General features: G+C 43.6%; 3 protein-coding genes across 6 annotated transcripts; 2 read left to right on the top strand and 1 right to left on the bottom strand.

Moving 5' to 3' along the window:
- Nucleotides 1-12,786: 12,786 nt before the first annotated feature.
- LOC118945289 (coagulation factor IX-like) lies at nucleotides 12,787-15,963 on the bottom strand. The gene is made up of 3 exons (XM_036967715.1): nucleotides 15,718-15,963; nucleotides 15,463-15,586; nucleotides 12,787-13,128 (listed from the first exon to the last, which is right to left on the bottom strand). The coding sequence occupies exons 1-3, from the start codon at nucleotides 15,961-15,963 to the stop codon at nucleotides 12,890-12,892; spliced, it is 609 nt and encodes a 202-aa protein (XP_036823610.1). The 3' UTR covers nucleotides 12,787-12,889.
- A 9,405-nt stretch (nucleotides 15,964-25,368) lies between these two features.
- On the top strand, nucleotides 25,369-47,444 carry LOC110510139 (fibroblast growth factor 13). Of its 4 annotated transcripts, XM_021591486.2 has the most exons (6): nucleotides 25,369-25,560; nucleotides 28,899-29,022; nucleotides 39,474-39,584; nucleotides 40,048-40,151; nucleotides 44,072-44,270; nucleotides 45,528-47,444. In XM_021591486.2, the coding sequence occupies exons 1-6, from the start codon at nucleotides 25,549-25,551 to the stop codon at nucleotides 45,668-45,670; spliced, it is 693 nt and encodes a 230-aa protein (XP_021447161.1). In that variant the 5' UTR covers nucleotides 25,369-25,548; the 3' UTR covers nucleotides 45,671-47,444. The 4 variants fall into 4 exon arrangements, with proteins under 4 accessions (XP_021447161.1, XP_036823934.1, XP_021447162.1 ...); XM_036968039.1 differs by lacking the exon at nucleotides 28,899-29,022 and having other exon boundaries at nucleotides 25,374-25,560; XM_021591487.2 differs by lacking the exons at nucleotides 25,369-25,560; nucleotides 28,899-29,022 and adding an exon at nucleotides 36,235-36,328.
- Nucleotides 47,445-67,492: 20,048 nt separating this feature from the next.
- Nucleotides 67,493-71,041, top strand: LOC110510135 (zinc finger protein ZIC 3-like). The gene is made up of 3 exons (XM_021591482.2): nucleotides 67,493-68,671; nucleotides 68,899-69,062; nucleotides 69,298-71,041. Exons 1-3 carry the CDS (start codon nucleotides 67,753-67,755, stop codon nucleotides 69,487-69,489), a joined length of 1,275 nt encoding a protein of 424 aa, XP_021447157.2. The 5' UTR covers nucleotides 67,493-67,752; the 3' UTR covers nucleotides 69,490-71,041.
- The last annotated feature ends 755 nt before the right edge of the window (nucleotides 71,042-71,796 follow it).

Raw genomic sequence — 71,796 nt, 5'->3', positions numbered from 1 at the left:
CGACCAGGTCTTGGTAGATTTGCAGTGGTCTGATACTCCTTCCATTTCAATATTATCGCTTGCACAGTGCTCCTTGGGATGTTTAAAGCTTGGGAAATCTTTTTGTATCCAAATCCGGCTTTAAACTTCTTCACAACAGTATCTCGGACCTGCCTGGTGTGTTCCTTGTTCTTCATGATGCTCTCTGCGCTTTTAACGGACCTCTGAGACTATCACAGTGCAGGTGCATTTATACGGAGACTTGATTACACACAGGTGGATTGTATTTATCATCATTAGTCATTTAGGTCAACATTGGATCATTCAGAGATCCTCACTGAACTTCTGGAGAGAGTTTGCTGCACTGAAAGTAAAGGGGCTGAATAATTTTGCACGCCCAATTTTTCAGTTTTTGATTTGTTAGAAAAGTTTGAAATATCCAATAAATGTCGTTCCACTTCATGATTGCGTCCCATATTACTGGCATATTACATCATTGATGCAGCCAATTTTGGACTCATCTTGTTGTGCTGTGCTCACTTGAACAGGAAGGTCATTCTCTCGATTTATGGTGCTTTCAAGACAACTGGGAACTCTGAAAAAAAACAAGGTTGCATCATGACGTCAGTGATCTTCAGGTCAGAGATCTAGAAAGAGGCCCGAGTTTCCGACTTGGAATTCAGAGTTTTCCGAGTTGGATGACTGTTCAAAGCGTATTTTTCCAGTTGTCTTGAACTCACTGAAGTCTGAGATTTACCAGTTCCAAGTTTCCAGTTGTCTTGAACTCACTGAAGTCTGAGATTTACCAGTTCCAAGTTTCCAGTTGTTTTGAACTCACTGAAGTCTGAGATTTACCAGTTCCAAGTTTCCAGTTGTTTTGAACTCACTGAAGTCTGAGATTTACCAGTTCCAAGTTTCCAGTTGTTTTGAACTCACTGAAGTCTGAGATTTACCAGTTCCAAGTTTCCAGTTGTTTTGAACTCACTGAAGTCTGAGATTTACCAGTTCCAAGTTTCCAGTTGTTTTGAACACGGCAGAAGTCATCCTGGATTGACAGCATGGCCAATGTATTCAAACTTTTCTGTTTGAACTTTTCTTTTGAATGTTTATCCTTTTAAGCTTGTAAAAGAGACCTTTAAACCCTGACTTGGACCACACACCCACTCCACTGGATAGTAGGCTTTGCTTTGCAAAGCTTGCAGTTAGCCACTGATTCCTTCCAAACCACTCATTGTTGAATTTGCAATTTCCAACTTGTTGTCTAATGTTTATGTCCAATGGCTGATGAGCACCAATACGTTTTATCTATAATTTATCTTCATATGACAACGATTGAAAAGGATTTGCAGTAGATTGGCGACTTGATTCATGATGATGACTGCTAGCTAAGATTTTGAAAGTATGATGTTGACATGATCCGTCCAATCAAAGCTACGGTAGATATAACGTGATTTGACGTCATTTTATCTGTGGCCAATGACCTTGAGCCTTCTTGGAAGGGCACTTCTAATGTAACTCTATGGCAGCACCCAAGGGGCTTGAATTTTCGAACTCTCTCTGTAGATTTTGTGGTGACGTAGTATCCCCATGAGTGACAGAACACTGAGCCAATCACGGCGCAACTAAAGAACATTACCAACCCCTATATAACCCGTATTTTCCGCTGGCTTCCCCACCACCACAGAAAGCACTGATCTAGACTGAAACACCTGCATTTTGGAGCTGCCTTACTTAAGAAAGCAAAAAAGAGACCATGTTTGTATGCAGCTTTATTAACTCAAATATAAAAAAATAATCATATTTGTTTTACATTATTTGCAAACTGATATGTGACACATATTAATGCCAAATTAACATACAAAACAGGCATAGGTCGCCACTGTTTCCGTCTCCATCCTTTGCAGAAGTGTGAGAAAAAGCTGGAGCACAAACTGGGGTTGGACAAATACCGCCGACAGCCAGTCCAGAGGCTGACTAAGTACCAGCTGCTACTGAAGGTACAGTAGGTCTTGAGCTCAGCCAACAACATCTTGACTTAGATGGTTCATGTATGAGTTTTAACATTGTGACATTGCCTTTATAACACATTGGACCTCTGGGTCCTGTCTTTCCCAACAGGAGCTGTAGAAGCACAGTGTGGACAGTGAGTATATATTTGAGCTGCAGGGGGCACCAGAGGCCATGTGGGATCACCTCAAGTCTGTCAAATACTCCATGTACCAGACCACCATCACAAGGTATGAGGTAGGGTGTGAGTGAGTGAGAGACCATATGAGTGACTAAGAGAGAAGGAATCATTTTTCCTAATTATTACAAAGTGAATTTTGTAATAATTGTGTCCTACCATATCCCACCATGCTGGGTTGTGTTGTGTCTGGCTGCGTCCCCAGGGCCAGCTGAGTGACCTGTGGCGGGTGCTGAGGCAGGGCTCCTTCAGTGTGTGGATCAGCCATAAGAGGAGCCCCACGCTGTTGAAGGAGCTGACCAGCTTCAAGCCCATGCAGAAGCACCTCCTCCTACATGAGCACACTCTGCTCTTCAGCAAGTGCCGTGAGGAGCATGGGGAGGACCACAACCGCACCCCCTTCTACAGCTTCGAGCGCTGCCTGAAGGAAACGCTGGTGGGGAGGGGGCACTACTAGTACTGCTGATCTTATCATATGAACCCACATGCTCAATTTTATTGAGGGACAATCATTATGCTTTCAATGGTTAATTGTGTTTTCTCTGCAGATGAGTGCTGTTGGGATCACAGAGAACATCAAATGAGATGTGGGAAAGTTTGAGCTCTGGTACAGTGGCAGAGAGGAGGTGTATGTTGTTCAGGTGAGGGCCAGATCAGTGATAATTTGATTTTGATTATCTTGTGCTCTGTCTAGTCTGGGATTTGGCAAGTGACAAAGTGGTCTCTGTCTGGTCTTCTTGACTCACTGACCCACACAGTACTGTTCCCTGTGATTGTGTTCCCCAGGCCCCGACAGTCCAGATCAAGATTGCCTGGCTCACAGAGATCAGGAAAATACTCACCAACCAAGATTTCTACTTTGGATCTACTTGTCTGTCATATTCCATTTTGGGTGTTTGTTCCCCATGTCCTCTATTGTGGTGTCTGTCTGCATGCTGTCTGCATGCTAGTAGTTTGGTTAAACTACCGGGAGTTTTTAAGTCCCTTTTATCTGCCCCCCCCCCCCCCCTCCCCTCCCTTTCCCCCTACCCCTCCGAAAACATTCCCCCTATTCAACTCTTAGAGAAGACTCCTGTCTCCTCCCTCTACGACAGGTGATGCTCTTTGCATGTCCTCTCATGTCATCTCATTTCCTCTCATCTCTCCATTTTACAATTTGCATGGTGAACAAAGAGACCATTCTAATTTCATGGACATTCTTTCAAATGTAATCGTCATAGCATGTGGGTTTGTTTGTTGTGGAATTCCATCATAACTTGTCTTCAACTTATCTTCAACTTACTGACTGTGATGTCAGGATTGTTTCTGTGGTGTGATCTAGAGCAGGGGTATTGAACTCTGACCCTACGAGGTCCAGGACCCTGCTGGTTTTCTGTTCTACCTGATAATTAATTGCACACATCTGGTGTGCCAGGTCTAAATCAGTCCCTGATTAGAGGGGAACAATGAAACAAAGCAACTGTGCCTGAGGCCAAACCTGTGCACATGTGGATATTATTTTCTGCCCTATTCCTTTGCAACTCGGGACAGTCTGGCTCGTACGACGGTGTGCATGTCAAGGAGTCCGGGTAGATTGCTGGCTCTTCAGGTTGTTTTGATGTCCTTCCTCACAGTAATATCCCAGACCAGTCCCTAAGCACAGAGGAGGCCGCATCGTTAGGACACACCAGACCCCGTCCTCACAGACCCTGTGGTCTTCTCCCCCCAACCCTGGCACAATAACAGACGCAGTGAGTCAGCGTGGGAAACAGCAGCCATTTTGTCACACCAACTCATTTTAGTAGTAGAGCATATTCTATGTCTATAAGACGGGCCTGTTAGTGAGGTTTTTCAACTGGAAACTCCAGCATGTTACAGTGGAATGTAGTTTGTGTAGTCAGTGGAAAGGTATTCTATATGAATTGTTTTGAAAGCATCTAGTATAAGTGACATTTAGGTGGATATGTATAGTAAGTAGTGAGGCCTTTGCCTGTGTGAGGTGGTTGTATTTTAGAGGTTCTGTCTGTCAAACGTAGGTTGGCCTGACACCTCCCACTCAGTGGACATCTTTGAGGGGTCCGGAGGCCTGGAGCACCACTGACTTGTCCAACCTGTCAGAGTCTGACGAGGATGACCACACTACTCCACTGTTGAGCCGGTCTAAACGTCATTGTAGTGTTATTGTTCTGTAAAACAGTTGCGGAATTGTCAATAATGTCAGAATGTGTAAAATATGACGCTATTGTCAATCTGTGTTTATTACAGGTCTTAAGGTCACATGTGTTCCTCTCGCAGGGCCCTGGCAGGTACAGAAAGTAGTGTGTGTAGTACATCTGACCTCATCATTAAGTGCAGTGATGTCATCCAGCTGCTGCATCAGGACACTGTAGGGAAGTGTAGCTATTCCCTCCGCAAGGCAATCAAACAAGCTAAGCTTCAGTATAGAGACAAAGTAGAGTCGCAATTCAACGGCTTAGACACAAGAGGTATGTGGCAGGGTCTACAGTCAATCACGGATTACAAAAAGAAAACCAGCCCCGTCGCGGACCAGAATGTCTTGCTCCCAGACAGACTAAACAACTTATTTGCTCGCTTTGAGGACAATACAGTGCCACTGACACGGCCCACTACCAAAACCTGCGGACTCTCCTTCACTGCAGCCGACGTGAGTAAAACATTTAAACGTGTTAACCCTCGCAAGGCTGCAAGCCCAGACAGCATCCCCAGCCGCGTCCTCAGAGCATGTGCAGACCAGCTGGCTGGTGTGTTTACGGACATATTCAATCAATCCTTATCCCAGTCTGCTGTTCCCTCATGCGTCAAGAGGGACACCATTGTTCTTGTTCCCAAGAAAGCTAAGGTAACTGAGCTAAGCGACTACCGCCCCGTAGCACTCACTTCCGTCATCATGAAGTGCTTTGAGAGACTAGTCAAGGACCATATCACCTCCACCCTACCTGACACCCTAGACCCACTGCTTACCGCCCCAATAGGTCCACAGACGACACAATCGCAACCACACTGCACACTGCCCTAACCCATCTGGACAAGAGGAATACCTATGTGAGAATGCTGTTCATCGACTACAGCTCAGCATTTAACACCATAGTACCCTCCAAACTCGTCATCAAGCTCGAGACCCTGGGTCTCGACCCCGCCCTGTGCAACTGGGTACTGGACTTCCTGACGGGCCTCCCCCAGGTGGTGAGGGTAGGTAACAACATCTCCACCCCGCTGATCCTCAACACTGGGGCCCCACAAGGGTGCGTTCTGAGCCCTCTCTTGTACTCCCTGTTCACTCAGGAGGCTGAAGAAATTTGGCTTGTCACCAAAAGCACTCACAAACTTTTACAGATGCACAATCGAGAGCATCCTGTCAGGCTGTATCACCGCCTGGTACGGCAACTGCTCCGCCCACAACCGTAAGGCTCTCCAGAGGGTAGTGAGGTCTGCACAACGCATCACCGGGGGCAAACTACCTGCCCTCCAGGAAACCTACACCACCCGATGTCACAGGAAGGCCATAAAGATCATCAAGGACAACAACCACCCGAGCCACTGCCTGTTCACCCCGCTATCATCCAGAAGGCGAGGTCAGTACAGGTACATCAAAGCAGGGACCGAGAGACCGAAAAACAGCTTCTATCTCAGACTGTTAAACAGCCACAACTAACATTGAGTGGCTGATGCCAACATACTCATCTCCAGCCACTTTAATGGAAAAATGGATGTAAAAAATGTATCACTAGCCACTTTAAACAATGCCACTTAATATGTTTACATACCAATATGTTTACATGCCAGCAACATACCACCCTGCATACCACTGTTGGCTTGCTTCTGAAGCTGGTCAGTTCCAAATGATTCTGGAAGTGATGTTGGAGGGCCAGTAGGAGGCACTCTTCCCTCTGGTCTAAAAAAAGTATATCCCTATGCCCCAGGGCAGTGATTGGGGACACTGCCCTGTGTAGGGTGCTGTCTTTCGGATGGGACGTTAAACGGGTGTCCTGACTTTCTGAGGTCATTAAAGATCCCATGGCACTTATCGTAAGAGTAGGGGTGTTAACCCCGGTGTCCTGGCTAAATTCCCAATCTGGCCCTCAAACCATCACGGTCACCTAATAATCCCCAGTTTACAACTGGCTCATTCATCCCCCTCCTCTCCCCTGTTTCTATTCCCCAGGTCGTTGCTGCAAATGAGAATGTGTTCTCAGTCAACTTACCTGGTAAAATAACAGATAAATAAGTAAAAAAATACCCTACATTACTCATCTCAAATGTATATCCTGTACTCGATACCATCTACTGCATCTTGCGTATGCTGTTCTGTACCATCACTCATTCATATATTTTTATGTACATATTCTTCATCCATTTACACTTGTGTGTATAAGGTAGTTGTTGTGAAATTGTTAGGTTAGATTACTCTTTGGTTATTACTGCATTGTCGGAACTAGAAGCACAAGCATTTCACTACACACGCATTAACATCTGCTAACCATGTGTATGTGACAAATAAAATTTGATTTGAAGTGGTGAGAAGGCCCAGTACTAATATCACTACCACGCTTACTGTTAATCGTTGTTACACTAGTACTCCTGGTTCTCTCTCTGCAGGTGTGAGGAATGTCAGTCGTTGTGATGAGGGGCGGGTCTCAGCTGATAACCTCCACAGGATTCTGGGAGAGAGTGGCCAAGACCACTCATGCAGGAAGGGAGGTGAGGGGTTCCCATGGACCACTACTAGAGATCACTGTTCCTGTTATATTAGCATGGATGAATAAGATATCCTCATCCCTGCGCAATAATCTTACAACCTATATGTTTTGTTTACTCTTCCAGGAAATGAGACAACCAGGAAGCTCAGCTCTCTCTGAATGAACCATATGCCATCCATCCTCAGTCCGGACACAAAAACACAACTGTTGTCGTGCTGCTATCATTCCCATCCATGTTCATATTGCCTGGAGTCTCTAGAGGCCTTAAACCTGCTGCCGGAGACAGACCAGTCGTCAATCAACCTTTAACCTGCTGCCGGAGACAGACCAGTCGTCAATCAACCTTAAACCTGCTGCCGGAGACAGACCAGCCATCAATCAACCTTAAACCTGCTGCCGGAGACAGACCAGTCATCAATCAACCTTAAACCTGCTGCCGGAGACAGACCAGCCATCAATCAACCTTAAACCTGCTGCCGGAGACAGACCAGCCATCAATCAACCTTAAACCTGCTGCCGGAGACAGACCAGCCATCAATCAACCTTAAACCTGCTGCCGGAGACAGACCAGTCATCAATCAACCTTAAACCTGCTGCCGGAGACAGACCAGCCATCAATCAAATGACAGGATCTGAAGGGTGAATTATTTCATCTCCATCAATGAAATAATTGAGACCATATTAATACCATGACAATAAACCACATGGACATGTTTCTACATTTTCTCCAGAGGGTGCAAGTGTTGCCCTGCAATGTTAGGGTATAACCCTACCCACATCAACCTAAGCACAAGGTAATGGACCGAATCTACTCTTCAACCCCAGGCAGCATCACCTCAAAGAACTGCTCTCCAACCCCAGGCAGCATCACCTCACAAAGAACTGCTCTTCAACCCCAGGCAGCATCCCCAGGCAGCATCACCTCCCAAAGAACTGCTCTTCAAATCCAGGCAGCATCACCTCAAAGAACTGCTCTCCAACCCCAGGCAGCATCACCTCACAGAACTGCTCTTCAACCCCAGGCAGCATCACCTCAAAGAACTGCTCTTCAACCCCAGGCAGCATCACATCACAAATAACTGCTCTTCAACCCCAGGCAGCATCACCTCAAAGAAGTGCTCTTCAACCCCAGGCAGCATCACATCACAAAGAACTGCTCTTCAACCCCAGGCAGCATCCCCACAAAGAACTGCTCTTCAACCCCAGGCAGCATCACATCACAAAGAACTGCTCTTCAACCCCAGGCAGCATCCCCACAAAGAACTGCTCTTCAACCCCAGGCAGCATCACCACAAAGAACTGCTCTTCAACCCCAGGCAGCATCACCTCAAAGAACTGCTCTTCAACCCCAGGCAGCATCACCTCAAAGAACAGCTCTTCAACCCCAGGCAGCATCACCACAAAGAACTGCTCTTCAACCCCAGGCAGCATCACCTCAAAGAACTGCTCTTCAACCCCAGGCAGCATCACATCACAAAGAACTGCTCTTCAACCCCAGGCAGCATCACATCACAAAGAACTGCTCTTCATACCCAGGCAGCATCACATCACAAAGAACTGCTCTTCAACCCCAGGCAGCATCACCTCAAAGAACAGCTCTTCAACCCCAGGCAGCATCACCTCAAAGAACAGCTCTTCAACCCCAGGCAGCATCACCTCAAAGAACTGCTCTTCAACCCCAGGCAGCATCACCTCAAAGAACTGCTCTCCAACCCCAGGCAGCATCACCTCAAAGAACTGCAAATGCTTATTTTTATGTGCACTGCAGTTTTGTTCCAGTAGGGGGTGATGTGTCAGTTGTCTGACCATTGATGTGAGAGGAGGAGTCCTGCAAGTCTCAAAGTTTATTTGCCATTGCACAGGATGCAACAGGGGTAAAACAGTACAGTGACATTCTTACATTGAGAGCTCTCTCCCAAAAACACAGTGATATGAATAATACAAGAAAATACAATACAAAATACAATTGAGTTAGAAACACGAGAATGCAAGTATATACAGTGGGGCAAAAAAGTATTTAGTCAGCCACCAGTTGTGCAAGTTCTCCCACTTAAAAAGATGAGAGAGGCCTGTAATTTTCATCATAGGTACACTTCAACTATGACAGACAAAATGAGAAAAAAAATCCAGGAAATCACATTGTATGATTGTTAATTTATTTATTTTCAAATTATGGTGGAAAATAAGTATTTGGTCACCTACAAACAAGCAAGATTTCTGTAACTTCTTCTTTAAGAGGCTCCTCTGTCCTCCACTCGTTACCTGTATTAATGGCAAATGTTTCAACTTGTTATCAGTATAAAAGACACCTGTCCACAACCTCAAACAGTCACACTCCAAACTCCACTATGGCCAAGACCAAAGAGCTGTCAAAGGACACCAGAAACAAAATTGTAGACCTGCACCAGGCTGGGAAGACTGAATCTGCAATAGGTAAGCAGCTTGGTTTGAAGAAATCAACTGTGGGAGCAATTATTAGGAAATGGAAGACATACAAGACCACTGATAATCTCCCTCGATCTGGGGCTCCACGCAAGATCTCACCACGTGGGGTCAAAATGATCACAAGAACGGTGAGCAAAAATCCCAGAACCACACGGGGGGGCCTAGTGAATGACCTGCAGAGAGCTGGGACCAAAGTAACAAAGCCTACCATCAGTAACACACTACGCCGCCAGGGACTCAAATCCTGCAGTGCCCGACGTGTCCCCCTGCTTAAGCTAGTACATGTCCAGGCCCGTCTGAAGTTTGCTAGAGAGCATTTGGATGATCCAGAAGAAGATTGGGAGAATGTCATATGGTCAGATGAAACCAAAATATAACTTTTTGGTAAAAACTCAACTCGTCATGTTTGGAGGACAAAGAATGCTGAGTTGCATCCAAAGAACACCATACCTACTGTGAAGCATGGGGGTGGAAACATCATGCTTTGGGGCTGTTTTTCTGCAAAGTGACCAGGACGACTGATCCGTGTAAAGGAAAGAATGAATGGGGCCATGTATCGTGAGATTTTGAGTGAAAACCTCCTTCCATCAGCAAGGGCATTGAAGATGAAACGTGGCTGGGTCTTTCAGCATGACAATGATCCCAAACACACCGCCCCGGCAACGAAGGAATGGCTTCGTAATAATAATTTCAAGGTCCTGGAGTGGCCTAGCCAGTCTCCACATCTCAACCCCATAGAAAATCTTTGGAGGGAGTTGAAAGTCTGTGTTGCCCAGCAACAGCCCCAAAACATCACTGCTCTAGAGGAGATCTTCATGGAGGAATGGGCCAAAATACCAGCAACAGTGTGTGAAAACCTTGTGAAGACTTACAGAAAACGTTTAACCTCTGTCATTGCCAACAAAGGGTATATAACAAAGTATTGAGATAAGCTTTTGTTATTGACCAAATACTTATTTTCCACCATAATTTGCTAATAAATTCATTAAAAATCCTATTTATTGCTTACCTCCCTACTCTTCTCCGGCTGCTGCTCCCGCTCCCGCTACTGCTCCCGCTGCTGCTCCCGCTGCCGCTGCCGCTCCCGCTGCCGCTCCCGCTCCCGCTCCCGCTGCCGCTCCCGCTCCCGCTGCCGCTCCCGCTGCCGCTCCCGCTCCCGCTGCCGCTGCCGCTCCCGCTGCTGCTCCCGCTGCCGCTGCTGCTGCTGCTCCCGCTGCCGCTGCTGCTGCTGCTCCCGCTGCCGCTGCTTCTCCCGCTGCTGCTCCCGCTCCCGCTACTGCTCCCGCTGCTGCTCCCGCTCCCGCTACTGCTCCCGCTGCTGCTCCCGCTACTGCCTCCGCTACTGCTCCCGCTGCTGCTGCTACTGCTCCCACTGCTGCTGCTCCCGCTACTGCTCCCGCTGCTGCTGCTGCTCCCGCTACTGCTGCTGCTCCCGCTACTGCTCCCGCTACCGCTCCTGCTCCCGCTACTGCTCCCGCTACCGCTCCTGCTCCCGCTACTGCTCCCGCTACCGCTCCTGCTCCCGCTACTGCTCCCGCTACCGCTCCTGCTCCCGCTACTGCTGCTGCTCCCGCTACTGCTCCCGCTACCGCTCCTGCTCCCGCTGCTGCTCCCCCTGCTGCTCTCCCTACTGCTCGCGCTGCCGCTGCTGCTCCCGCTACCGCTGCTGCTCCCGCTACCGCTGTTGCTCCCTCTGTTGCTACCGCTACTGCTACCGCCGCTACCGTTATTGCCGCCACCACCACTGTTGTTGCTGCCACCGCAGTTGTCGTTGACACCAGCCACTGTTGTTGTCGTTGCCGCCGACCCTGTTGTTGTCGTTGCCGCCGCCGCTGTTGCCACCGCCACTGTTGTTGTCGTTGCCGCCGACACTGTTGTGGTCGTTGCCGCCGCCGCTGTTGTTGCCACCGCCGCTGTTGTTGCCGCTGCCGCCGACGCTGTCGTTGCCGCTGCCGCCGACGCTGTCGTTGCCGCTGCCGCCGACGCTGTCGTTGCCGCTGCCGCCGACGCTGTCGTTGCCGCCGACGCTGTCGTTGCCGCCGACGCTGCCGCCGCCGCCGACGCTGCCGCCGACGCCGTCGTTGCCGCCGACGCCGTCGTTGCCGCCGACGCTGCCGCCGCCGCCGACGCTGCCGCCGACGCTGTCGTTGCCGCTGCCGCCGACGCTGTCGTTGCCGCTGCCGCCGACGCTGTCGTCGCCGACGCCGTCGTTGCCGCCGCCGCCGCCGCCGCCGTCGTTGCCGCCGCCGCCGCCGTCGTTGCCGCCGCCGCCGCCGACGCCGTCGCCGCCGCCGCCGCCGACGCCGTCGTTGCCGCCGCCGCCGACGCCGTCGTTGCCGCCGACGCCGACGCCGTCGTTGCCGCCGACGCCGACGCCGTCGTTGCCGCCGACGCCGTCGTTGCCGCCGACGCCGTCGTTGCCGCCGCCGCCGTCGTTGCCGCCGCCGCCGTCGTTGCCGCCGCCGCCGTCGTTGCCGCCGACGCCGTCGTTGCCGCTGCCGCCGACGCCGTCGTTGCCGCTGCCGCCGACGCCGTCGTTGCCGCCGTCGCGGCCGCCGCCGCCGTCGTTGTCGCGGCCGCCGCCGCCGTCGTTGTCGCGGCCGCCGCCGCTGTCGTTGTCGTGGCCGCCGCCGCTGTCGTGGCCGCCGCCGCTGTCGTGGCCGCCGCCGCTGTCGTGGCCGCCGCCGCTGTCGTGGCCGCCGCCGCTGTCGTTGTCGTGGCCGCCGCCGCTGTCGTTGTCGTGGCCGCCGCCGCTGTCGTTGTCGTGGCCGCCGCCGCTGTCGTTGTCGTGGCCGCCGCCGCTGTCGTTGTCGTGGCCGCCGCCGCTGTCGTTGTCGTGGCCGCCGCCGCTGTCGTTGTCGTGGCCGCCGCCGCTGTCGTTGTCGTGGCCGCCGCCGCTGTCGTTGTCGTGGCCGCCGCCGCTGTCGTTGTCGTGGCCGCCGCCGCTGTCGTTGTCGTGGCCGCCGCCACTGTCGTTGTCGTGGCCGCCGCCACTGTCGTTGTCGTGGCCGCCGCCACTGTCGTTGTCGTGGCCGCCGCCACTGTCGTTGTCGTTGCCGCCGCCACTGTTGTTGTCGTGGCCGCCGCCACTGTCGTTGTCGTGGCCGCCGCCACTGTTGTTGTCGTTGCCGCCGCCACTGTTGTTGTCGTGGCCGCCGCCACTGTTGTTGTCGTTGCCGCCGCCACTGTTGTTGTCGTTGCCGCCGCCACTGTTGTTGTCGTGGCCGCCGCCACTGTTGTTGTTGTGGCCGCCGCCACTGTTGTTGTTGTCGTTGCCGCCGCCACTGTTGTTGTCGTTGCCGCCGCCACTGTTGTTGTCGTTGCCGCCGCCACTGTTGTTGTCGTTGCCGCTACTGCTGCATGTTTCAGATTATATGTAAATTATGCACATTTTAGGGATTAATGTAAATGTACAGAGGAATTTATGTGCATATATTATTTGGATGAAATTATTTGACCAAATAAAAGCAGATGGGAGACTCTTTACTATTTATTAACCTTTATGTGTAATGAAGTCCAGTAAATGTTGAATGATACTACTGTACAAGGTCTGTACTGACTTGCCTAGTTCAATAAAAGGTTTTTAAAAAAAGAAAGAGGCTTCGGGGTCCTGGAAGTGCATCCTGCCCCATTTGGAGGCCTCTCTCAGCAGGATCTCAGCCTTGGGCCCCAGGCAGATGGGGAGGCTGTAGTTAGAGAGGACTGCAGGTGTGTGGAGCTTCAGCAGGGCTATGTCGTGGTTGTACAGGCTTGTCGTATCACGGGTGCACGTGATGCTCAGCAACAGCTCCGTCTCCTCTCTGACCTGCATTTTGTGCTCCCCTGCAGAGTGATGTTGTGATCAGATACGAAATCTGAAGAACATTCACACAACCAGATACTTTTTTGCAGGTGCTGGAGTTATAGGTCAACTCATGAAAAATAAAAAGGAAAATTCTGCACACTGCTGTTCATGTGATTTTATTGACAACGTTTCGACCCTGAGGTGTAAAGGTAAATGGATGACTAATGAAGACAGGTAAATGGATGACTAATGAAGACAGGTAAATGGATGACTAATGAAGACAGGTAAATGGATGACTAATGAAGACAGGTAAATGGATGACGAATGAAGACAGGTAAATGGATGACGAATGAAGACAGGTAAATGGATGACTAATGAAGACAGGTAAATGGATGACTAATGAAGACAGGTAAATGGATGACTAATGAAGACAGGTAAATGGATGACTAATGAAGACAGGTAAATGGATGACTAATGAAGACAGGTAAATGGATGACTAATGAAGACAGGTAAATGGATGACTAATGAAGACAGGTAAATGGATGACGAATGAAGACAGGTAAATGGATGACGAATGAAGACAGGTAAATGGATGACGAATGAAGACAGGTAAATGGATGACGAATGAAGACAGGTAAATGGATGATGAATGAAGACAGGTAAATGGATGACTAATGAAGACAGGTAAATGGATGACGAATGAAGACAGGTAAATGGATGACTAATGAAGACAGGTAAATGGATGACTAATGAAGACAGGTAAATGGATGACTAATGAAGACAGGTAAATGGATGACTAATGAAGACAGGTAAATGGATGACTAATGAAGACAGGTAAATGGATGACTAATGAAGACAGGTAAATGGATGACTAATGAAGACAGGTAAATGGATGACGAATGAAGACAGGTAAATGGATGACTAATGAAGACAGGTAAATGGATGACTAATGAAGACAGGTAAATGGATGACGAATGAAGACAGGTAAATGGATGACGAATGAAGACAGGTAAATGGATGACTAATGAAGACAGGTAAATGGATGACTAATGAAGACAGGTAAATGGATGAGTAATGAAGACAGGTAAATGGATGACTAATGAAGACAGGTAAATTGATGACTAATGAAGACAGGTAAATGGATGACTAATAAAGACAGGTAAATGGATGACTAATGAAGACAGGTAAATGATGACTAATGAAGACAGGTAAATGGATGACGAATGAAGACAGGTAAATGGATGACTAATGAAGACAGGTAAATGGATGACTAATGAAGACAGGTAAATGGATGACTAATGAAGACAGGTAAATGGATGACTAATGAAGACAGGTAAATGGATGACTAATGAAGACCTAAGGGTCGAAACCAGTGGAGGCTGGTAAGGGGAGGACAGCTCATAATAATGACTGGAATGGAGTAAAGAGAATGGTATCAAACACCTGCAAACCATCAAAATAAAGAAAGTTGCACACTCCATCTATAGTCTCCCAGCCATTGAATGGGTATTTACCAACGTTACGGCATCACTGTGCCTTCCTCAGGGTGATGTCATGAGTACTTGAACCAGGTTATGAGGACACACAGTGCAATTAGTGTAACCAATGATAGTAGTGAGGGGTGTGTCATAATGATTAAGTTAATTCAAATTAATTAGTGAAACTGTTAAAAAATAGTATATGGCATATTAAATATATTACACTATTGTTATCATATAGAACCATCATGGAATATTGTACATCATATTAGCATCAACATACATTATTGTTTCATTCAATTTCACATAATCATTTTGTATTTCATTTTTGTTACATGTAATATTGGTTCAACCTTAATATATAATGATCATCATCAACAGGGGGAACATATCAGGTGTACGCTAATAAGCTGTAAAAATCATTTTTACATTTATAAGTCTTGTTCATAAAGAAGAATGTGTTCATAAGGGCCTGAGATCAAAGTCAATATTCAGACCACTAGGGGTCAATGTTTTTAGGCAGGATATCCAGTAAGCCTTTCTTAATTTTGATCGTTTATAGTTTATTCGCTGTTAGTCAGCACCTCCACACAAACTATTATTCTGGGTGTGCGCCAGCTCATGTTGTTTTATCAAACACCTGGAAACCATGAGTTTAAAGTATTTGATACCATTTCACGGATTCCAGTCATTACCACGAGCCCGTCCTCCCAAATTAATGTGCCATCAACCTCCTGTGGTCAACACATTGAGTTAATAAAATCACCTGGCAGCATGAACAGCAGTGTGTGGCGTTTTTATTTGTATTTTGTATTCTGATCAGATAAACATGATTTTAATGAGTGAAGCACAAAGACAAAATAGTCAGTGACACTCCTACCTGGTTTAACTCACCCACTCTGATGAAGGATCCAATCTTGCCCTCGCTCAGACAGTGGGCAGCAGTAATGACCCACAGATCACTGAGGAGGGAGCCGTCACAGAAGTTCTGCCCGGTCAGCTTGCTCATCAGAGACACCTGGCAGAGTCCCAGAGATTAGCACAGACAACAGCAGTCTTAACACATTGACTGGAGGGGCTTAATTACACTCACTCACTAAACACACACAAAGTCACAAACACACACGTACACACACTTGACTGTCCTACCTGCCAGGGGATCTCCCCAGGGCTCCCTGTATTCCCCCCAACGATGCGCTGTCCGCTGGACGACTCTTCCTGGATGGTGGGCTGTGTTGGGAAGAAGGCCCAGGAGGGCAAGTCCTCGAGCACTGAGGAAAAGTGTCTGTTGCTGCTGGTGCTGCTGCGGTGGGGGGGGGGGGGGGGGGGAATGGCATCAAACACATTGAAGCCATGGATGTATTTGATACCATCCTCCAATTCTGCTCCAGCCATTACTACGAGCCCGTTCTCCCTCAATGTAGGTGCCACCAACCTCCTGTGAAGTGAACCCATTATGCAGGTTGAAAATAAAAGATAGATGTTCTTCATAAATATTATCAGGAATTTAGTGCACTGATTATATGTAGGATTAATCAGCACCTTCTGGTTCACAGGTGGACTTGTTCATACCAGTTCATACCCTGCTGCACAGACACACACTGCATGCTGGGCCTTCACCACACAGAAGTGGGAGCAGCCACCGTTGTAGATGTCACACTGCTTAGCCATCGCTGAGTAGGGAGAAGCCATGAAAACATAGGGGATTAGTAGAAAAACACATGCAACAAAATCTTTAGGTAAAGCAGGAATATCTGCAAATCCAATCAGATGACCAGTGGATGAAAAGTCTGTCACTGTATTCAAAAGAAATAAAAAATAAAAAAGGCCACAAAACATCACAGTTTTTGATTTCAGGTGGACACCAGCATACATAAACACTCATGGCATCTTTACACTTCACCCCATTCTGGCACGGGTTGGACACTGGTCCCTGTCTGGAAGGGCACACAGTCAGAGACATCACACCAGATAGAACACAGAGACAGAGACATCACACCAGATATAACACAGAGACAGAGACATCACACCAGATAGAACACAGAGACAGAGACATCACACCAGATAGAACACAGAGACAGAGACATCACACCAGATAGAACACAGAGACAGAGACATCACACCAGATAGAACACACAGTCAGAGACATCACACCAGATAGAACACACAGACAGAGACATCACACCAGATAGAACACACAGCACATCTAATTCAACTTGTCATCTAATCATCAAGCCCTCAATGAGTTGAATGAGGTGTGCTTGTCCAGGGCTACATTGAACATGTGTTCTGTTGGGAACCACTGCTCTAGCCCAATGGGTATATCAGTATAGCACTAAGTGGAATAGTATTTGCATAGCTGGCAAAGCTGGCAGCTCCTGGTCCCTTACTAAAGACTCAGGCTGAGGAGGTTTTGCCTCATTAATTATGTCTTTCCCAATATCCAGCTGTCCTGCTGTTTTCTCTGTCTGCGTTTTAGTGACCTTTGGAGGATAAGGAAATAACCAGGGCATTAGGCCTCAAACAGATCACACACAGTCACAACGTGAGTGTGGTGGTTTGGTTCTACCAGCAGCCAAGTTACTTTCTAAATGTAATCCGTTACAGCAGGGGTGTCAAAGTCAAATGGACGGAGGGCCAAATAAAAAAATCAGCTACAAGACGAGGGCCGGACTGTTCGAATGTTCATTGAAAAATTTTTAAATGACGCATATAGTCTAGTGAACCTAATTGAACCTACTGAAAACCTAACAAATATATTACAATATGATCAGATAAATAAAGCAATATTTTCTTATGGCTCTGTCAGTAATCTTTAATTTTCAACAGACACAAAAGACAAATTTCCTTTATATAAATATCCCCATAACATGAACATTAAATGAAAGAAACCGGTATTCAAGGCACCATCAGTAGACTATATTTTCTATTTTAGCAAAAGTGGGCTAAATTTACTTCAAAGAAAAAACAATAATAGCAATTTTCTATCATCCACTCAACTGAAATATTTTTAAAATATAATTGGATTGAAATACAAAAAAATAAAGTGCAAAAATCTATTAATCAAAAACAACACTTTGTTTAAGGAGAAGTAACATGCAGTGAAAACAAATATTAAATTTTAACTTTTAAACTTGAACTGAGTAAAAACTCTAAATATGTGATTGCACAGTAATGTTCACTTGTTTGAGGTTGAGGGTGATACTTGGTGGTGTCCCATCTTTTCCACAAGTTCATCAATGTTCGGGGTAAGGCTCTGAGCTGAAGAAATCCTCAGAATTGAGTGGAGGTGTTCAGCAGTAAGTCGACTTCTGTGTGATGTTTTGTTCAGGTTCATCAAAGAAAACAGTTGTTCACACAGGTATGTGCTGCCAAACATAGACAACGTTTGAGCAGCCTGGATGCGCAGCTGGGGCATTGTGCCGGGGAGGAAACGGGCGAACTCCGCAGCACCCACTGCCGCATATTTTGCCCTCAGTGCATCATTGCATTGGAGGTCAATCAACTCCATTTGGAGGTTTGGTGGTGAGCTTTCCACGTCAACAGCAAATGGGTTACCGAGCAGTTCCAACCTGCTTTTTTGTGCTTCAAAGTCAGCAAATCGGCGTCGAAAGTCAGCGGCAAGCATACCTATTTTATCAGCCAACTGTGTGCTCGGGAACGCACTGGTAGAGAGCTTCTCTTTCATGGTCTGGCAGCTGGGAAAGTGGCTCAAATTTTCTTTCCGCATCTGCGTCTCCCACAGAGTCAGTTTGGTTTTAAATGCCTTCACTGTACTGTACATATCAGAGATGACACGATCCCGACCCTGCAGCTGCAAGTTTATTGCATTCAGATGACTCGTAATGTCACACAGAAAAGCCATTTCACACAGAAACATTTCGTCTCGGAGTTGTGTTGTGTCTTTCCCTTTGCTGTCCAAGAACAGACAAATCTCCTCACGAAGCTCGAAACATCTTTGAAGCACCTTTCCCTGGCTTAGCCATCGCACCTCTGTGTGATAAGGCAAATCACCATGCTCCGTTTCTAACTCCGTCAGAAATGCCTTGAACTGGCGGTGATTCAAACCTTTGGCTCTGATAAAGTTAACTGTGCGCGTGATGATGCTCATTACATGCTCCATTTTCAAGGCTTTACCGCACAACGCTTCCTGGTGTATGATACAATGATAAGCTGTCAGCTCACCTGTCGCGTTTTCCTCTTGCATCTTTTCCCGTATCTTCGCCACCAGTCCGCTCCTGTGTCCACACATCGCAGGTGCTCCGTCGGTTGTCAAACCCACGAGTTTTTCCCAAGGCAGCTCCATCTCATTTACACATCTTGACACCTCTTCATACAAATCATGCCCCGTAGTTGTGCCATGCATAGGACGTAAAGCCAAAAACTCCTCTGTCACGCTTAGGTTGGAGTCCACTCCGCGGATGAAAATTGACAACTGGGCAATGTCAGAAATGTCGGTGCTCTCATCCACAGCCAAGGAATATGCAATAAAATCTTTTCCCTTTTTCACAAGCTGCTCTTTTAGATTGATGGACAACTGGTCTACTCTCTCGGCAATGGTGTTTCTGCTCAGACTCACATTTAAAAAGAGTTGCCTTTTTTCTGGGCAAACTTCGTCACAAACTTTAATCATGCAGTTTTTGATGAAATCCCCCTCCGTAAATGGCCGGGCTGATTTAGCGATCTCTTCTGCCAAAATAAAACTGGCCTTGACAGTTGCGTCCGCGTGTGTGTCCGCGTGTTTCGTTTCATAATGTCGTCTCAGATTATACTCTTTCAGTAACGCCACACTTTCTCCACACAGAAGACACACAGGTTTTCCAGCTACCTTCGTGAACATATACTCCGACTCCCACCTTGTTTGAAACCCCCGGTTCTCAGTATCCACCTTCCGTTTTGCCATTTTTGATGGGTATCTGAAAGTTAATTTTACTGTGATGCTGACGACTGCTGTGCCAATAAATATTGAAATGAAGCAGCCTACTGCTCGGTGCGTCACCTTTGCATTGTGGGAAATGTAGTATTGGTGCGTGTAAAAGATCTGCGGGCTGCCGGCTTGCTGCGGGCCGGTTCTAATAATAAATCAAGATCATCCCAGGGGCCGTAAAAAACCTTCTTGCGGGCCGGATGTGGCCCGCGGGCCTTGACTCTGACATATGTGGAGTAAAGGGTCTGAATACTTACAGTACCAGTCAAAAGTTTAGACACACCTACTTCAAGTGGTTTTCTTTATTTTTACATTGTAGAATAATAGTGAAGGCATCAAAACTATGAAATAACACATATGGAATCATGTGGTAACCAAAAAAAGTGTTAAATCAAAATATATTTTGTATTTGTGACTCACAACCTGGATTCGGTCTTATGAAGTGTTTTTTACATTGGATAAAAGTAGAGCTACAAAATGGTATATCAAACACTGCATTTGAGGAACAATGAGAAAGTAATTCTGCTATGAAAGTTAATCAACTTGTAAACTGTTTTGAGAAAATGTAATTTTAGTGTTTCAGTGAGAGAGCTCTTCTTTTTCTACACCCATTCAGTATCGTTCACACCCTCTTAAGCTTTAGCCCCACCCATACCCTTGCATTCAGAGCGCACACTTGACGCTCTGGCCGATGATTTGTTTACCTCTTGATAACATGAAAACAGCCTAACAAGCTCAGCTGGCAACATTTTCATTAAGCTTTTTTGCCTGACGTTTACTGACACCAGGCATATTCACCAGGTGTTGTACACTTTAGCTTAAGACATGTAGCTAGCTACCTAGGTAAACAATTAACCTATCTAGGTAAACATGTAAGATCACACACATCCACGTCACGTTAGCTAACGAGCCAGCCACCTAACTTTAGCTAGGGAGACAGCCAGCTAACGCTAGCTAACAGTACACTTTAGCTAGAAATGAAACCATTTTCTGTTAAAATTAGAAACGTGTAATACCTGAAATGTAGCTAGCAAGACTATTTTAGCCATATACATCATCATGCATGATGGACTTGTCTCCCTGTCACAGATTTATGCCACAAATGCCCTTAGTTAGAATACGTAATCCAGAAAACATGTGTTTTCCCATCTCTTTAGCTATCATACTCCAATTCCACTGATTCCAAAACGTAATCCTCCAGAAAGTGTAGAGCAACACTTCAAATCAAATTTTATTTGTCACATACACATGGTTAGCAGATGTTAATGCGAGTGTAGCGAAATGCTTGTGGTGTAGCGAAATGCTTGCAGCTAAACATTTTTTTTAAAGATGCGTTCGACAGGATTACCAACACAGACTGACGAGCTCAAATAGACAAAAGTCTTCTATATGGCAACCAATCCGAACTCATCTCTCTGCATGTCCAGCCCACTCATTATCTCAGCCAATCATGGCTAGTGGGAAGGTTGCTGACTTTTTATGTGGCTTAACCAACAAGGCACGCAATTTAACAAATGTATTCATATTTACTGATTGCATACAAGTTTGTAATTAAGGCACATGAAAGCTTACATGTTCAAGAAGGTATTTCTGCCAAAAAACGCATTTTGAAGATTTTTTTTTTTTTTTTTACATTCAAACAACTCTCCTGTTTAGTCGTGACTTGCGACATACGCCTAGTTTACTGAATCGGGTCACATTTGAGATTCTTTGAAGTAGCCACCCTTTGCACTCTTGGCATTTTCTCAACGAGCTTCATGAGGTAGTCAGTCACCTGTAATGCATTTCAAGTAAGAGGTGTAAGCCTTGTTAAAAGTTCATTTGTGAAATGTCTTTCCTTCTTAATGCGTTTGAACCAATCAGTTGAGATGTGACAAGATAGGGGTGGTATACAGAAGATATTGGTAAAAGACTTATTGGTCAAATACCAAATCCATATTATGGCAAGAACAGCTCAAATAAGCAAAGAGAAATGACAGTCTCTCATTACTTTCAGACATGGTCAGTCAATGTAGAGAATTAAGAACTTTGAAAGTTTCTTCAAGTGCAGTCACAAAAAACATTAAGTGCTATGATGAAACTGGCTCTCATGAGGACCAACACAAGAAAGGAAAACCCAGAGTCACCTCTGCTGCAGAGGATAAGTTCATTAGAGTTAACTGCACCTCAGATTGCAGCCCAAATAAATGGTTCAAGTAACAGACACATCTCAACATCAACTGTTCAGAAGAGACTGCGTGAACCAGACCTTTATGAACGAATTGCTGCAAATAAACCACTACTAAAGGACAACAATAAGAAGAAGAGATTTGATTGGGCCAAGAAACACAAGCAATGGACATTAGACCAGTGGAAATATGTCTTTTGGTCTGATGAGTCCAAATTGGAGATTTTTGGTTCTTTGTGAGACGCAGAGTAGGTGAACGGATTATTTCCGCATGTGTGGTTCCCACCGTGAAACATGGAGGAAGAGGTGTGATGGTGCTTTGCTGGTGATAATGTCAGGGATTTATGGCTACCACAGCATTCTGCAGCAATATGCCATTCCATCTGGTTTGCGCTTAGTGTGACTATTATTTGTTTTTCAACAGGACAACAACCCAACACACCTCCAGGCTGTGCAAGGGCTATTTGACCAAGGAGAGTGACGGAGTGCTGCATCAGATGATCTGGCCTCCACAATCACCCGACCTCAACCTAATTGAGACGGTTTGGGATGAGTTGGACCGCAGAGCGAAGGAAAAGCAGCCAACAAGTGCTCAGCATATGTGGATACTCCTTCAAGACTGTTGCTAAAGCATTCCAGGTGAAGCTGGTTGAGAGAATGCCCAGTGTGTGCAAAGCGGTCATCAAGGCAAAGGGTGGCTAGTTTGAAGAATATAAAATATATTTTGATTTGTTTAACACTTTTTTTGCTTACATGATTCCATGTGTTATTTCATAGTTTTGATTTCTTCCCCATTAATCTACAATGTAGAAAATAGTAAACATAAAGAAAAGCCCTTGAATGAGTAGGTGTGTCATCTTTTGACTGGTACTGTATGTAAATGTGATATTTCCATTTTATATTTAATACATTTGCAAAAATGTCTAAGCCTGTTTTTGCTTTGTCATTATGATGAATTGTGTGTAGATTGAGGGGGGGGGGGGGGGGGGGGGGGGACTATTTAATCAATTTTTGAATAAGGCTGTAAGGTAACAAAATGGAAAAAGTGAAGCGGTTTGAATACTTTCCGAATGCACTGCAATTTTACTCAGCTAACAGAATGTCAAATGTATCACAGACAACACTGCTCATTATCTTGAAGACTTGACTGCTGCAAAACATTGTGACTATCATCAATGGCCTAATGAAAAATATATATACATAGTTTGAGGGGAGTTTCTTTTAACTTCCACAGAGTAGTAGGCACTGTCAGTTGGCCTTATGCCAGAAGCAACTGACTGTCAACAGCAGGCAAGCATTTACTTATAACAGAAATAAAAAACCTCCATCAATCTACTCCGCCATAAATCTTGTAGGCTGTCGTTAGGCTTTGAGCCAATTAGACTGTACTCTTGATTAGTTCATTAGTATAAGAACTAAATGGAACTCAGAAAGCCATAACGATCACGGCAGAAAAGAAAGCCAAGACTAACAGAATAAAATGTTCCAAGTAGGCCTACCACTAAATACCTTTGATTACGTCAGCATTGATAGTCGTGATAATCACATCCATAGAATTATGAATTAGACTGGTAATTTAATAGGATATATTTGATCACAACAACCTAAGTAGTATGACAAAGGTGATTCTGATGATGATTGTTGAAGTAGGCTGATGCCTGTATTGGGAGAAATAATGCAACTACAGGGAGTATGTGTTGCATTTCAGATTATTTAAATGATTGAGTCCCCGATAACGTATCCATAGATTTGCAGGTCCGGACCTGTGTTGTTGCGTGGCAGAGGCGTTATTTGTGTACATTTTGATATAAAAACCATCATATAGAAGTACATTTGGAGTCACGCGATTATATTTTGTGGTCCTCCCACTACGACTCTGGAAAAAATGCAGTTTATTAGGCTACAGATCAAATAAATTACGATGAACTTCACAGGGTGGTGAATATGCACGGTGTTGAGGTTGGTACTGCTTTAATACATATATTTTTTTTCTCGTGACATGATCGATGTTTGGCGGTCGTTTGAAAAATGAAAATAATCTCGCTCATTTGTTTCTCAAGAGCGCACGTGCCAAGACCAAAGTGGGCACATTGGCTAAAAAAACTATTTTTAGTGACAAAACCATCAGTTGAGTTGAAAATGGGATGGAAACCCAGTGAACTTCGATACATGGGAATTTAACCGCAAGCGTTCTTTTATGTACACTCTGTCATCACGCAGACTTTAATACCTGCAAGAAGTCAATTTGATGGAATATTTATGGGAAAATGTGCATATTGTTTTTCTGCGGGTTTTAGAATAGTCGCATGAAAATCTGTCGTCAATTGGATGGAAACCTAGCTAATAACCACGTTAACAGTTTTAAGCCATACCATGTAGAAGAAAAACGTTTTGGTGCAATTTTATAAATGCCAACGTATAATTTGTTTGTTCGACATGGTGGGATCTTTGTGTCGATGCAATTCATTATGCGAGAAATGGCGGTGGAAAGGCCTTTATGCGATAATATTGATATAATAGCCACAATATTGAAGTAAACTTGTAATCACACGATGATAGGGCGTGTGGTCCTCCCACTACGAATCGGGAAACAATGCAGTTTATTAGGCTACAGGTGAAATAAATTGATGAACTTTCAGGGTGGTGAACTTGATGCTTCTTTCCAAAAAATATCTGAGGGTCTTATTCTGGTGACATGATCAATGTTTGACTGTCTTTTGACAAATACAATGATGCTCTTATCCATAAGAATGTACAAAAAAATGAAGAACATACGCACATCCAGTGACTTTCCGCTGAAGTTGTAGGCAAACTCATGGAAAACAGAAAGGAAATCGCAGCACACTGCTGCTCATGCTCCCATGTGATGTTTATTTACAACGATTCGACCCTTAGATCTTCATCAGGCATCCATATCCCAGGTGGTGGTGGAAGGTCCTATATATAGGGCCAGTACTCAGTGACATCACTTCCTGAAACAGGAGGTTAAAAAAATGTATAACATAGGTTCACAATATTAACATTCAATGTATCAAAATATATGATCATAGACAGAGAATGTGATCAATATTTACAGTAATATACATGCACATACACTATTCAATTAGGATATCCATAATCATCTCATCATGTACACTAACCTAACCGCACAGCCTGCCAGCACTGTATTGGCAAGCTGTTGGCTAGAGCTCATCTACCAAGACCAAAGTTGAACATTGAACTTTAGATTTTTATTAGGTACATGAAAACGTAGCGAAAAAGTACATTTTGTGTGCACTATGTCATCGCGCACTGATTTTTTTCCGCAGCAAGCCAGTTTGGTGGAAACACACCACTTGTGGCGAAATGCGCATATTTCTATATGCATATGTCTGAATATTAGCAATCCAATCGCCAATTGGATAGAAACCTAGCTAATTATACCAATTTGTCTGATTCTCTATGTTATGGCAGTTTGGCTTTCAAAAACGTGGTGGTGTGGAATCTGAGAGTATGCTATTAAACTGTGTTATGTTGTTTATAACAATGCTGAAAATATATTGTTTTAAATTATTTTATTAGACACTGAATTCAAATGGTAGGCTTAATTATGTTTTCCAAATGACCGTTCTCAACAAATCAAGTCAGCAGCTTTGTTTAGGCTTAACGACCAGTAGGACTAGCCTACGGTCAAATAGACTACCCTTTGTGTTTTTGTTCCACAGAGCCCCAGCTGATGATTTCTTAACTGGAACCGCTTTATGGAATCTGCTATTTCGAAAGAGAACTAGCGTGGCGTTGTTCTGCTGAGTTGAAGTTTCATTGTGGGATTTCCAAACCCAAGACAGGGCTCTATCTCCATGAGCCCGAAAACGGCAAAAACAAGTGACTAAAGAGGAATAGGAACATGCAACCAGAGGTGAGTAAGTAGCCTACTTAAATTACAGAATTTATGTATCTTTTTGGAACGCTTTATACGTCACTTTAACTGAAATTTAGGGGTTTAACATAATGTCGGTTAATTATCTTTTAATTAGACTAATTCAGTCCCCTCATCAATAATGTAATATCACAACGGCTTTGACTATTAATAAGGCTATCTAAACACAGTCGATACAATTATACAAATAACAGGGGGAAACGACTGGATAAAAATGTGAACAGTGTAGGCTAAACAGAATATTTACTGTGCATGGATTTTAGCAGTGGCGAGAATATGACGGTATGGGCGTGAAACGAGAGAGAGACACCCAGTTTGTTATGCCAACTGTAAGTGCCATAACAGACAAGAAACAGAAGAGCAAGTAGACCGCGAGCTCTCACTGGTTTCACTACAGGGAGTACAGCGAGCTCTCACTGGTTTCACTACAGGGAGTACAGCGAGCTCTCACTGGTTTCACTACAGGGAGTACAGCGAGCTCTCATAATAACCTCACAGTTATACATTAGAAGAATAAAAAAGTTAATTCATATGATTTCAGGAAATTAGGAAAATAAAAGCACATAATGCCATCAGATTACATTGCCATAACTTTTAATAATAGGCTAAATGTAATTAAAAATGCATATTTAATCATGGTGGGCACTGCAGCACCTCAGAGACTCCAGGTAATTGTAGCTATTCAGACTCCGGGTAAATCAAAACCGTTATCCAGTAAGGATGCAACAAAACATCTCTCTTTCGCTCTCTCCCTCTTTCACTCTTTCTCCCCCCCCTCTCTGGTAAAAGGTTAGATGTCATTTAGCCAATTTCTAAGGATCCCAAAGGATCTTGAATTTTTAGACTATGGAGCAGATTAAGTTGGTGTAGACATAAACTAATTAAAGTTTATTAAATCATGTGAATTAAGGAGGTTAAATAAAGTGCAGATAAAGCCACAGAAAGGTTGATAAACATGAGGATTTATAAGTTGAGATGATGGAACTTTTAATTGCCTTTTCCTTAGAGGAAAGTAACATTTAGGTATCTGTGGTAATGTTTCAGCTCAACATCCATATTGGACATTCCAGACAGACTGTCAAAGGGGTATTGTTTTTCTGTGTCAGACTCCAACATCTTGCATAAACAAATGTTTAGTATTTTTGTCCCATATGAATTGTTGTGCTAATGCCCTGGTTAATTTTTCTAAGTTAATTGACAGTACAAACTACCTTATTCTAGATTGTTAGGCGGCAGATGGGGCTCTATCTCTGACCATAGCCCCAGCCGGCCCTAGGGCTGCAAAACTGCTGTCTCTCAACGCACACCGATCATGTGTGGACACTAACATAGCCATCCTGTCAGCTTATCATGTGCATTAAAGTGTAGGAAGCTGGGGATAAAATAACTTACCACAACTTAACTACACACGTATATTTTTATTTCTGATTGAAACAGTTTCACCTTATTCATTTATGCCAAGTGATCATTTACAGTGCCTGCGGAAATTCAGACACTTTGACTTTTTCCACATTTTGTTAGTTTACAGCCTTATTCTAAAATAGATGAAATAAGAAAACATCCTCAGTAATCTACACACAGTACCCCATAATGACAAAGCAAAAACAGTTTAAATCAGTCATATATAAAAACTGATACCTTATTTACCTAAGTATTCAGATCCTCGGCTATGAGACTTGAAATTGAGCTCAGGTGCATCCGGTTTCCTTGATCATCCTTGAGATGTTTCTACAACTTGGAGTCCACCTGTGGTAAATTCAATTGATTGGACATTATTTGGAAAGGCACACACCTGTCTATATAAGGTCCCACAGTTGACAGTGCATGTCAGAGCTAAATCCAAGCCATGAGGTCGAAGGAATTGTCCGTAGAGCTCCGAGACAGGATTGTGTCGAGGCACAGATCTGGGGAAGGGTACCAAAAAAAAGCTATGCAGCATTGAAGATCCCCAAGAACACAGTGGCCTCCATCATTCTTAAATGGATGAAGTTTGGAACCACCAAGACTCTTCCTAGAGCTGGCCACCCGGCCAAACTGAGCAATCAGGGGAGAAGGGCCTTTGTCAGGGAGGTGACCAAGAACCCAATGGTCACTCTGACAGAGCTCTAGAGTTCCTCTGTGGAGATGGGAGAACCTTCCAGAAGGACAACCATCTCTGTAGCTCTCCACCAATCAGGCCTTTATGGTAGAGTGGCCAGACGGAAGCCAATCCTCAGTGAAAGGCACACGACAGCCCGCTTGGGCCAAAAGGCACCTAAAGACCCTCAGACCATGGAATAAAAAAGAAAAAAGATTGAACTCTTTGGCCTGAATGCGAAGCGTCACTTCTGGATGAAACTTGGTACAATCCCTACAGTGAAGTATGGTGGCGGCAGTATCATGCTGTGTGGATCTTTTTCAGCTGAAGGGACTGGGAGACTAGTCAGGATCGGGGTAAAGATGAACAGAGCAAAGTACAGGGAGATCCTTGATGAAAAGTATCTCAGTATCTCAGACTGGGACAACAGGGAAACGACCCTAAGCACACAGCCAAGACAAAGCAGGAGTGGCTCGGGACAAGTCTCTGAAGTTCCTTGAGTAGCCTGAAAATAGCCGTGCAGCGACGATCCCCATCCAACCTGACAGATTTTGAAAGGATCTGCAGAGAAGAACGGGGGAAACTCCCCTAATACACTGTCAAAGGTGCTTCAACGAAGTACTGAGTAACGGGTCTGAATGCTTATGTAAATGTGATACTTCATTTTTTATGAACTAGTAATAATGTCTAAAATCCTGTTTTTGCTTTGTCATTATGGGGTATTATGGTAGATTGATGAGGGGAAAAAAAACATTTTAATCAATTTTAGAATAAGGCTGTAACGTAACAAAATGTGGAAAAAGTCAATGGGCCACCCAACCCCCACCCAGCATTTGTACTAAAACCCCTCTGTCCAATGTCATTCACCACAGGCCCTGCTAGTAAACTTTCACATGACAGGAGCTCCATCGACACATGTCTTGGCAGCATACTCACTCATCCTCAGTACTGGCAGTGCCACTTCACATGTTGCAGTCCAAGTGGTGTACATTACATTCAGAAGAAAGATGCTCAGGCAAGAGATAATTAACATTGGTGTTGTTCCTTTATCTTGCAGGATATTCTGCTGTCTCCGGTGAGAGGCTTATAGACATCAATAATGTGTCAGTTTCTCACTGCGTGTACAGTATGTGTATTGGTAGTGCACAATCTAACTCCTACTAACTTTATGGTAGGCTTTACTATAACCACAGCGCAAGATGTCGCCTTAAGTACCCTGGATTATGTTCTGTTGCTGCAGGACTCTAGCTTCTCATCTGTGGATGTGGTGATTATTGAGTCCCCCTGCCATAATACGTGTTACAAAATCTTCTGCTGTCGATTGAAGAAAGCCATCCGAATGGGAAGAGAAATCTCGCCTGAAGGTTTGTCAACAAAAAGGTTATGTTTGCATCTGGTTTGGCTTTTTGATATAGGGCTTTGGGTTTTGCTTGAATTCAAGCTTTCCTTTGAATGACATGTTGATGTCATTCACCAGGATTATTATGTCCCCTTTCACAGCAGTGGAATCCCCTACCCCCAGCCTGCATGCCCCCCCATTACTGCAGTATACAGAGTACATTACTCAGTTTTATTACTCTTACATGCATGTGTGCGCCTGTGCAATATAGCTGAATGGGCTGTGAAAAGAAGTATTGCCATGTACAGTATTTGATCGAATCTTTCAGAAATGGATCTGATTCTGAATGTTGCAAACACAAAGATTCTACCACAACTGCATTCACAATCTGTACTCCACACAAAAAATATATGCTTCTGATGATGATTTTATTGATGTGATGTTGACCCTTGCTAGACACAACAAACTGCCAACATCTAGAACAGATTTGATTCTGATTCCTTCTGCCCTGCCCTCAAGTGCTTCACAACAATCACCTTGGATTTCACAACTGAGTCGGTGTCTCTCTTCTGCATGTCCGTGTCTCAATGGTGCTGGATGCAGCACAGTAAACCTTCAATGCTTTTTTCCTTCATGGGAGAAGTACTAAGTGGTGATGTCTTGTAACACATTATATGAACGTGTGCAGAGCTCTGGGCCCGTATTCATAAAGCTTCTCAGAGCTCTGGGCCCTTATTAATAAAGCTTCTCAGAGCTCTGGGCCCGTATTCATAAAGCTTCTCAGAGCTCTGGGCCCGTATTAATAAAGCTTCTCAGAGATCTGGGTCTGTATTAATAAAGCTTCTCAGAGCTCTGGGTCTGTATTAATAAAGCTTCTCAGAGCTCTGGGCCCGTATTAATAAAGCTTCTCAGAGCTCTGGGTCTGTATTAATAAAGCTTCTCAGAGCTCTGGGTCTGTATTAATAAAGCTTCTCAGAGCTCTGGGCCCGTATTAATAAAGCTTCTCAGAGATCTGGGTCTGTATTAATAAAGCTTCTCAGAGCTCTGGGTCTGTATTAATAAAGCTTCTCAGAGCTCTGGGCCCGTATTAATAAAGCTTCTCAGAGCTCTGGGTCTGTATTAATAAAGCTTCTCAGAGCTCTGGGCCCGTATTAATAAAGCTTCTCAGAGCTCTGGGCCCGTATTAATAAAGCTTCTCAGAGCTCTGGGCCCGTATTAATAAAGCGTCTCAGAGCTCTGGGTCTGTATTAATAAAGCTTCTCAGAGCTCTGGGCCCGTATTAATAACGCGTCTCAGAGCTCTGGGTCTGTATTAATAAAGCTTCTCAGAGATCTGGGCCCGTATTAATAAAGCTTCTCAGAGCTCTGGGCCCGTATTAATAAAGCTTCTCAGAGCTCTGGGCCCGTATTAATAAAGCGTCTCAGAGATCTGGGTCTGTATTAATAAAGCGTCTCAGAGATCTGGGTCTGTATTCATAAAGCACCTCAGAGATCTGGGTCTGTATTAATAAAGCGTCTCAGAGATCTGGGTCTGTATTCATAAAGCACCTCAGAGATCTGGGTCTGTATTAATAAAGCACCTCAGAGATCTGGGTCTGTATTAATAAAGCACCTCAGAGATCTGGGTCTGTATTAATAAAGCTTCTCAGAGATCTGGGTCTGTATTAATAAAGCGTCTCAGAGATCTGGGTCTGTATTAATAAAGCTTCTCAGAGCTCTGGGTCTGTATTAATAAAGCACCTCAGAGATCTGGGTCTGTATTAATAAAGCGTCTCAGAGATCTGGGTCTGTATTCATAAAGCACCTCAGAGATCTGGGTCTGTATTAATAAAGCACCTCAGAGATCTGGGTCTGTATTAATAAAGCACCTCAGAGATCTGGGTCTGTATTAATAAAGCTTCTCAGAGATCTGGGTCTGTATTAATAAAGCTTCTCAGAGCTCTGGGTCTGTATTAATAAAGCGTCTCAGAGATCTGGGTCTGTATTCATAAAGCACCTCAGAGATCTGGGTCTGTATTAATAAAGCTTCTCAGAGATCTGGGTCTGTATTAATAAAGCGTCTCAGAGATCTGGGTCTGTATTAATAAAGCGTCTCAGAGATCTGGGTCTGTATTAATAAAGCTTCTCAGAGATCTGGGCCCGTATTAATAAAGCTTCTCAGAGATCTGGGCCCTTATTAATAAAGCTTCTCAGAGATCTGGGCCCTTATTAATAAAGCGTCTCAGAGCTCTGGGCCCGTATTAATAAAGCTTCTCAGAGATCTGGGCCCTTATTAATAAAGCTTCTCAGAGATCTGGGCCCTTATTAATAAAGCGTCTCAGAGCTCTGGGTCTGTATTAATAAAGCTTCTCAGAGATCTGGGCCTGTATTAATAAAGCTTCTCAGAGATCTGGGCCCTTATTAATAAAGCGTCTCAGAGCTCTGGGTCTGTATTAATAAAGCTTCTCAGAGATCTGGGTCTGTATTAATAAAGCTTCTCAGAGCTCTGGGTCTGTATTAATAAAGCGTCTCAGAGCTCTGGGTCTGTATTAATAAAGCACCTCAGAGATCTGGGTCTGTATTAATAAAGCTTCTCAGAGCTCTGGGCCCGTATTAATAAAGCTTCTCAGAGCTCTGGGTCTGTATTAATAAAGCACCTCAGAGATCTGGGTCTGTATTAATAAAGCTTCTCAGAGCTCTGGGCCCGTATTAATAAAGCTTCTCAGAGCTCTGGGTCTGTATTAATAAAGTGTCTCAGAGCTCTGGGCCTGTATTAATAAAGCACCTCAGAGCTCTGGGTCTGTATTAATAAAGCTTCTCAGAGATCTGGGCCCTTATTCATAAAGCTTCTCAGAGATCTGGGTCTGTATTAATAAATCACCTCAGAGATCTGGGTCTGTATTCATAAAGCACCTCAGAGATCTGGGTCTGTATTCATAAAACTTCTCAGAGATCTGGGTCTGTATTAATAAAGCACCTCAGAGATCTGGGTCTGTATTCATAAAGCACCTCAGAGATCTGGGTCTGTATTCATAAAGCACCTCAGAGATCTGGGTATGTATTCATGAAGCACCTCAGAGATCTGGGTCTGTATTAATAAAGCGTCTCAGAGATCTGGGCCCTTATTCATAAAGCACCTCAGAGATCTGGGCCCTTATTCATAAAGCGCCTCAGAGATCTGGGCCCGTATTAATAAAGTGTCTCAGAGATCTGGGCCCTTATTCATAAAGCACCTCAGAGATCTGGGTCTGTATTCATAAAGCACCTCAGAGATCTGGGTCTGTATTAATAAAGCACCTCAGAGATCTGGGTCTGTATTAATAAAGCACCTCAGAGATCTGGGTCTGTATTAATAAAGCACCTCAGAGATCTGGGTCTGTATTAATAAAGCACCTCAGAGATCTGGGTCTGTATTAATCAAGCGTCTCAGAGATCTGGGTCTGTATTAATAAAGCATCTCAGAGATCTGGGTCTGTATTAATAAAGCACCTCAGAGATCTGGGTCTGTATGAATAAAGCACCTCAGAGATCTGGGTCTGTATTAATAAAGCTTCTCAGAGATCTGGGTCTGTATTAATAAAGCACCTCAGAGATCTGGGTCTGTATTCATAAAGCACCTCCGAGATCTGGGTCTGTATTCATAAAGCACCTCAGAGATCTGGGTCTGTATTAATAAAGCACCTCAGAGATCTGGGTCTGTATTAATAAAGCTTCTCAGAGCTCTGGGCCCGTATTAATAAAGCTTCTCAGAGCTCTGGGTCTGTATTAATAAAGCGTCTCAGAGCTCTGGGCCTGTATTAATAAAGCACCTCAGAGCTCTGGGTCTGTATTAATAAAGCTTCTCAGAGATCTGGGCCCTTATTCATAAAGCACCTCAGAGATCTGGGTCTGTATTCATAAAGCTTCTCAGAGATCTGGGTCTGTATTAATAAAGCACCTCAGAGATCTGGGTCTGTATTCATAAAGCACCTCAGAGATCTGGGTCTGTATTCATAAAGCACCTCAGAGATCTGGGTATGTATTCATAAAGCACCTCAGAGATCTGGGTCTGTATTAATAAAGCGTCTCAGAGATCTGGGCCCTTATTCATAAAGCACCTCAGAGATCTGGGCCCTTATTCATAAAGCGCCTCAGAGATCTGGGCCCGTATTAATAAAGCGTCTCAGAGATCTGGGCCCTTATTCATAAAGCACCTCAGAGATCTGGGTCTGTATTCATAAAGCACCTCAGAGATCTGGGTCTGTATTAATAAAGCACCTCAGAGATCTGGGTCTGTATTAATAAAGCACCTCAGAGATCTGGGTCTGTATTAATAAAGCACCTCAGAGATCTGGGTCTGTATTAATCAAGCGTCTCAGAGATCTGGGTATGTATTCATGAAGCACCTCAGAGATCTGGGTCTGTATTAATAAAGCGTCTCAGAGATCTGGGCCCTTATTCATAAAGCACCTCAGAGATCTGGGCCCTTATTCATAAAGCGCCTCAGAGATCTGGGCCCGTATTAATAAAGTGTCTCAGAGATCTGGGCCCTTATTCATAAAGCACCTCAGAGATCTGGGTCTGTATTCATAAAGCACCTCAGAGATCTGGGTCTGTATTAATAAAGCACCTCAGAGATCTGGGTCTGTATTAATAAAGCACCTCAGAGATCTGGGTCTGTATTAATAAAGCACCTCAGAGATCTGGGTCTGTATTAATAAAGCACCTCAGAGATCTGGGTCTGTATTAATCAAGCGTCTCAGAGATCTGGGTCTGTATTAATAAAGCATCTCAGAGATCTGGGTCTGTATTAATAAAGCACCTCAGAGATCTGGGTCTGTATGAATAAAGCACCTCAGAGATCTGGGTCTGTATTAATAAAGCTTCTCAGAGATCTGGGTCTGTATTAATAAAGCACCTCAGAGATCTGGGTCTGTATTCATAAAGCACCTCCGAGATCTGGGTCTGTATTCATAAAGCACCTCAGAGATCTGGGTCTGTATTAATAAAGCACCTCAGAGATCTGGGTCTGTATTAATAAAGCTTCTCAGAGCTCTGGGCCCGTATTAATAAAGCTTCTCAGAGCTCTGGGTCTGTATTAATAAAGCGTCTCAGAGCTCTGGGCCTGTATTAATAAAGCACCTCAGAGCTCTGGGTCTGTATTAATAAAGCTTCTCAGAGATCTGGGCCCTTATTCATAAAGCTTCTCAGAGATCTGGGTCTGTATTAATAAAGCACCTCAGAGATCTGGGTCTGTATTCATAAAGCACCTCAGAGATCTGGGTCTGTATTCATAAAGCTTCTCAGAGATCTGGGTCTGTATTAATAAAGCACCTCAGAGATCTGGGTCTGTATTCATAAAGCACCTCAGAGATCTGGGTCTGTATTCATAAAGCACCTCAGAGATCTGGGTATGTATTCATAAAGCACCTCAGAGATCTGGGTCTGTATTAATAAAGCGTCTCAGAGATCTGGGCCCTTATTCATAAAGCACCTCAGAGATCTGGGCCCTTATTCATAAAGCGCCTCAGAGATCTGGGCCCGTATTAATAAAGCGTCTCAGAGATCTGGGCCCTTATTCATAAAGCACCTCAGAGATCTGGGTCTGTATTCATAAAGCACCTCAGAGATCTGGGTCTGTATTAATAAAGCACCTCAGAGATCTGGGTCTGTATTAATAAAGCACCTCAGAGATCTGGGTCTGTATTAATAAAGCACCTCAGAGATCTGGGTCTGTATTAATAAAGCACCTCAGAGATCTGGGTCTGTATTAATCAAGCGTCTCAGAGATCTGGGTCTGTATTAATAAAGCGTCTCAGAGATCTGGGTCTGTATTAATCAAGCGTCTCAGAGATCTGGGTCTGTATTAATAAAGCGTCTCAGAGATCTGGGTCTGTATTAATAAAGCTTCTCAGAGATCTGGGTCTGTATTAATAAAGCACCTCAGAGATCTGGGTCTGTATTCATAAAGCACCTCAGAGATCTGGGTCTGTATTAATAAAGCACCTCAGAGTCGGGGTCTGTATTAATAAAGCGTCTCAGAGTCGGGGTGCTTCTCGGATCAGATTCCCCCTGTCCATATAATCTTAATCAAAAAGGCAAAACTGATCCTTGATCAGTACTCCTACTCTGAGCCACTTTATGAGGGAGAGGTAGAGGTCACTCCTATTTAACTTTCATTTGGCTCCATCTACTGGAGAGTATTCAAGTATAAAGAGTGACAATTCAACAGAGAGAAGTTACCATCAGTTTGTGATGCTCATGCTTCACATAACATAGCTTTCCCTTTGATGCTGTTGTTCCTGATATAGCCTATCTTGCAAATACAATATGTAGACTAAAGGATTGGGATTGGATTGGAAAATAATGCCCCTGCCCTGAGATGAGATTATGGGAAATTGTTTCTGGAAGCTGACTATTGTTTCTACCTTGAAGCTTTTCCCAATGACTGTGGAAATGATTATGTTTGTAAGAGTGGTCAGTTAGTCTTTAGAACGTTACCTAATAATAGACAGGGTCATAATATGCCTTCGTCATATAGATTGTCGTTTATATATTAAATAGCCTTCTCCCTGGACTAATTAGGACTGATTTAATCTAATTCTTGAAAAGCTAATGTTATTTTGATAATTTCTCTAATGCAAAACCGTTATGATTCACCATGATGACGATAATCTTCATGTCTAAACAGATTATTTGGGGTCGTAACAGGATGGATGCTAATGTAATCGTCCAGCGCAGTAGGCCTAGGAACACTCTTCTTCATTACCTCAGTATCTTATTAGCTGCTGATCAAATCTTTAAGGGTGGGGGATTGCTTTGCGTCCGTTTTCTTTCCTTGCCTGTTTTACTAATGTTGTAGGAGAATTGTATGTAATGGAGACCTGCGGTATATTGGATGTTTATCAATTCAGCCATGAAGACATCAATGTCACAGTCCATAACATTCGCCATTTACAGTATTTTTAACGCCAGGGTGAATAAAATGAACATTTGCCATAACAAAGAATAGACTTCTAAGCCATTATAGGCTATTTGATGTTTGTAAAGGGGTTCCCTTATCTTCCCGCACACCAGCGTAGGCTACTGTGGCCCAGTAATGGACGTTTTTGGCCGATCAGCGATGCCTTGGGATAAATCATTAATGAGCATTCCTGAAGACATAATGGCCTTCCACTAATGCGTTATAATGATCTCCTATCACAACCACGTGCACGGATTTAATGGATGGAATGCCTTTGAGAATTCTCCGTTTAAACTTCGAAAAGTCCTCTCCCCTTTCAGTGTGCATATCGGGAAGAGCTAAAACATTAACACAGAGCTCCTCCTTGGCTCCGCGAAGCATGACTTTCCCTCTCCGGAGATCAACATCAGGTGCGCTCATTTAAATACATTTTATTATTAAAAGATAGACTAAGCTTTATGTTTTTAAAATAAAATACAAAAAAAGGCGTTTTGTTTTGGAAGGAGGCCCAGGTCAATTCAATCAAATATTAGGCCAAGCCTACTGATGCCCTCGCCTAATGCTCATGTGAGCATGGATTGAAGTAGTCCCCCCAACCCGGTGTTGATCTTAAAGGTTACGGTCCAAAGAGCTGATGTAGTGACATTCCCTGTCGAATATAATTTAATAGGTGTTTCACAGAAATAGAAGTGTACTTGTGCGCTGTCCAAGGTGCTGAAGTTATAAGTGACGCTCCCTGTCCAAGGCGCTGAATTAAGTGACGCTCCCTGTCCAAGGTGCTGACGTTATCAGTGATACATTTGATAAATTTGTTTGCTTTCCTGCGATATTTTATGTAAACAAAATGGAACTGTTCAAAGTTTAGTTATTGTTGTTGTTTCTGCGGTTGTTATTTTTAACTGTTGACAAGAGATTGTAAGAATTTTTAGCAATGTGTGAGTGATTCTTTATGAAATGCAGGTGGCACAATTGAAGATATTATCTGGCCAATATCTTCAGCAAAAGGGCCAAAGAGAGAGGGCAATTGAACACCAAAGGAAAGGAAACTGATAATCAAAACAACGAGATTTTATAGCACGAATGAAGCAAGACCTATAATTTTATAGCCAAATACTAAAACGGTTATAATAGGGGAAAGTTATAATAATCTATGGGTAAATGTTTATTTCACATTCAGTTTCAATCACAAATAGTATTGCTTATGCTTTAATTATTAATCAAAATAAAACTAGGAGTCGTCACTCATTGATCCCCTATCAACTTTCATTTATTTTTTTAGGTCAAATCATACTCAAATCAACGATTTGTTATTGTTGATGTCGTTGACGTTATTGTTGTTATTGCCGTTTTATTTGTACTCTTCTTATTTTATTATATTGGATGAAAGGTTAATTCAATTTAGGATAGGCCTAAATGTCGCCAAATCCGACACCACAACAAAACTTCAATGCATTTCAATCTGATGACAGATGTGGTTGTTACCTGACTCAAGAGAGGCAACAGACAGATGTTACCCCAAGATGAAGACCCCCACCAAAGCCTTTCTTAAGTCCGAGCTTATGTTCTCAGCGCTTCGGAAAGCACCAATTTAAGCCTCTCGAACGTATAGGCTATTATGCAGATTCACTTTACATGCCCGCAGCCCTATTGGAGAGGCGACAGGGGAGCTGAATGAGCTTAATCTGCCGAAAAACAAGTTCGTTTTAGCAGAAAGCACTAATCTAGGAACACCTCCCTTCCTTGATTATTTTGCCATGAGACCATAGGGTGCTATCAGTGATCTTCTGTTCTCCCTGGATTTATATGATGCGACGATTTCTTTCTGTGTTTTGCATCAGCGTCTCATGCCTTGCCTGTCACATGCCGATATTCAGTTACGAAGATGCCTGCAAAAAGCGCCCGCAGTTTCTCCTAATGCATTTTGTTCAGACTCCTATGCCGCAATTCATATCGCAGAGATGGAGAGGTGGAAGGAATAGTAGCGGAATCTCTGCACCAAAATGAGGCAAGACCTCCCCCTCTCGCTCCCCCTCTCGCTCCCTCTCTCTCGCCATAGCCTAACATATATGAGTGTTATACCACGTGGCGCTAACAGCCTTTACTGTAAGTCATACTGTAGGTTATGTGGCATTGGCTCCAAACCTGAGGAGAGGATTTGCTTGCGGTTGCTGCATTAATGGCACACACAACTATGACAAGAGTTGTTTCATTGATTGAAAAGCATTTTGAGGACTACATTTTTCTCACGGAGGGTGGATGGATGCATCACAGCGGGTGTGCACGCATGAGAAGCTGCAGTGATCAACAACAAATCGAATGTATAAATTGGAGAGGCTAGCTGTTGATTCACAGCTGAAGGCGCACGAGCCCATTGGGCACAGAAGTCAATTCAACGTCTATTCCATGTTGGTTCAACGCAATTGCATTGAATTGGCATTGAATTGACGTGGAAACAACGTTGATTAAACCAGTGTGTGTCAGTGGGAGGTTTGTCTGCTCGGAATATCCAGTATCTTTTTCTCCAGCTGTGACAATAAAACTATAATGACTTTGTTACGCACTTTAAGGATATAATGGATTATTTGGTTTGCATAAAAACAATACTGCTTAGATTTCATTGGATAATATTCATTATTTGGTGAGTGGTGAATATAGAATTTTCTTCTGGGACGTTTTGCCATCACTAAACCGCCAAACTGGCTATGGCCGCTGCGATCGCCAGCTCCCTCATTCGGCAAAAGAGGGAGCGGGAGCGGGAGAAGGCGAATGCATGCCGCTGCGCAAGCAGTCCGAATATTTGCAAAGCAGGGGACAGGGGACCCTGTGAGAAACCGAGCAAGCTGAACGTGTTCTCACGCGTCAAACTCTTTGGCTCTAAGAAACGGAAGAGAATAAGTCGACCAGGTGTGCTCTTGAGTGTGATTTCTCGACATAACACAATAACTATCATCATCATAATCATCATCACCAACAATTCGAACACCACGAACACTTCCATCCTCTCCCATTTTAAATTTGAAGAGCTCAGAGTAATGGCACATTTGTCCAAATTGTGATGGTATAGTATAAGAAATACATTATTTGACTATCTATCCATCAACCTGTCGTGATCCTGCAAGTCCATGCACTCATCAATTAATTACCTCACTCTAACACATGACACTGTCATCATCGGAAAAGTGCACAACGTATTCACACTGCCATGCTTCTGTTGTGCATTATATTATCATCTTAACAAGAATGACATTCAAAGTACAGTGTCAGTGTACAGCATCCAGACAGGTAGATTACCTGTTTTTGAAACTATGAATGAGCTTGATATTGCATGGCCAGCCACCACTATCCCAGGTACCCATCACACTGTTTTGGGTTTGTGCCACAGTGTGATGTCTATGGGATGCCTGAGGTTCCTCTGGTATTTTACTACTGACTGTGCAGTAGTAGAAAACGAGCTAGTATAATTGGACTATAGACTTGGTATATGTCCAATATCTCCTTACTTCTTCTCTCTTCCCTCTCCTCCTGTTCTCACATTCTTCCCTGTTGTCTCCACAGAGCCCCAGCTCAAGGGGATAGTGACGAGGCTGTACAGCCGCACAGGCTTCTGCCTTCAGATGCAGGCTGATGGAACTATCGATGGAACCAAGGACGAGGACAACAGCTATGGTAGGACTATGTGTTTTTGCCTTGAATTCGTTCATATTTCAGATTATTGTGATATAGAATTCAAGAAGAGAGAATAGTCAACTTCACCTCTTTTGCTCAATGTTTTCTGTAGCTCTGTGTTCGCTACTACATCTCCAGTAGAATGTTTCTCTTATATTGTCTACACGCATAAAAAAGGTGCTATCTAGAACCTAAAAGGGTTCTTCGACTGTCCCCATAGGAGAACCCTTTGAATAACCATTTTTGGTTCCAGGTAGAACTATTTTGGTTCCAGGTAGAACCCTTTTGAGTTCCATGTAGAACCCTTTACACAGAGGGTTCTTCATGGAACCCAAAATAGTTATACATGGAACCAAAAAGTGTTCTACCTGGAACCAAAAATGGTTCTCCTATAGGGACCACAGAAGAACCCTGTTTTGTAAAAGTGTACTACCTACCCTCTCTTTTTTATTCCACATTGCAGCTGTGTTCAACCTCATTCCTGTTGGGCTGCGAGTGGTGGCCATCCAGGGGGTTCAGACCAAGCTTTACCTAGCCATGAACAACGACGGCTTCCTCTACACTTCGGTGAGTCTCACTTTACATTTTAGTCATTTAGCAGACACTCTTATCCAGGGTTAAGTGCCTTGCTCAAGGGCACATCAACAGATTATTCACCTAATCGTCTTGAGATTCAAACCAGCAACCTTTCGCTTACTGGCCAAACACTCTTAACTGCTAGGCTACCTGCCGACTCCTTTGTGTCTCCTACATACTTCCCTAGTTAGGCTTCCATGTGGCAGGATCACATTATAAACATGGTGGGTCGTGCCCTGAATGCTGATTGGCTGACAGCTGTGGTATATCAGATAGTATACCACGGTATGACAAAACATGTATTTGTACTGCTCTAATTGGTAACCAGTTTATAGTAACAATAAGGCACCTGGGGAATTTGTGGTATTGGGGCAATATACAGCGTTGTGTCTTCCTAAGAACAGCCCTTAGCCGTGGTATACTGGCTATATACCACAAACCCCTGAGCTGCCTTTGTGTTACTGAGTGAATTGATTACGTTGAAGGTCACCTTAACTGTCATGTTAATTATATTTAAGCATCAATTGTTGGTGTGAAAACCAAAGTGACTGGAGTGATGACTAAGGTCAGTAGTTGTGCAGTAGTTGCTGTTGCGAGTATTGCAGTGGCCACCACATTGTGTTTTTAACTTGTAATAGCGATCTTGTCCCTCTGTTTATGTCTCCATTGGTAACCTGGGGGCCATCTTTACGAGAGGGCTGGTTTGTATTCTGGGGAGTTGGAAGTTACCATGGAGACACATGAGTATGGAAATGCTCTCTGAAGTTGGGATTGTTTCAGCTCTGGTGAGGTCATTTAGCAATCTGGATGGAAAAATACAGCATGGGCTGAATGTTAGACAGCGTATTTAGATTCATTCTGTTTATTTAGCTAAGTTGCCTAAAGCCTAGCCTGTGTGCATGTGTGTGAGTGTGTATGATTGGATGTGAGTGTGTTTGTGCGTGTGTGTGTATGATTGGATGTGGGTATGTTTGTGCGTGTGTGCGTGCGTACGTGCGTGCATGCCAATGATTGGATGTGTGTGTGTTTGTGCACGTGTGTGTGTGCGTATGATTGGATGTGGGTGTGCATGTGTGTGTGCGTGTGTGTGCATATGATTGGATGTGGGTGTGTGTGTGTGTGCGTGTGTGTGCATATGAATGGATGTGAGTGTGTGTGTTGTGTGTGTGTGTGGTGCGTGTGTGTGCGTATGATTGGATGACGGTGTGTTTGTGTGTGGGTGCGTGTTTGTGTGTGCGTGTTTTTGCATGCACGTGTGTGTTTGTGTGCGTGCGTGTGATTTGATGTGGGTGTGTTTGTGCGTATGTGTGTGTGTGTGTGTGCGTGCGTGCGTGCGTGTGCGAGCGAGTGTGTGATTGGATGTGGGTATGTGTATTATCACCATAGACATTGGTGTCTCTTGCAGAATGAGGTTTTGTATCGATCTTTGCCAATTAAAGTATTGACCTTTGACCTTTGTCTGTCAATTGAATGAGTCTGTGTTTTCAAACTGTGCAGGTGAAAAGTAATCAGCTCGCCACAACAATCTGAGCTGCTAGAGTGATGGATGAGCAAGCTGTAAGAGTGATGGACATTCCCATAGTCTGACATTCCCATCATAGGCCTGTTCACACAGTATGGCAAGCGAGTTTAATTCAGCTCATCAGTCAACTGATGTTTTCACAACTCAATTCTGAAAGCGACCAGTTGTAAGGGATCTCTTACTGCAGATTTGCAGCTGAGCACTTTGCGGCAGGCCTATGCCGTTTAGCAGCTGGGCACTTTGCGGCAGGCCTATGCTGATTAGCAGCTGGGCACTTTTGGGCCTGCAAATGCTGTTTAGCAGCTGGGCACTTTGGGGCCTGCCTATGCTGTTTAGCAGCTGGGCACTTTGGGGCCTGTCTATGCTGTTTAGCAGCTGGGCACTTTGGGGCCTGTCTATGCTGTTTAGCAGCTGGGCACTTTGGGGCAGGCCTATGCTGATTTGTAAACTGTGCACGTAAAAGGCTCCCAACCATAGAAATGGAATTGGTCCCAACTTTTAGTACAGCCCTCTGTACTGCTCTGGACAGATTCTGGTAGTGCTTCATGCCAGGTACAGTGCCTTGCGAAAGTATTTGGCCCCCTTGAACTTTGCGACCTTTTGCCACATTTCAGGCTTCAAACATAAAGATATAAAACTGTATGTTTTTGTGAAGAATCAACAAGTGGGACACAATCATGAAGTGGAACGGCATTTATTGGATATTTCAAACTTTTTTAACAAATCAAAACTGAAAAATTGGGTGTGCAAAATTATTCAGCCCCTTTACTTTCAGTGCAGCAAACTCTCTCCAGAAGTTCAGTGAGGATCTCTGAATGATCCAATGTTGACCTAAATGACTAATGATGATAAATACAATCCACCTGTATGTAATCAAGTCTCCGTATAAATGCACCTGCACTGTGATAGTCTCAGAGGTCCGTTAAAAGCGCAGAGAGCATCATGAAGAACAAGGAACACACCAGGCAGGTCCGAGATACTGTTGTGAAGAAGTTTAAAGCCGGATTTGGATACAAAAATATTTCCCAAGCTTTAAACATCCCAAGGAGCACTGTGCAAGCGATAATATTGAAATGGAAGGAGGAGTATCAGACCACTGCAAATCTACCAAGACCTGGCCGTCCCTCTAAACTTTCAGCTCATACAAGGAGAAGACTGATCAGAGATGCAGCCAAGAGGCCCATGATCACTCTGGATGAACTGCAGAGATCTACAGCTGAGGTGGGCGACTCTGTCCATAGGACAACAATCAGTCGTATATTGCACAAATCTGGCCTTTATGGAAGAGTGGCAAGAAGAAAGCCATTTCTTAAAGATATCCATAAAAAGTGTAATTTAAAGTTTGCCACAAGCCACCTGGGAGACACACCAAACATGTGGAAGAAGGTGTTCTGGTCAGATGAAACCAAAATTGAACTTTTTGGCAACAATGCAAAACGTTATGTTTGGCGTAAAAGCAGCACAGCTCATCACACTGAACACACCTTCCCCACTGTCAAACATGGTGGTGGTAGCATCATGGTTTGGGCCTGCTTTTCTTCAGCAGGGACAGGGAAGATGGTTAAAATTGATGGGAAGATGGATGGAGCCAAATACAGGACCATTCTGGAAGAAAACCTGATGGAGTCTGCAAAAGACCTGAGACTGGGACGGAGATTTGTCTTCCAACAAGACAATGATCCAAAACATAAAGCAAAATCTACAATGGAATGGTTCAAAAATAAACATATCCAGGTGTTAGAATGGCCAAGTCAAAGTCCAGACCTGAATCCAATCGAGAATCTGTGGAAAGAACTGAAAACTGCTGTTCACAAATGCTCTCCATCCAACCTCACTGAGCTCGAGCTGTTTTGCAAGGAGGAATGGGAAAAAATGTCAGTCTCTCGATGTGCAAAACTGATAGAGACATACCCCAAGCGACTTACAGCTGTAATCGCAGCAAAAGGTGGCGCTACAAAGTATTAACTTAAGGGGGCTGAATAATTTTGCACGCCCAATTTTTCAGTTTTTGATTTGTTAAAAAAGTTTGAAATATCCAATAAATGTCGTTCCACTTCATGATTGTGTCCCACTTGTTGTTGATTCTTCACAAAAAAATACAGTTTTATATCTTTATGTTTGAAGCCTGAAATGTGGCAAAAGGTCGCAAAGTTCAAGGGGGCCGAATACTTTCGCAAGGCACTGTAGTTAGTCCATCCCTTCTGTCCTCATTCACTTCCCTTTGGACATTTGATATGAATGGATAGCCTGGGTGAGAGGGAAATGGCTGAAACCAAGTGAAGCTTTCTTTCTTTCTCTCCCTCTCTTTCTATCCCTTTCTGTTTCTTATCTCTTTATTTCTCTCACATTCACACTCCTGTCTTTATCGCCTCTCTGTCTCCCTCTTTAGGAACACTTCACCCCGGAGTGTAAGTTCAAGGAGTCAGTGTTTGAGAACTACTACGTGACCTACTCCTCCATGCTCTACAGACAGCAGCAGTCTGGCAGGGCCTGGTACCTTGGCCTCAATAAAGAGGGAGTCATCATGAAAGGGAACCATGTGAAGAAGAATAAACCATCAGGCCACTTCATCCCCAAGCCACTGAAAGGTGAGTGGGTCTTACTCTAAGGCAGGGGTGGGCAATTCCAGTCCTCGGGGGCCTGATTGGTGTCACAGCTTTGCCCCAGCAAACACACCTGACTCCAATAATCACCTAATCATGATCTTCAGTTTAGAATGACATTTGATCAGCTGTGTTTGCTAGTGATGGAGAAAAAGTGTGACACCAATCAGGCCCTCGAGGAGTTGCCCACCCCCGCTCTAAGGCGTCCACATGCTTCCCAGTTGAAACCGTTTGGAAGGGTTTGTGCATATATTATGATGACATTTTGTGACATTTTTGTTTGTTTTGGACTTTTTGGGGGACTGTTCAGCACACAAACATTTTTCTGGAGACAAGCCAAAGTCGGTAGCTGAAGTCTACGCCCCTTCGTTGGTGATTGGGCAACAGTAGGGATTCTTCAATAAAGTCTGTTGTCTGTTGTCATTTTTTCATGCACATTTTTCATTGAGAAATACTGCAGCAAAAATCTTAGATGTAAAAGTGCACGACTAAGATTACCTCGACAAAAACGTCAAAATTAATGACAGCAATTTACATATCAGATTTCTTGAGTTATCTTAATTCAGACTATTTTGAGGAAGTGTATACTGGCTATGACGTCTCAAAATGGACAAACTGTAAGGGCCGACGCCGGACAGGAGAAGCAGGTACGGGGAGTCAGACATTTATTCGGGAACAGACAAGGAAACAAGACAGGAACAGCGTCGGCACCCGGGTAACACGGACATGAGACCATTAATCCTGAACCAGGGAACAGAGCTTGGGAACAGACAGATATAGGGAAGGTAATAACACAAGTAATTGAGTCCACGTGAGTTCAATGATCACTGATGCGCATGACGGAAGGAAGGCAGGTGTGTGTACTGATGGTGGCTTGAGTACGTAATGCTGGGGATCCTGGTGCCCTAGAGCGCCAGAGGGAGAAGGAGCGGGAGCAGGCGTAACACAAACAGTACTATTGGCACTTTTTTTCTTATTTTTCAAGCTAATGTCTTTTAAGGGAGCCGAATGGAAGCATGCTGACGCCTTTACTCTGAGAGGCTGTGAGTAGGTCTTACTCTGTGTGTGTTGAAGGTTGTTGGGGTAACTGTTGGAGTTAAGGGCCTTGTTAGAAAGACTCCTCCTAGTATATCTTTGCATTTTACAGAAGAATATAATGTTTGTCAAAGGCTCTGCACAATACAGATAACCAGAGTTGATCTTTACCAAACTTGACACCCTATCTGCTTCTTTATCTTCCAGTTGCCATGTACAGGGAACCCTCTCTCCATGATCTGACCGAGTTCTCCCACTCCGGCAGCGGTACTCCCACCAAGAGCCGTAGTGCATCAGCCCTGCTGAACGGAGGAGGGAAGACACTGAGCCAGAACGAGCAGTCCACATAGCTGTGGTGGTCAGCGTCAGGCAGAGGGCGGTTCTCACTGTAAGCAGACTCAACTGATCCTCATCACACTGAACAGGTGGAGAGGAAGCAAATTAGCTTAGCTTAGTGTGTACTGAAACCACTGTGACAGACTATGACATCATCAATTAAATAATTCCATGAGTGAGCTTCTGCGGGTCAACTTTGCTATGAACTTCGATACGAAAAGCCATTTTGCTGGTCTGGAATTTATATTCTTCCTTGTATTCTTGAGCATATGTAGTGTATTACCAATGTATATCTCTCTGAAGGTCTTGAGAGGGAGAGTTACTGGTCAGTATTTATGTGGTCCATCAACTGTTGCTTTCATGCCTCCTAAAAAAAGCTTTTTTCTGTGTTTGAGTCCAAGGTGTACATATCTGCAAGCCTTCTGCCTCGTCTACCATATAAATTGCTTGCCAGCTATACTGATTGCGATCATTTGTTCCTGTGTACCAAAGAGTCAAGCGTGTTTCTCTAGTTTTACTCAAGGCAAAGAAAGAAAGGAAGAAAGAAAGAAATCGAATCACAAGCATAGGCCATGTCCTAAATCTGTCGTATCTACTACTAAAACGACAAACGGTGTAGTGTGTACCAATCGTACTACAAACGGTGTAGTGTGTACTAATCGTACTACAAACGGTGTAGTGTGTACTAATCGTACTAGAAACGGTGTAGTGTGTACTAATCGTACTACAAACGGTGTAGTGTGTACCAATCGTACTACAAACGGTGTAGTGTGTACCAATCGTACTACAAACGGTGTAGTGTGTACTAATCGTACTACAAACGGTGTAGTGTGTACCAATCGTACTACAAACGGTGTAGTGTGTACCAATCGTACTACAAACGGTGTAGTGTGTACTAATCGTACTACATACTATTTAGAACATACTGTTTAGTAAACATTTATGCAGTAAGCAACAAATATCAACATACTAGGCTCCCCCATACTGAGAATGCATCATCTAATGCACAATTGCGTTGTTTTCCGACATTCATTCGTTTTGGTACAACCCATCCCCCCCTTTTCTGATTATCAGCTGATATGTTGTCAAACACACGTGGGTCTAAAAATACCAATCTCTTCCTCAATAGCATGACATCCTGGCATTTAAAGCATTTTCAAAATGTGTCATACTATGAAGCGTTCTATTTTGGCATACCCATCAGTCTACGAGTTACAACACAAGGAGGCGAGGGGAGACACAGACAATGTGTGGTCCACAGCAACTTGTTTTAATAATACAACAGAGAAGCAGAGTAGTTGTATTGTGTCATTAGTAGTCTCCTTTGACAAACTATAAACAACATTTCATATGGTATTTAGATGTATTCAGTCCTTTGTCTGTGTGTGTGTGTGAAAGGATATTAACATAATCCTTGATTTTTTATTTTACCATCAAATGGGGATTATTAGTGAAATTGAGGGCTCTTACAGATTAAATGATTGTTTGTATTCTCCTGCATTGTTTTTTCCCCCTGGAGCCGAATAGATGCTTATGTCTATCATTTTGATTGATTGATTGACACTATTATTGCATGAGAGACTGTGGACCTCTGGGAAATAGCAGCATGATGTACTGTAGGTCTACTATGCTTATTATCTACCTGTTTTGGACGCTGTGCTCCAGTCTATACCAGACTACAAGTGAATGATCCACAGAGCACAGATACACTTTTAATCTGGTACCTTCTTGCAGTAGGTTATTTGTTGTTCTAACGAAAATGCACTGAATAAAATGTTTATAAGGAAATAGGATTTTTGTTAAATTGTGCTTTATTTTTGTCCTTCTTTCCCACCTGTTGATATTGGCTCCACCCCAGGCATGAAAGGGTTATTAATTAATCCACCATCATCAACACCATCATATGGATGGTATAGCTAGATCATCATCAATTAATCCTTAGGGAACTGAGCCCATACTCATTCACAAAGCATCTCAGAGTAGGAGTGCTGATCCAGGACCAGTTTTGTATTTTAATCATAATGAATAAGATTATATGGGCAGGGGGGACCTGATCCTAGATCAGAACTCTTGCTCTGAGATGGTTTGTGAATGAATGTGATTAGGCCATTTTGCTGTGGTGCTAGCTAGAGGCTGAAAGGCCAATAATATTGATCGTAATGATGCCTCACATGTTGAAATAAAAGGCCTTCTCAACAGTAGAGTGACTGAGCCAATCAGAGTGGAGCTCAACTCTAGAGCTCTGCTTGAGATGGTATGGACAGTACAAACACTATTATAAATGAGAGAGAGGGAGGAGAGAGAGAGAAAGGGTGCAGGAGAAATCGTGCAGTCTAAAGAAATTTGGTTGAGCATGTCTATTCGCCATAGAAAGAAAGAAATGCAGTACAAATGTGAGGCGAGCTCTTCAGTGCAGGGTGGGTGGAGAAAGCATAGCAGCACATGGTAGAAAACACAGCAGTAGTGGGCTGCGGGTCCTGACAGAGATCATTATAGCGTCTGTATTTTTAATGCTGCGGGTGGGAGAGGGCGGTCAGACCGACGACTGGAATGACAATATATTTTGTTGTCCCGCAGTTTATTTGGAAACGGTTGTCTTCCTGATTTGTATCCGTTAGCCTACGCCTATGTATTGTATTAAAAGCACACCTTTGTCGCAATTATTCACACACTCAGAATTCGCTGCTTCAACTTCAATAGCTTACCTCTCCTCTCAACGTCGTCTCTATCTCTCCTAGTTGGGCGTGCGAGATCAAGTGCGCGTAGTAGCCTATATGTGTGGTCTCATTGAAATAGAGTAGGCTGCCTATGCATGGGCGGAGAATCACGTGGCAGTTACCTTTCCAAGGAAATTAACGTAAATATGATTAGACTAGTTTACTACAGTGTCTTAAATGTTGATAATGGAAAGAAGTGCAGGGCGCTCAACCGACGTGAGCCGAGGTGCAATCCAAAAATGTGATCCAGGAAAGGAGAAGTCGCAGGGCGCGCAATGGCCACCATAGTGAGCGAGCTTTGCGCCCTTTTATTTTCATTAAATATTGATTACCCATTTATTTGTCTCTGCCTGCAAATCGTCCCGCTCCTAAAAGGTAGGCTATATCATATACAGTTGAAGTCGGAAGTTTACATGCACCTTAGCCAAAAATATTTAAACTCAGTTTTTCACAATTCCTGACATTTAATCCTAGTAAAAATTCCCCATTTTAGGTCAGTTAGGATCTTATTTTAAGAATGTTAAATGGCGGAATAATAGTAGAGAGAATTATTTATTGCAGCTTATATTTCTTTCATCACATTCCCAGTGGAAGTTTACATACACTCAATTAGTATTCAGTAGCATTGCCTTTAAATTGTTTAACTTAGGTCAAACGTTTCGGGTAGCCTTCCACAAGCTTTCCACAATAAGTTGGGTGAATTTTGGCCCATTCCTCCTGACAGAGCTGGTGTAACTGAGTCAGGTTTGTAGGCCTTCTTGCTTGCACACACTTTTTCAGTTCTGCACAATCTTTCTATGGGATTGAGGTCAGGGCTTTGTGATGGCCACTCCAATACCTTGACTTTGTTGTCCTTAAGCCATTTTGCCACAACTTTGGAAGTATGCTTGGGGTCATTGTCCATTTGCGACCAAGCTTTAACTTCCTGACTGATGTCTTGAGATGTTGCTTCAATATGTCCACATAATTTCCCTTCCTCATGATGCCATCTATTTTGTGAAGTGCACCAGTCCCTCTTGCAGCAAAGCACACCCACAAAATGATGCTGCCACCCCCGTGCTTCCCGGTTGGGAAGGTGTTCTTTGGCTTGCAAGCCTCCCCCTTTTTCCTCCAAACACAAAGATGGTCATTATGGACAAACAGTTCTATTTTTGTTTCATCAGACCAGAGGACATTTCTCCAAAACGTACAATATTTGACCCCATGTGCTGTTGCAAACTGTAGCCTGGCTTTTTAATGGCGGTTTTGGAGCAGTGGCTTCTACCTTGCTGAACGGCCTTTCATGTTTTGTCGATATAGGACTCATTTTACTGTGGATACAGATACTTTTGTATCTGTTTCCTCCAGCATCTTCACAAGGTTCTTTGCTGTTGTTCTGGGATTGATTTTTCATCTCTAGGAGACAGAACGCGTCTCCTTCCTGAGCGGTATGACGACTGCGTGGTCCCATGGTGTTCATACTTGCGTACTATTGTTTGTACAGAGGAAGGTGGTACCTTCAGGCATTTGGAAATTGCTCCCAAGGATGAACCAGACTTGTGGAGGTCTACAATATTTTTCTGAGGTCTTGGCTGATTTCTTTAGATTTTCCCATGAGGTCAAACAAAGAGGCACTGAGTTTGAAGGTAGGCCTTGAAATACATCCACAGGTACACCTCCAATTGACTTAAATTATGTCAATTAGCCAATCAGAAGCTTCTAAAGCCATGACATAATTTTCTGGAATTTTCCAAGCTGTTTAAAGGCACAGTCAACTTAGTGTATGTAAACTTCTGACCCACTGGAATTGCGATACAGTGAATTGTAAGTGAAACAATCTGTCTGTAAACAATTGTTGGAAAAATTACTTGTGTCATGCACACAGTAGATGTCCTAACCGACTTGCCAAAACTATAGTTTGTTAACAAGAAATTTGTGGAGTGGTTGAAAAACAAGTTTTAATGACTCCAACCTAAGTGTATGTAAACTTCCCACTTATCTTCCCAAGGAAATGTACTTCCTAAATATGAATTAGGCTATAGTTTACTACATTGGCTAGAAATGCATATTGATCACCCATATTTGTCTCCGTCTGTAACGACGTTCGTCTGTAGGAGGAGAAGCGGACCAAAAAGCAGCGTGGTGGTTATTCATGTTCTTTAATGGAAAACTGAACGATACATGAAATAACTCAAGTCTACAAAAACAACAAACGGAACGTGAAAACCTATACAGCCTATGCTGTGACAACAAACACAGTGACAGGAACAATCACCCACAAACACACAGTGAAACCCAGGCTACCTAAGTATGATTCTCAATCAGAGACAACTAATGACACCTGCCTCTGATTGAGAACCATACTAGGCCGAAAACATAGAAATGCCCCAAAACATAGAAAAACAAACAGACTGCCCACCCAACTCACGCCCTGACCATACTAAATAAATACAAAACAACAGAAATAGAGGTCAGAACGTGACACCGTCTAACAATCGCCCACTCTTAAAATGTAGGCTATAAAAATAGCTAAAAAGAAAGTGCAAGCCTCTCCAACTCTGCTCTCTTCAAAATACGTCTAGCATATTGGCTGATATAGCCCAGTAATACAGATAGCCTAACATAATGGGCCACTTGAATAGCCGAGTACAATGGGCCACGTGAGGATCTCTGGTAACTTAACCTATTTGTTAGTTGTTGTTTTTTTTGCACATCAATGATATTGTCTATAGGGCACAATATTGCTGGGACCATGGCTGGCAAGTGAGCTACGCCTAAAATAACATTGCGGGTATGCGTTTGGGTTGGGGACCAGTTCTTGCGTTTAGGGGGTGGGAGTCGCACAGAAAGCCTGCGGGTGCGGGTGGGAGCGAGATGTAGAAGTCAGTCCTGCACAGATCTCTACACAACAGGGACTGACTGAGACTCTGGGCTTATAGACCTCCTGCATCGGTAACGATTATGGTATTGATGACAACAGAGAGAACAGCGCACATCCTTGACAGCAGTCAATAGATGGATCTATAGCCCTGGTTTGAAGAATAAGGTAAACATGCAACACATGCAAGAGCAATGAATAATATACCACCCTTATCAATCATTCTTGAGGGGTCAAAAAAGGGTCAATGGTAGGGAGAAGGGAACGTTATTTATCTGTTATATTTCTCAGCCGATGAGACTTTCACCTAGATAGCCATTACTATTAGGAGATACATATCACATGTCATGTAATTGATATCTAAATGGCCTACTCATTGACAGCTTAAGAGTGACTGATAAGAGTGGGATATTATTCACTGCTCTGGCCTGTGTGGCATGCTTGCCTTATCCTTGATGATCATGACAATGGCTAACTTCCAACAATAATTGCATAATTGCAGATGAAGGGCCATGCTGTGGTACTTGCTAAGATCCTAACCCCTCAACCTCTGATCTGCTACTGGCCATTCATTTGACCCCTGTTGTCATGTTTGTTCGGGAATCTTTTCATATCACACACACTCAGCCTCAGGATTAAATACAATAATTGAACTCTTCTTACTGTCTGTGAGGCCAGCTCTTAGATCATGTGTGAGGTCAACTCTTAACTCATGTGTGAGGTCAACTCTTAACTCATGTGTGAGTTCAACTCTTAGCTCATGTGTGGCCTCCTGAGTGGCGCAGTGGTCTAAGGCACTGCATCACAGTGCTAGCTGTGCCAATAGAGATTCTGGTTTTGAGTCCAGGTTCTGTCGCAGCCGGACGTGATCACCTCATCTCTGTACCTCACACATACAACTATATTCTAGATCACCTGTACTCCACACACAGAGACGCGTACAAAGCTCTCCCTCGCCCTCCATTTGGCAAATCCGACCACAGCTCTATCCTCCTGATTCCTGCTTACAAGCAAAAATTAAAGCAGGAAGCATCAGTGACTCGGTCTATAAAAAGTGCCCTCAAAGCTCATCACTAAGCTAAGAATCCTGGGACTAAACACCTCCCTCTGCAACTTGATCCTGGACTTCCTGACGGGCCACACCCAGGTGGTGAGGGTAGGTAGCAACACATCTGCCACGCTGATCCTCAACACTGGAGCTCCCCTGTGGTGCGTGCTCAGTCCTCTCCTGTACTCCCTGTTCACCCACGACGGCATGGCCAGGCACGACTCCAACACCATCATTAAGTTTGCTGACGACACAACAGTGGTAGGCCTGATCACCAACAACAATGAGACAGCCTTTTGGGAGGAGGTCAGAACCCTAGCCGTGTGGTGCCAGGACAACAACCTCTCCCTCAACATGATCAAGACAAAGGAGAGGATTGTTGACTACAGGAAAAAGAGGACCGACCACGCCTCCATTCTCATCAACGGGGCTGCAGTGGAGCATATTGAGAGCTTCAAGTTCCTTGGTGTCCACATCACCAACAAACTAACATGATCCAAGCACACCAAGACAGTCATGAAGAGGGCACGACAAAACCTATTCCCCCTCAGGAGACTGAAAAGATTTGGCATGGCTCCTTAGATCCTCTAAAGGTTGTACAGCTGCATCACTGCCTGGTATGGCAACTGCTTGGCCTCCGACCGCAAGGCACTACAGAGGATAGTGCGTACGGCCTAGTGCATCACAGGGGCCAAGCTTGCTGCCATCAAGGACCTCTATACCAGGCAGTGTCAGAGAAAGGCCCTAAAAACAGTCATAGACTCCAGCCACTCTAGTCATAGACTCTTCTCTCTGCCACCGCACGGCAAGCGGTACCGGAATGCCAAGTCTAGGTCCAAGAGGCTTCTAAACAGCTTCTACCCCCAAGCCATAAGACTCCTGAACATCTAATCAAATCAAAAAACCCAGACGATTTTCATTGCCCCCCTCCCCCTCTTTTACACCACTGCTACTCTCTGTTGTTATCATCTATGCATAGTCACTTTAATAACTCTACCTACATGTACATATTTCCTAAACTAACTGGTGCCCCCGCACATTGACTCTGTACCGGTACCCCCTGTATATAGTCTCGCTATTGTTATTTTATTGCTGCTCTTTTTTTCAATAAGGCACTAAAGTAAAACTGCTAAAAATGTGGCAAAGAAATTTACTTAATGTACTGAATACAAAGTATTATGTTTGGGGCAAATCCAACACAACACATCACTGAGTACCACTCTTCATATTTTCAAGCATGGTGGTGGCTGCCTCATGTTATGGGTATGCTTGTCATCGGCAAAGACTAGGGAGTTTTTATGATAAAAAGAAACGGAATAGTGCTTAGCACAGGCAAAATCCTAGAGGAAAACCTGGTTCAGTCTCTTTCCATAAGACTCTGGGAGACAAATTCCCCTTTCAGCAGGACAATAACCTAAAACACAAGGTCAAATGTACACTGTAATTGCTCACCAAGACAACATTGAATGTTCCTGAGTGGCCTAGTTACAGTTTTGACATAAATCATCTTGGAAATCAATGGCAAGACTTGAAAATGGCTGTTTAGCAATGATCAACAACCAACTTGAGAGAGCTTCAAAACTTTTACAAAGAAGAATGTGCAAATATTGTTCAATCCAGTTGTGCAAAGATTTTATACTTACCCAGAAAGACTGACATCTGTATTCGCTGCCAAAGGTGATTCTAACACGTATTGTCTTAGAGGGTTGAATACTTATCTCATCAAGATATATTAGGGTTTTATGTATTTTGTGTAGATCGTTGAAAAAAAAGGACAGTTAAATCCATTTTAATCCCACCTTGTAACACAACAATTGTGGAAAAAGTCAAGGGGTGTGAATACATTCTGAAGGCACTGTAAATTTAAAAAGATAAATGTAATCTCATTTACATTCTTATGATATAAAATAATGTTTTTTGGTATTTGAAAGATTCAGACAAAAAACTTAATGTGACCACAATGTTATCACCACAGACATGGCTGGCTTCCAGTTTGAGGGGATAGAGCACAACTAGCTTTTACTGAAGGCATTTTACTGGAACCTGAGTCACAATCAGTGCAGGGATTGGCTATGGTGGCTATGTTGTGGACACTGATTGGTTCACTCCAACTAGTAGGAATGGAATGTGTCTGAAAGGTACGTTTCTGGAACCTATCTTCACATGTGTTGTCCCCTTTGTTTCAGTCAGATGGAGCAGGTTCAGACTGCCATTAAGGTGATGAGTCTATAGAGTATAAATAAGCTACTCTATCTACACAGCAACCCAGTGAAAGTAATTCCTCTAATGGGAGGAAGTGCAGCGTCTGTCTTCCTCACTGCCTGCAGCTCTTTCTGGGAGAGAGATGGAGAAGGCTCATGATTGGTTGTTGCACTCATTTTAGGGTCGTGATTAAAAGCTGCCGAAAAGTACACACTGAACTTTGGCAGACCAGACTTTCCAGGAAGTTTACAATTAAAAAGCTAAATCAAAAACAAAACAAAATGTTGTGGTCTAACTTAAATCATTATATTTTATGTTCTCAAAGGGAAAGAGTGTTCTGTTCTTCACTTTTCTGACTCAGCATAAAATGCATCTGCATACGGTTAACGGAATAAGTCATGTTTATTAGCTGTGAGCCCTGATTACTCCAGAGGGTTGCAACTTGTACTGTAGTGTCCACAAGCACATCCACCATGCTTTCATAAGTACAGAACGATTATAGCAGTAGGCCTAGCCTTCATTACCAGGCATATACAGGAAAACAGTGTTCTTCCAAGTTGTTCCATTTCCCCTCTAGTAATACCTCAATCTATTAATATGTTACAAATTCAACATACTGCATAGAGGTCACAGGTAGCCTAGCAGTTAAGACCATCAGGCCTGTAACCAAAAAGTTGCTAGTTCAAATTTCTAAGCCCGCAAGATGGAAAAATATTGATTTTCTCCCCTTGCACAAGGCAGTTAACCCCCAACAACTGCTCCCTGGGTGCTGATGACATGGAGGTTGATTAAGGAAGATCACAACACCTCTCCGATTCAGAGGTGTTGGGTTAAATGCGGAAGACACATTTCAGTTGAACGCATTCAGTTGTGCAACTGACTAGGTTTTCCCTTCATACTGTGACTGTTGTCCTTGTGTGTGTTCCTCACCACGGCTTCTGTATTGTATAAAACATCACCACTCCAGGCAGGCCCGTGGCACTCTTTCACCCCAGCACCCGATGAGCTCCATTACCATGCAGCTCAGGCCCTCTGTCTGCAGAGACAGAGACAGTACTCTGGAATAGAAATTACCTTGTTGACTCTCTTCCCTCATAGTTAGAGTGGACCTTTTCAGATCCTGCATGCATTAATGGAAAAGAACCGCAATGTATTGCTACGAACTAGTAGACAGAGATCACAGGGACATTAGGTAGAATGTCTGATATATCAGAGGCTAAAATCTCATCACCAGGGGTTCTGTCAAGGTCAACAGCGATGTGCTTCACTAGAAACAAACATCCTACCTTGATATAACAAATGATTGGTTTTGAGTCATTGATCGTATTGAAATTGGTCCAATAGGTTCAAATGAAAAGGTTGGGGTTAACCAAGGCTCTACATATTCAAGGTCTCAGGCCTTGTGTTGGGGATATGAAAATAATTTATTGTGAATGAGGTGGAAATCTCCACTGGACACACACACTTTGAACGAATGCAGATGTGTAGCCAATGAGAGGAGTTCTGCAGCAGCCTCTCCATCATCTGTGAGCACTGGAGTCGCCATCTACTGGTGAACAAAGGGAGACACCTGTCCATTCAGCCTGGTCTCATAGACTAGACGTAACATGGTAAATGTAAATCAGTGACACTCAAGTTAGGATGATATGTTACGTTCGGTATGGTTATATAAGACAGACAGTTACTTAAGGCAGTTGTTCCCAAACTGTGGGGCGCGAGGGGTCGGCAGGGGGGGCGCGGGTGTAGTGCATCATCAGTTCCTCTTGTGATGTTAGTCAATGCATACCTAAAAGAGCTATTTATAACTTGTCAGAAATGTCCAGATCAGCTATCCCATGTCAGCTAATGTTTTTTATGTCGTTTTGTAGCCCATAGATAATGATGTAATTTTTTTGTCAGTCAAATATGCCATGAATACAAATTAGACATGGCAAAATGTATAGAATTGCAATAAAATTTGCTTAAAAACTGCAAAAGATGGGTGTGAACTGTTCGTGTCATGAACTGTGGCGCACGCGCGGGGGGGAGGGTACTGTCTAGCAATTCAAAGTTTGCGTGTTCAAATTTCATAATGGAAAACTTTAATCATTTTACCCTTCCCCTAACCCTAATCCTAACCTTAACCCTTTAACTTAACTCCTAACATAACCTTAACCCTAACCCTAACCCCTAGCTATGCTAACGTTAGCCACCTAGCTAACATTAGGAAGAACAAATTGGAATTCATAACATATCATATGTATTGCAAATTCATAGCATATTGTACGAATGGCAATTTGTAAGATATCATACAAATTGGAATACGTAACATGCGTGATGGTCATCCACAAATTAATACATACCATACGAAATGTAACATATCACATATCACACAAAAGAGTGTCTTGGATTTCGTACATAATGATATGAAATACTCTGAGACCAAGTTGTTCCATTTAATGTGGAGAAGCATGCTGACTGGACCAGGTATTGTCATCTGTGCACTTCTACAATGTCCAAGCTCAACTAATTAATTGCTTCAGTAATACAATACAATTACTGATAGAACAACATACCGTAAGTGGTATTGGTCTTTCAGAAGAATATGGAGACTTGAGGTTTTTTTCAAGCAAACAATACATTTCTGCTGAAAGCACTTACACTGTCCTGCCTCTCTGTTGTTAATGAATTATTAAGCAATGAGAAAACAACACCTTTCAAACCTGATCATATGACACTTTCCCTGTCGTCTTGGTTTTAGAAAATATTATTTTTAAATAAATGAACTGGTACCTTTTATGTCATCTTTGTTTTAGAATAGTAACATTAACCTGTCTCATTTGTAAACCCCATTGGTTAACCTCTCTGGCTCTCCTCTGTCTCTCCTCTCCTCTCCTCTCCTCTCCTCTCCTCTCCTCTCCTCTCCTCTCCTCTCCTCTCCTCTCCTCTCCTCTCCTCTCCTCTCCTCTCCTCTCTCTCTTCGCCTTTCCTTGCAGTTAGTCAGTGTGATTATGAGGGCTCATTCGCTTGTTCAAAGGTGCAGTAAATGAGCGTATTTGACATCTGGTTGTTAAGGATTTCTGATGTAGTTTTGGAGTGTGCAGTCAGGGCTTGATTCATGCCATCTGGGTAACTGTCTGTAGAGGCCAACAAAGCCTACCAACAGGGTCATTATCTTAATGCTATGGAATCTCACTGGACAGCCATATCATTCTGGTTTGAGATGTGTCAGTGCCACAAGCGGCCATTGTTGAAAACAACGGTAGAATTAAGTTGGGCTGAATCAATTTTCACGGCAGAACATAGAGAAAGAAACTCTGGGGTTTTGTTTACACAGTCACACAGCCATGGTTGGTCTTTCCTACACAGTGTGATTAAATAAAGCAGCAGGTCCTCCAAACCAGTGGTTCCCAACCAGGGGTACTTGGCCTATCCACAGGGGGTACTTGAGAAGACTCATGAGACCATAGTCCTACTGGTAAAATGCACATGAGGGGGTTCTTCAGGGCTACTCTGGGCAGAGCAAAATTCAGTTGGTAGTATAGTAACCAAAAAAAGTTTGGGAACCACTGCTCTAACTCCTCTCTCATCTGCCTCACCTCAACACTTACATGGAAACATGGACACTGCTTGTGCTATCCTCCCAGCTCAAGGTGCTTCCTCCTCAACACGTTCTATAGGAAAGTGCTGATGGATTTATCAGGAACCATTTTGACAGGACAGAAAATGTGTTAACGCCTTATGATTGAGTACAGCACTCAAGATTAATTGCTGCGTCAACCATGGTGTGCTGCCGTTATCTATGCAGCAGAGGGCACTCTCTTCCAATGTGAATGTTATTGTTCTGATAAACCTTTTCCTACTACGATTTTGAATAGCGCAGGATATATTGAATATAAATGAGATGAAAGGATATACGTGCCATCATGTAAATGTGACGACTTCATTTATTTATATTGAAACCAAACCCACAACTTGGTTGGACTACTAAGGGTTTTATCATAGTAAGAGTGCTGCGAACAGCATCGTCATCCTCTCATCATAACCATTCAAGGAAAAAGATAATAGCATTACAGAAGGTAGAGTAGCCCACAGGAGGCATAAGGCTTTGATTCTCTAGCCACGTTTATACCTGGTTCTAACATGTGTCCTTTGTCCTGATCTTGTCGACATTCTGATTGAGCCCACATTTTTAGACAGGTGTAGACAATTAAAATACACATTGTGATCTGATTTTGATCAGATCTTATAACTGTAAATGGACAAGATCAGGACAACATCGGGACAAGATCAATAAGAAGGTTGCATGTTAGCGGCAGGTACGAACAAGGCTTTTCCCTTCTGTTGTGTGTTGGAAGAGGCTTCTAATCTATGTGCCTTCTCTCACATCTCCCATTTTCTTCCGTAAAATGACAAACAACCACCTATTCACTCTGTCATCCATTTTACTCATCTATTCTCTTCTGTCAATTACATAAAGTGCTTCTAAGTTGTAAGTATAGCTAGTAACTCTATACCTTGTATACTATTGTCAAAGAGTCTTTAATAGGGATTCTAGGGCTCAATATTGATGCTGCTTCTGCTTTCTGTTAATATGAAAACACACAGTGACACAGAAAGTTAAACACTGCACATGTGAAGTGTTGGTCCCATGTTTCATAGCTGAAATAAAAGATCCCAGGAATGTTCCATACTCACAAAAAGCTTATTTCTCTCAAATGTTGTGCACAAAAATAGTTTACATCCCTGTTAGTGAGCATTTCTCCTTTGCCAAGGTAATCCATCCACCTGACAGGTGTGGCATATCAAGAAGCTGATTAAACAGCATGATCATTACACAGGTGCACCTTGTGCTGTGGACAATATAACAGAACTCTAAAATGTGTAGTTTTGTCACAAAACACAATGTCACAATTTTGAGGGAGTATGCAATTGGCATGCTGACTGCAGGAATGTCCATCAGAGCTGTTAACAGAGAATTAAATGTTCAGTTCTCTACCATAAGCCATGTCATTTTAGAGAATTTGGCAGTACGTCCAACCAGCCTCACAACTGCAGACCACGTGTAACCACCAGGACCTCCACATCCAGCTTCTTCACCTGCAAGGTTGTCTGAAACCAGCCATCCGGACAGCTGATGAAACTGAGGCGCATTTATCTCTGTAATAAAGCCCTTATGTGGGGAAAAACTCATTCTGATTGGCTGGGCCTGGCTCCCCAGTGGATGGGCCTGGCTCCACAGTGGGTCTATGCCCTCCCAGGCCCACTCATGGCTGCACCACTGCCCAGTCATTTGAAATCCATAGATTAGGGCCTAAATAATGTATTTCGATTGACTGATTTCCTTTTAAGAACTGTAACTCAGTCAAATCGTTGAAATTGTTGCATGATGCGTTTATATTTTTGTTCATCATATAACATTTATTGAGAGAATGATTGTAAGGTTCAATTGAGAAATGCCACAGAAATAAAACAGAAATTAGACATAGCCACAAACAGTGTGGGATATCGTTTGCTCTGTTACATTGACACTACTAGTATTGGAGTAGTTTAATTTACAAATGTTCTTCCATGTCATAGGTTGTGATAACATAAAACTATTTTAAAAACCTAAATCACTGTTGTGAATAATATTTCAAATCTGTCTCACTGACAAAAAAAAAAAACATTATCAGACTCTTACACAACACGGAGGACCCAATTGACGCAACCTCCTACCAGAACATGTCAAAATGGCTACCATTCCTGAATCCTATTTTTATTAACAAATTGATGCAGCGCATAACAGCTCATAACATAATCTCAGCCTTTATTTCCATATAAAGACATTAAAAAAGGAAAAATGGTGGTTGTTGTCACGTTCTGACCTTTATTTCTGTTGTTTTGTATTTATTTAGTATGGTCAGGGCGTGAGTTGGGTGGGCAGTCTATGTTTGTTTTTCTATGTTTTGGGGCAGTTCTATGTTTTCGGCCTAGTATGGTTCTCAATCAGAGGCAGGTGTCATTAGTTGTCTCTGATTGAGAATCATACTTAGGTAGCCTGGGTTGCACTGTTTGTTTGTGGGTGATTGTCTATGTTAGTGGCTTGTGTCAGCACAGGTCTCATTTTGTAGCTTCACGGTCGTATTTGGTTTATTGTTTTCGTTACTCTTTTGCATAGTGTTCAGTCTTTCTTTATTAAAGATTCACCATGGACACTTACCACCATGGACACTTACCACCTCTCCTCTTCAGACGAAGAGGAGGACGATCGTGACAGAATCACCCACACCCCAAGGACCAAGCGGCGTGGTAGAAAACAGCGACGACAGCAGCAGCAGCAGCGGCAGCAACAACAACAGCGGCCGGCTTCACAGGACTACACAACTTGGGAGGAGATAGACAGATGGGCCATCGACCCAGGGAGAGTGCCGGAGCCCGCCTGGGATTCGATGGAGCAGTGCAAGGAAGGTTACAGGAGAATGAGGTTGGCGAAGGCAGCACGGCAGTGCGACAGGTACGAGAGACAGCCCCAAAAAATTTTTTGGGGGGGGCACACGAGGGGTGGAGCTAAGCCAGGTAGCAGACCTGCGCTCACTCCTCGTGCTTATTATAAGCAGCAAGATACTGGGCAGGCACCGTGTTATGCGGTTAAGCGCACGGTGTCGCCAGTACGTGTCCATAGCCCGGTGCGCTATAGGACAGCCCCCCGAGAGTGTCGTGCGGGCATCGAGCCAGGGCGTATGGTGCCTGCTCAGCGGGTCTGGTCGCCGGTACGCAGTTTTGGCCCAGGGTATCCTGCGCCGGCTCTGCGTGCTGTGTCTCCGGGGCGCTGGGAGGGTGCAGTGCGTCCTCTGCCTGCGCTCCGCTCGTGCCGGGCGAATGTGGGAATGGAGCCGAAGGGAGAGGTGCGTGTAGTAAGCACTAGATCTCCCGTGCTTACCCACAGCCCGGTTCAACCTGTGCCTGCACTCTGGACGGTCCGGGCTAGAGTGGTTATCCAGCCTGGGGAAGTGGTGCCAAGGTTGCGCACCAGAGCTCCAGTGCTCCCCCACAGCCCGGTCTTTCAGGTGCCTCCTCTTAACCCCAAGCCTCCTGAAGGTCTTCCCAGCCTGGTGGTTCCTGTGGCAGCCCCACGCACCAGGCTGTCTCTCTGTCTCCTCCCTGCAGGTGGTCCTGTCTGTCCGGCGCCGCTGCCGGAGTCTCCCGCCTGTCCGGCGCCTCTGCCGGAGTCTCCCGCCTGTCCGGCGCCTCTGCCGGAGTCTCCCGCCTGTCCGGCGCCTCTGCCGGAGTCTCCCGCCTGTCCGGCGCCTCTGCCGGAGTCTCCCGCCTGTCCGGCGCCTCTGCCGGAGTCTCCCGCCTGTCCGGCGCCTCTGCCGGAGTCTCCCGCCTGTCCGGCGCCTCTGCCGGAGCCTCCCGCCTCTGCCGGAGCCTCCCGCCTGTCCGGCGCCTCTGCCGGAGCCTCCCGCCTGTCCGGCGCCTCTGCCGGAGCCTCCCGCCTGTCCGGCGCCTCTGCCGGAGCCTCCCGCCTGTCCGGCGCCTCTGCCGGAGCCCCTCTGCCCCGAGCAGCTGTCTCTCTGTCCCGAGCAGCTGTCTCTCTGTCCCGAGCAGCTGTCTCTCTGTCCCGAGCAGCTGTCTCTCTGTCCCGAGCAGCTGTCTCTCTGTCCCGAGCAGCTGTCTCTCTGTCCCGAGCAGCTGTCCCTCTGTCCCGAGCTGCCCCTCTGTCCAGTGGGGTCATTGAGAGGGGTGGTCATGCTGAGAAAGCCACGGAGGCGGACAATAAGGCGGACTAAGACAATGATGAGGTGGGGTCCGCGTCCCGCGCCAGAGCCGCCACCGCGGACAGACGCCCACCCAGACCCTCCCCTATAGGTCAAGGTTTTGCGGCCGGAGTCCGCACCTTTGGGGGGGGGTACTGTCACGTTCTGACCTTTATTTCTGTTGTTTTGTATTTATTTAGTATGGTCAGGGCGTGAGTTGGGTGGGCAGTCTATGTTTGTTTTTCTATGTTTTGGGGCAGTTCTATGTTTTCGGCCTAGTATGGTTCTCAATCAGAGGCAGGTGTCATTAGTTGTCTCTGATTGAGAATCATACTTAGGTAGCCTGGGTTGCACTGTTTGTTTGTGGGTGATTGTCTATGTTAGTGGCTTGTGTCAGCACAGGTCTCATTTTGTAGCTTCACGGTCGTATTTGGTTTATTGTTTTCGTTACTCTTTTGCATAGTGTTCAGTCTTTCTTTATTAAAGATTCACCATGGACACTTACCACGCCGCATATTGGTCCTCTGATCCTTCTCGCCTCTCCTCTTCAGACGAAGAGGAGGACGATCGTGACAGTTGTGTACATTTTGGGGTGCCTCCATTAGATCTATTCCATCAATTTGGCCAGAGAAACAAGGAATTTGAACTGATTCGGTCATTCAAATCAAACTTTATTTGTCACGTGCCGAATACAAGTATAAATACAACCTTAACATGAAATGCTTACTTACAAGCCCTTAACCAACAGTGCAGTTCAAGAAGAGTTAAGATAATATTTACCAAATAAACTAAAGTAAAAAAAATTAAATAATAGTAACACAATAAGAATAACAATGAAGAGGCTATACTCAGGGGGTACCGGTACCGAGTGTGCGGGAGTACAGGAGGTGTTGAGGTCATTTGTACATGGAGGTAGGGGTGAAGTGACATAGGTAATAAATAGTGAGTATCAGCAGTGTACAAAACAAATGGGGGGGTGTACATGTAGTAGTCCGGTGGCCATTTGATTAATTATTCAACAGTGTTATGGCTTGGGGGTAGAAGCTGTTGAGGAGCCTTTTGGTCTTAGACTTGGCGCTCTGGTACCCCTTGCCATGCGGTAGCAGAGAAAACAGTCTATAACTTGGGCGACTGGAGTCTCTGACAATTTTATGGGCTTTCCTCTGACACCGCCTATTATATAAGTCCTGGATTGCAGGAACCTTGGCCCCAGTGATGTACTGGGCCGTACGCACTACCTTCTGTAGTGCCTTACGGTCAGATGCCGAGCAGTTGCCATACCAGGTGGTGATGCACCATGCTCTCGATGGTGCAGCTGTAGAGCTATTTGAGGATCTGAGTACCCATGCCAAATCTTTCCTGTCTCCTGAGTGGGAAGAGATTTTGTCTTGCCCTCTTCACGACTGTCTTGGTGTGTTTGGACCAAGATGTTATTCTTGTTGTTATTCACTAGGGTTAATGTTTAAATAAGATAGTTCAATTCAATCAAAAATATGTGTAATTTTGGTATAGAATTTGGGATGTTTTGTGTATAAAGTATTTGGCAACAAGAATAAAACAAGTCACAATCATTTCAATGATCTTGTTATCATTGCAATAGTAACATATTATATATTTTATGTTAAAATGATAGACAGTATTCATAATGGTAAATAAGTACTTTGCAAGGTTTTCCCAAAATTCTGACACAAATTTACATTCAAAGAACAAGTGAGACAGATTGTCACCTTTTTCACATAAAATACAGATATCATCAAAAGCCATACAGTGGGGCAAAAAAAGTATTTAGTCAGCCACCAATTGTGCAAGTTCTCCCACTTAAAAAGATGAGATAGGCCTGTAATTTTCATCATAGGTACACTTCAACTATGACAGACAAAATGAGGGAAAAAATCCATTTATTTTCCACCATAATTTGCAAATAAATTCATTAAAAATCCCACAATGTGATTTTCTGGATTGTTTTTCCTCATTTTGTCTGTCATAGTTGAAGTGTACCTATTATGAAAATTACAGGCCTCTCTCATCTTTTTAAGTGGGAGAACTTGCACAATTGGTGGCTGACTAAATACTTTTTTGCCCCACTGTATATGTGGATAACATAGAATTACATGGATATATTTTATGTAAAACTTTAAAGTGCACTTAACTGTGTTTGGTATACAATATTTGTAAGGCCTTAACCATGCATTTTTCCAGACAACAACCACAGGCACAGGTTGTTTTCCCCTGGGACTATGGGTTGACACACTAAGCCTAACTTTTCCAATCCTTCCAAACTGTAAATTGTAGCTCTGTTTTCAGGAATTAAAAAAGTTTACAGACCAGGCTACCTGGATAGTTAATTCATAATTTTATTAGTTCGACTCGGGAAAGCAAAAGTCTCACATTAAATAATGTACAACATATTTCAGACTTTTTCTTTCGAACGCTAGCGAGGTATGTTGTCACACTGTTCATGCAGTCTAACATCCGGAGCTGCCAGAGCCGCTCGTCAGTCCGGAGGCCCCAGAGCCGCCCGTCAGTCCGGAGGCGCCAGAGCCGCCCGTCAGTCCGGAGGCGCCAGAGCCGCCCGTCAGTCCGGAGGCGCCAGAGCCGCCCGTCAGTCCGGAGCCGCCAGAGCCGCCCGTCAGTCCGGAGCCGCCAGAGCCGCCCTTCACTCCGGAGCCGCCAGAGTCGCCCTTCACTCCGGAGCTGCCAGAATTGCAGCCCCTCAGTGCAGAGGCGCCCCTCAGTCCAGAGGCGCCCCTCAGTCCAGAGGCGCTATCAGTCCAGTTGTGCCCTCTACGAGGGTCTTCAGTCCGGGGCCCGCTGCGAGGGTCCCCACTCCAGAGGCGCCACCCAAGTGGGCCAAGACTGAGCTGGACCGGGGTCCACGTCCCGCACCCGAGCCGCCGTAAAGAAGGCCCACCCTCCCCTTTAGAGTCAAGTCCGCAACTTTGGGGGGGGATACCTAAAAACAGCTATCTCCAGGCCATCAGACTTCTGAACATTCATCACTAATCGGCCTTCCACCCGGTACCCTGCCCTGCACCTTAGTATAGTAATGTTTACATAATGTTTATTGCTCTGAAATCATTTCTGTAGTTTTAAACAGATAAGATTCTCATTCCTGCATCATTATCTTGTTGAAATGTAATTTGATCTTTGAAAATTACGTTAATTGTTTTCTCGGGTTTATATGTAAATACTGTATTCTTGACATAGCTCATCCACATAACTATTGCAGTACATTCCTTTTTCCTACTTGTTTATTGTCCATACTGTCTATATGTATTTATATTCCGGACTCTGATATAGCGTGTTTCTTTTTTGTTGTTGTTGATTATTTGTGTATTAGTATTGTACTGTTAGATATTTACTGCACTGTTGGAGCTAGAAACACAAGCATTTCCCGGCACATGCTTTAACAGCTGCTAATCTGTGTATGCCACAAAAAACTTTGATTCGATTTTGACTTGATTTAGATCTGAAATCAAAATGCAAATAGCTTCTACAAATCCAACAATACAGCTGTTTTAGTAAACACATCAATTGCTTTCTCTCCACTTTTCCAACAACCTGAGAAGCAACTTAGTGTGTATGAAATCTTAGTCTGCTTCTCTACTTTTAAAATCTGAAATCAGAACAGAAATATATTCTATTAAATCAAATTATAGCAATGGGGGGAGCACATAAGACTGTGTCGCATAGATCACCCCACTAAACTACCCCCACACTCACTGACCAAACTACAGTAGCTAACCCATTTACTATAGCTAACCCATGGCCTACTTAAAACATTACATTTTACTACTGCATTGTACTGCTACTTGTACTTCTGGGCTACTTACTACTATGTAGTCTCCCACTGAAGGCAACTATGTATAAAACAGTCCCTCCCTCTACTACACCAGCCTCCATTGTTCAACACACATATTCCTTAAAAGTGTAGTAGTCTGAGTCTAGTTATTCGTGATGAAATATGCGATCTAACGCTATCAAAGTAAAAAGGTTGATATAGTAGTCTATCAAAGAAATAAGACCAGATATTTTAATATTTAACATTGACTAGGCTATATTTCACAGCTTCGCTTAAGTAAAACTTATTTCACTGCCACAAATACATTTTCCATCATGAAAAATGACCTTGTAGTTTATTTATTTGTATTTATTTAGAGCTCCTGTTTGCTGCATCTGGTAGACTACTCCATGTGATTGGCTACCTGGGGAGGGCCTCCAACCCGATCCGTGACTGATTATTGGCAGTGGCTTCAAACGCCTTGCCAAACCCTTGGGCTTAAGGCCGTTTGCAAACACATGAGCTAAATGAGGCCTTACCTTCTGTCGCTCGAATCCCCTGTCAAGGAAAGTTATAATAGTTTGAAAGTCTTTGGTCAATTAGGCCTACTTATGACGTGAGAACAACATCTGATTGCCAAGTCGTAGTAATTCTACAGGCGAACCGCATTAGCCCAACCTTTTTTTCGATTGTTTAAATTTTAAATGTCTGAAAACTGGGTTATAGCCCACCATTTTAACCAATGCTACACCTGGAAGCAAAACCGGATACAATTGTTCTGAAACATAAGTGATTATTGAGATAAATATAAGATATAGCCTTCATTCGAAAAGATAATAAAAAATCCCTGAAACGTTTCAGCCTTTAGGCACATGTACAGTAGGCTACACAGAAACATTACCGTTCAGTTAGCCTGTTTCAAATAGGCCTACACTACAGTTTTTACGTGACATTGAAGTTTGCCTGTACAGGTCAAGTGTAATAAGCTATTTTTATGCATAATTTGGCAAAGCACGCACATATAGTCTAGTTGTATTATTTGGAGGCATTTACTTGTGCATGGACCATAACAACCTGCCTGGTAAGTCATAGTGCAGGGGAAGCTACGGCCAAAATACTGCAGTGCAGATTTGGTTGAATACACAATAATTAAATTCCCAAACATTGCCAATCTAAAGCAGTATAGTGGTGGTAATTAGGCAATGTCAAGGGTATAGCAACGACGCCCAGGAAAGTCATAGAACCCAAGAGAATAAGGCTACACTTTTTGATAGACAAAAAATACGACAGCTTGACGGGTTTGATGTTACTACAGACGCTTTCTACGTGTAGATGCAGTCTGCCAATGAGGAAATGGCTTTTCAATTAATTCACTGTACGAAAATCACGTGCCTAAAGGTTATCTTGGATGTCATTGGTTACTGTTTGGTTGCTGCTGGTGTCGTATTTGGGCGGAGTGATTGACTTGAATCGACCGAATACATCGACTAGCCTAGCCTGTAGCCCACGCAATCGAAAAGGGTGGGAGTTTGACCTCCTCTCACATTTTGTGCCCTCTAAAAAACTTGGGATTTCAAGGAATTGTGGGTTAACCTATACATTTAACAGAATGGAAGCGTACATATGATTTTCGCATATTATGGACACTTTGGCCACTATAAAGCTGTAAAAGGTTTATGTACTTCTTTACATAAGTTATATCTTCGGTGCTTCAACAACCAAGCTCATTGACCACGATGCGCAATTCTCTGCGCTTGGTGTCGGGGCGTTGGAATGCCAAGACATCTTGAACCGGTGGGCAAAGACCTTCGGTTAGGGATCAGCCCGTATGGAGAGACCTCTCAGTTAGTAGCCTTCAATCTAAGCACCCAGTGTCAAGACGTTGCCGCGACACAGAAGTCCCCGTTTATTCCCCAAGTCTCCGGATACGCAGCTGCGCTCCAAAACCACTACGGCGGTCACTTCGGTTCACATGAATATAGAGCTATTGACTCCATGGATTTTTCGATCAGGTATCGCACTTCAGACATTGTCGATATAGCAACAAGGGATGCTGAGCACGGATTTTTCAGCCGCACCTCAACAGAAAGTTTGCGAATGCCCCTGATGATCTCTGAAAACCCGATGCACCCTCTATTTCCATCTATATACGACCAGAGCGCATCCCCAAATGGATACACAGCGAACCGCAGGGCGCATGTGGGTTCACAGGGAGACATATACGTGGGAGCAGATCCACATCAACCTGTCTCCAGTCCTCACCCACACGTCAGTGCTACCCAGCTTCACTTTGATCCCAATGTGGAGATGGGTATGAGAGTAGCAACACAGAATGGTAACGGTGCTTTCTTTCGATACATGCGACAGCCCTCTAAGCAGGATGTCACCTGTAAATGGATAGCTGAGAATCAGACGAATCAACCCCAAAAAACGTGCGGCAAGATGTTCTGCTCCTTGTTTGAACTGGTTACGCACGTCTCCATGGATCATGTCGGCGGTCCAGACCAGGGTCATCATACTTGCTTTTGGGAGGATTGTCCGAGAGAAGGCCAATCGTTTAAAGCAAAGTATAAATTAGTCAACCACATTCGTGTACACACTGGAGAAAAGCCATTCAATTGTCCGTTTCATGGTTGTGGGAAAATATTTGCCAGGTCGGAAAATTTGAAAATACATAAAAGGATTCATACAGGTAATGAGCCAGCCCTACATTCTATTAAATCAACAGGCCTAACACAATATGTCATGTGTTATATGAAACTGGTTGAAGTTACAATGCTCTCTGTTTTAAGACTGCTATGGGTCTAACTTTGACTAACTACCAGTCAACAGGCCTATCCAACGGCAATTTTGACGCACAACGCAATTGCAATTTATTAAATTAATTTCTACATTAAAATTACTAATTTTCTTTGGCAGGTGAGAAGCCCTTCAAATGCCATTTCGAAGGCTGTGACAGGCGGTTCGCAAATAGCAGCGACAGAAAAAAACACATGCACGTACATACCTCAGACAAGCCATATATGTGCAAGGTGTGTGACAAGGCCTACACTCATCCCAGCTCTCTGAGGAAACACTCGAAGGCAAGCTATCTTTTCTGGTGAAAAATGCCAGCGTATATGACCTATATTTATATGACGTAGTATATATAAATCAAATGATTCTACATTGTTATATGTAATTGAAAGAAAACACACAAAATATAGGCTATGGAAAAAACTGAAGGACTCGGCTACATATCCTGTGTTTGTAAATTTGAGCAATCAAAAAATACCTTTTTGAGTTATCACATCTACAATAAATGTTCTCACTTTACAGGTTCACGAATCTCAAAGCTCAGGGACCTCCCCAACAGGAACCTCTGGATATGAGTCATCCACGCCACCTGCTCCGTGTAGACCTATGTCCTCAACCATCGAAGACTTGACAAAACCATCCATGCTGGTCAAGCATCATACGTCAATATTTAAAGAGGATCTCTCATCCAATTTGATTGAATGGTACGTTTGAAACGGTTAGAGTTAATAGTCCAAGTGAGAACACTAAATGTTTATATAATTACCCACTGGGCACACTGGTTGAATCAACGTTTTTTCCACGTCATTTCAATTAAATTGTGGCTGGTAGGCAGGAATTCAGGCCCATAGCATAGGTTTGCTCAGTTTTCAAGAAAAGTTCAGAAAACACAGCGTAGGCCTATGCTGAGCTGTAAATGCACCTTCATAAAATGCAGAGCAAATGCAATCAAATTGGAGTGATGTTTGTTCTATAGCCTCCCTAATGTTAGGAAAAGTCTGATCCTTGGAAAATACTGCACATTTACTACTGATTTACAGATGAAAATGTAGCCCACTGCACCAAAGCCTTTACATTCATAGACAGGCCTCCATATAAGCCTATTGATAAATGGACAAATTATTATTTAACCAGGTAGGCCAGTTGAGAACAACTCTTAATTTACAACTGCGACCTGGCCAAGATAAAGCAAAGCAGTACGACAAAAACAACAACACAGAGTTACACATAAACAAACGTAGAGTTAATAACACAAAATAAAATAAAAATAGAAAAATCTATGTACAGTGTGTGCAAATGTAGAAGAGTAGGTTCATGAATACATGAATGGAAGAAAGACATACGAAATGAATCATCAAAAGCAACATATAGAAACCATAAAGTGCATAAAAAGAAAGGAAGTAACTTTAGAGAGAAAAAAAGGAAACAGATAAAGGATGAAATTAAGTATTTGAGTAAACCAGTATTTTCATGTGTTGCTAGATTTTAACTCTGATTTCAGAATCAGTTCTAAGACAGAAAAAGATGGGCCTACTGTCATCCACATGGAATGTTGCCTTTTGCAAAGAACAATATAAAAATGTATTTTTTTAATTTCTCTATCTTAAAATATACTGTTTACAATATAATTCATACAATTGTATTTTTGTTGCAGTTTATTGTAATGTTGTTGTATAAATGTACAGATATAAGTGGTTATATATAAATCAATATGATTTAGGCATGCAGCTTTAGTCAACACTTCAATGAAAAACATGTTTATGGACATTTTGTACCTTTCTATTATGAGTGATGTTGAATCTAATAACTAGATACACTTGTATAGATTTTGGGGCTTTTCTTTTTTTAGATGTTGGATTTTGGAGTGGTAGCCTACCCTTTGCTAAATGATTTACAAGATCCAGCATTTGAGGACAAAGTAAAGTTGACAATCCTTTACGGCCCAGAAGACACAAACTATTCTTAAAGTGTTCAGTGGAACATCAAGGAAAATATTTTAAACAGGCAATTTAAATACATCTGGTATATGTTGTTCAGTTAGCCGAACTAGCATCAGATTCAGATATTTTTTTTTAATGAAAGCTAAATGTAAAAAAACATAGATCAAGGCAAAGTGAAATAAATAACAGAAAGCATAAAATAAGTTACATAAATCTGACCTATATTCAAAATGTGGCATTTAATTCACAGTTTGTTGATTTGTTGAAATGGATACTATCTATGTACTGCAGTGTATCACAAATTACCATTAAATTGGTAAAACTTTGATTTAGTTTTTCCCTGTTTATTTATCATGATGATGCTGTACATTATGTGTGGATCTGTACACAAATCTGCTCTCAATATAGGCTATTAGATATCATTGGCGTAGCAAATTAACAAATTGTGTTGAAATATCAGTATATCTTTTATCAGATTAACCGTCACGCTACCAACATATTTTACATAATGTACATCGATTACCAACTGGGGTCATTTTGACCCCAAGAAGAAACTATTGAAAAAGGAACAATCACAGTAAAATATCAATTTATTAGTTATCAAAACATCCTTAGACATGTAAATAATGTTATCTGAAACAAAAAATGACCAAAACAGACTGTTATTTTAGCAAAATTAACATTCATTTTCAAATTCTGTCATATGAAAATATGAATGTTTCCTTCATATAATGTGCAGCTTTTTCCCAAAGTGCAATCCACATTAGAACTAAGAAGGTAACTGACCATAATTTGATTGAATCATTACATTTTTCAGAATTCTTAAGTAAATATACATGTTTTTTGGTTAAAACGACTGCCTATTGGAAATATACATAATGATATTTACAAAAAGTGATTCTGATAGACATATATGGCTTAGTTTTCTTTATTTCCTTAACCCACAGCCAGCATTAGCATCGCTGTTGGTGAAACAATGGGAGTGGGATGGGCTATGGCAATATGCTTAAAAAAACATGCCCAAATTATTTTAGTCACTTCAAAGTGATTTTAAAAGATTTTGTATACCATTGGCAGATTT

This window comes from Oncorhynchus mykiss, chromosome Y, assembly GCF_013265735.2.
Source record: "Oncorhynchus mykiss isolate Arlee chromosome Y, USDA_OmykA_1.1, whole genome shotgun sequence".
Lineage (NCBI taxonomy): Eukaryota > Metazoa > Chordata > Actinopteri > Salmoniformes > Salmonidae > Oncorhynchus > Oncorhynchus mykiss.
The sequence above is the reverse complement of the archived record's forward strand: the minus strand, read 5'-3'. Positions and strand labels throughout refer to the sequence as shown.

What these genes read in the sequence shown, in the direction of transcription:
- LOC118945289 (XM_036967715.1), bottom strand. Translation starts at nt 15,963, where the DNA reads ATGGCTGGAGCAGAATTGGAGGATGGTATCAAATACATCCATGGCTTC. An exon ending in CTGGGGAGATCCCCTGGCAG is followed by an intron (nt 15,587 to 15,717) that starts GTAGGACAGTCA and finishes GGACTCTGCCAG; the next exon opens with GTGTCTCTGATGAGCAAGCT. An exon ending in TGGATCCTTCATCAGAGTGG is followed by an intron (nt 13,129 to 15,462) that starts GTGAGTTAAACC and finishes ATCACTCTGCAG; the next exon opens with GGGAGCACAAAATGCAGGTC.
- LOC110510139 (XM_021591485.2), top strand. Translation starts at nt 38,621, where the DNA reads ATGGCCGCTGCGATCGCCAGCTCCCTCATTCGGCAAAAGAGGGAGCGG. An exon ending in GAAGAGAATAAGTCGACCAG is followed by an intron (nt 38,823 to 39,473) that starts GTGTGCTCTTGA and finishes TTGTCTCCACAG; the next exon opens with AGCCCCAGCTCAAGGGGATA. An exon ending in GGACGAGGACAACAGCTATG is followed by an intron (nt 39,585 to 40,047) that starts GTAGGACTATGT and finishes TCCACATTGCAG; the next exon opens with CTGTGTTCAACCTCATTCCT.
- LOC110510135 (XM_021591482.2), top strand. Translation starts at nt 67,753, where the DNA reads ATGCCAAGACATCTTGAACCGGTGGGCAAAGACCTTCGGTTAGGGATC. An exon ending in ACATAAAAGGATTCATACAG is followed by an intron (nt 68,672 to 68,898) that starts GTAATGAGCCAG and finishes TTTCTTTGGCAG; the next exon opens with GTGAGAAGCCCTTCAAATGC. An exon ending in CTCTGAGGAAACACTCGAAG is followed by an intron (nt 69,063 to 69,297) that starts GCAAGCTATCTT and finishes CTCACTTTACAG; the next exon opens with GTTCACGAATCTCAAAGCTC.